The following is a 72,089-nucleotide window of genomic DNA, read 5'->3' as shown; positions in this document are numbered from 1 at the left end:
CAAATTAAGTAATTTAGTCACTGAAGTATATAAATTTAATAATTACTAGATTTTCAATCAGCCTGTTTTAAGTGTGGTAAATAAATTAACTAACAAAATTGTTGTTAAGTAAAACTTGAAAACATCGTTTTATTGGAAACTATTAAGTCATCAATGGCATAGATGCTGATAACATTATAAATACTAAGGCTAAGATAAAAAAAAAACATTTTTGATTTTTTAATGCATAACCATTTTTGATTATATCATCAATGAAATCAGCCTTTTATAATTGTATACTACATGCTTTAGATTATATTAATAAAGTTTAAATGCTTTATTTGAAAACATAGATTTTTGTTTACTATATTTAGTTATATTTTCACTTTCAAATATACTTTTAAAGTATATTTTATTTTAATAATTCTCCTAACCAAATTGATGTCATAGATCATTATTTAAAAAAAAAAATTATTTAAAATAAAATCAGTGTCTTTTACAATTTTTTGTTCTGTGTAAATTTTAAATAACATACAAGAAACTTACTACTTTATAACATTAAATTTTAAATCAGACTTTTAGTTATCTCTTTAATTGATTTTTTCACTTTAGTTTTTTACATATTTTTTACATCAATAATTTAAAACAAGCTTTTAAGTACCAGTCCGACCCATTAAAACCTCTATTTACTTGTTTTCGTAATAAATAGTGAAAAAAGCTTAAAAACCAGATTCAACAACCCAAAAGAAATGTACCCAGCCTACCCGCTTGAAGCACCACCGAGAATGTGGATGATCACCCAGATAAAAAGCATGAAGGGACACCCTTACTGGATCAAAGACGCCATGAAGGAATTGGGGCTGTACAAAGTGAGTGTTTGACGTTTGATGTATTTAGTTGTGTTGTACAAATATAGTTGAACTGTTTATTCAGTGTATTTCTGTGAAAAAAAAAAAACTGGTTTCTAAAAAAATTATTTTTGTTCAACTTTCAGTTTATAACTTTACTTTATTTTTAAAGTAATAGTGAAAATTATTATTTCTAACTATTAGGGCTTAAAACTATGTTATGAGTTGATGATATTTAAAAATTCTTATTACCAGCTGTTTTTAAACTTTTTGTTTTGGTAAAAATATTTATAGAGTTTAGTTATTATGTTCTAAAGTTCTCAAAAACTTACTGTTGTTTTAAACAGCAGTGATAAATAGCTCCCACACCATTGGAAGCTCTAAAAAATCTGATATAAGTAAATTTTATTTAAAAGAATAAGAAAACGCAGGATAAAATTGATAGATATGTAAATTTGGAAATTAAAAAAATCAATTAAAAAATTCTTTTTTATTTTGGGTAAAATAACTGTCCTGAAGTTTTCAGGAAAAATTTCCCTAATGGTATAAGATAATTTAAATGATAGAATAAAAAAAATAAGTAAAATTAAAAAATACAAAATAAAAATTCCACTTTTTTTTCAAAATAAGAAAGTATGTTACATACAAATGACTTAAATATTAGTTATAGACTTACTGTAAAGTTTAAAAAATATTGATTTATAAATAAAAGAGGAGATAAATTAAAGTAAAGTACTCTATTTCTAATTTTTAGTTTCAGGGTTGCCACAAAACCTGGAGTCCTGAAAAAACCTAGAGTTTGACAACTTGGCTAAAAAAACACGGAAAACCTGAAATTTAAAATAAAAATATTTGTTAACTAGTAAGATTTGGGAGTTGACACAAAAAATCAGTTATATAGATAAAAAGTTTTTGTGATCATCAAAAAATTTTAATTATTAAAAAACACATTTAAAGTAGGTTTAGAATATCTTTCAATGTTTCTTTTTTGTTTAACAAAGTTTTTTATTTTAAACTTAGTTTAAAACTAAAAATAGACCCAAAAACATGTACTTTCAAAAACCTGGAAAAGATTCATACTAACAAGTGGTTACCCTGTATTTATAGTTTTACTTGTACTTTACATTTATTCACTTAAATTTTGTGCTTTTTTTAATTCCAAGTTAGTTTTTGTTAGCAAGGATAAGATGTATTTATAAAGCAATGGTTAGAAATTTGTATGCAGTGTATTAAAACATGTTTCAGCCTTTTTTCTAACTTGTAATTTGACAGTAACACAAGATTTTTTTTTATAACACAAATTTCTTTCACTGGGAACCATTATACAAAGTTTTATAACAACAAAATTCAAACGATAAACAGAAAAACTTTTTTTCTTAAATCTTTTATTAAAATTAAACTCTAATAAAATGTTATGTATGTAGTTTAAATGCTTATTTATAACATATAACTATTGATCTGAGTTTTATTTTTGTTTTCTTTCAGTAAAAAGTTATTGATAAGTCGATTTTTATTATATTATGCATTAAGACTGCTTTCAAACTTATTTTTACGTTTACAAAGTTCTTGTATATGCTAAATAAATATGTTTAAATATATCTCCTCTACAGTTTTGAGCAGTAGTTTTTGAACTTTCTTAACCAAGTCTTTAATAAATTATGAAAAACTTGTATAAAACGTTTCTAGATTTTTAAGTTGTATTTTTTGCTAATGACCATACCAAACCAGATGAAAAAGTTTTACCAATTTTTACAAAACTACTGCATTTGACAATATATTGTTAATTAATGTTTTTTTTTATTATTATTAGTTGTTGCATCACAAGGCTCTGTTTTTGCTTTAAATTATTATGTTTAAAGATTTAAAATTTTGTATAAAATTAAAAAAAAAGTTTCTTCTTCTGATATGATTGTATTATCAATTTGAGAAAATTTTATGATTAATTTTTTTATTTGTTTATGTTGTAAATTGGAACTAGATTTTATATATAAGTTCTGGTAAAATTAAACTTAAGCCTAAAGTTATACTTCGTATAACAAATTTTGTACCTTTGATTATGAAACTTTAAGCATAATTGCATTTTTTTATTACCAATCAAAGAAATTTAAATGTTTTTTAATTCTAAAAAATCTTAAAGCGTTTAATATTCTTACAAAAACTGTTTTAGTTTTGCATACTTTTAAAGGAAAAAATTGTGAACAACTGAAATTTTTTGTACTACTAAAAAAATCCAAAATTTGTATGAACAAATACACAGAAATAATATACTTTATAGTTTGGTAATGTTTATGAGCAACTAACCAGCTAATTGTTAGAACATGAATAAAAATAGTATTTACTTTAAATTTAATTTATAACTAATATAAAAAAAGTACATATTTTTCCAAGCAAAATGATCCAAAATATGGTTTTTAGAATTGTAGAAGTTTTATGTTTATTTTATTAGCTATTCATAAAAACTTCTTAGCAAATTGATTAATTTTTACTCACAGCCAACCGACATGAGCATCCAGATAAACTCACCAGGTATGAACGAAGTGCTGTGGCAATTAAAATCTCTCATCAGGTTCGTTTGATAGTTTTTATTGTAATTATATTGAAGTTCATTTTAACATGTACCTTTTAATGTGTGACCGTATTGGATTTACATTAAATACAGTTGCATTTTATTTTTTGGATCAATCTTAAATTATTTTCAGATATTTTTTGAATGAAAAGTTAGACATAATTTGAAAAAAAAATTTAAACGTTTTTTTATAAATATGAACTGGATAGATAACTTGAATATCAGGGTTGCCAAACACTAATGATAACTTAGGAAAGTATTTTTGAAAATATCAGGATGACTCAGGCCAGTTTAGCTTTTTTATAAAAAACTTCAGATAGTTTTAGGATTTGTGAAAATCTCAGGTTAGTTTTTTTTTTAGATTATATATGATTTTAAATGAGAAATAGTTGATTTAGTTTCAATATTTTGTTTTTTTATAACCATTTCTTTGTTAAAAAACTCATTTTTTTTTTAATTTTAAAAAGTTAACGACTTTACATAAATAGTTTGATAGAACTCCGGATGACTCAGGACAGTTTTAGGTTACTAAGACATTTTTTGACCCAAAGAGTGGCAATCCAGAATTATATATTTCAACTAAATATTAAAAAAAAAAACTCGTAAAATCTCTGGAAAAAAGTTCAAGTGCCTTTCATACAGTTTAAAAAATCCAGCCAGTCAAATTACGCTGTTCACAGGATCAAGCCAATCACGTTTCCGGACGGCTTTCCGACGGAGGAGGACGTCGGGTTCACCAAGCTGGCCCAGGACGGAACTTTCAGGATCATGAAGAAGTTGGAGAATGAAGGCGACAACAAGATACCAGTTCCCGAGCCGGAAGACTACAAAGTTCGTTTAATTTTATTGAGTTGGAAAAGTTTCTGCTTTTACTGCCTAGTAAAGCAATAAGTAACAAACAATTTTTGTTTGCTTGTGTGGCATTTGAGGTTTTTTTTTAGTTTATGCTTTTGTAGTTTAATTTTATTTAGAATAAAAAACATCATTATTGATTTTGGAAATTTTTGTGGATTCAGTTTTGTGTTACTAAATTACCTTTGCTTTCACAGGTTCTTGACGGCCTGAAAATTTCAGAACAGCTTTACTTAACAAAAGAAAAGAACAGTTTAGAAGCATTTCCTTCAAGGATCTTAAAGTTTGTAGAAAATCCTGATAAAAAGAAAGCTAGTGCTTAGTATTTTTTTATTGCTAGAAAATTTAAGTTAAAACATGTTTTTAACCAAACAATTGTTTCGTTTTCATTTTGTCCAGTAGACAAAGTTTTTTATTTATAAGTTTAATAGGTCTGGATAATTTTAGATCATTTTAACACTTTTAAAAACATTTTTATATAAGTTTTTTTATTTTAATTAAAATAATATTGTATTACGTTATAAAATCTCACTGAGGTATCAAATAATAAAATAAATTATGAGTTTGGTTGAATTTGTTTACTAACAAAAAATACCTACGAAGTTGGTTTATGATAAAATATCTTTTTATAAATGTTATTTTTTTATGTTTCTTGAATGATTATTAAATCAAATATAATACTTAAAAGTTATAAAAAATATTAAACAGTTTTTATTAATAAAATTTAAAAAAAAATCTTGAAAGTTATTTCTGAACTTTCAGTAAAAAAATTAGTCGATTTTTAACTAAGACAAGAACGACATTTTGTTATTTATATAGTCTTTTAGATGGTTAAGACCATGCAAGTCTATAGAAAGCTTATACTAATGTCATTATAAAGTTTTAATAGTGTTTTAGTGTTTTTTTACAAATGATTGATTAGAGTCCACAATTTTTATAATTCTTACAAAAAAATTCTTCATTTTAATTATGAGACAGTCTTATAGGGACTTTAGAAAAGTCAAATTAGTAATAAATACTTTTTTTATGAATGAAAACTAAGAAAAGAGGGTTAATACTATTTTTTCTTCATTTTCATTTTCACTTTGTTTACCACTAAGTTGACGTATAAATTAGTAATATTTGACTATATAAGAATTACAGCTAAAAATGCCAGTTTAAAGCTATTTTCGTGGGTATTTTGTTTATATAAAGTAATGAAACATCCTTTGGTAAAAAAAATATGATGTTAAGGCCATATGGGGGTTCCAACTTTTTCTTTTATTTTTGTTTTTTTCAGTTTTATCTTAGTTCTCAGACACTTCTACCACTCAAAATAGGGTTTGTGACAAAGTCGGTGAGTTCAATAGGTTTGTTATGGCCAAAAATTATTTAATGACTGTTTGCGGAAAACTTGAGCAAAAAAAAAATAAGATAGATTTACATTTGATTTTTTTTTTTTCGAAAAATTGACAATAAAAAAACAGTGATCCATACAATTGTATCGAAAACCTTTTACAAATATGAAAATATATAAAAAAATTAATAATTTTTTATACTTTCGAAAAACTCACTGTCTTTAGTTTAAATTTTCATTTAGATCAGTGTTAATTTTAGTAAAAAATGTCCTCACCACACCATTGGCTTAATCTTTATTTCAACTGAACAAACACAAATATTTTGAAAATTTTCAAACGATTTCTACAATTTAATTCTTGAACTCTAGTTATTTAAATTGGAATAGTTTATTTTACGATATTATCTAACATATTTAGTTTTTAAGTGAAGGATTTTTCAAACAATATTTTAGCAAACTATTGTAAATAGTACATTAAATGCATAGTAAATTTCAAAATAATATTCATTTTTAAGTAGCTATAAAATTTCTGAAACTTTTTTTTATAAATTGAATCAAATAAATGTTTTAGTAATAAGTATCTTATAGTTTGTTATTACACTTTTATTTATCTTCTAGTTTTGAGTTTCAAAGTTTATGGTTATTTTTTGTTGTCATTTGATGAAATCATAGGTTTTACTCAATATCTATATAAAGTGATGACTTTTTATAATGGTTTCCCAAAGGGGGTGTTATCGCCCCTATTTTGGGCAGTTTTAACAAAACCAACGGGGAAAAACAACTATCCAAGGGGCAATTTTGGGCAGTAGAATAATTTTTAGCTCGCTTTTCAATATTTTACCCGGAGGTAAATTCATACCAGGGTTCTTGGAAAGGGGCGATACCTGGTGGTAATAACAAGTTAGGGGTGAAAAATGAATGGGTATTTAAATAATAAGGGTTTGTGAAAATGTGTGTAGGAAACCTTGCTTTACACCTTTGTTGTATATTTTCATTAAAATATTAAGAAATCCAAATTTGAGAAGTTTGCAATTTTATGGTTGCAATTATAATGATTATGATAATTTTTAAGCTACATTCTTTTAACCATACTAAGTATAAAATTTTATCTATTTTTTAAAAACTACCAAAATAATAAAGTATGACGTACAAAAAATAACTCTTTTTAAATGTTTTTTTAAAACATTTAGTTTATATAAGAATTTTTTTTCATCATTCATTCGTGTTTATTGTTAAACATGATATGAAATATATTTTAGATACTACTCTTATCAATGTTTATTAATTAAAAAAGCTGTAGTAATAACACAAAATAAAATTTAATCAAAATTAGTATTAACTTAAATCGTACCGAAGGCTTAAAAACTCATGTTGAAACAACTCAAGTATAAAAAATACAAATTTTGACATATTAATTTTCCCTTCATACTCGAGGCATCTTAACCAAACAAGCGAAATTTCCCACTTCCAAACTTTTGCAATATTCTTCACACCATTCCTCCTTATCCACATCATACTTGTCAATAGAGCTCGAATGCTTCCGCGCGCAATAAATTTCGCTTCAGACCAAAACGGCTCCGGCTCTCGCGTCGACCTTGAAAAAGGAATACGGCCTTTTCACCGTCACGAACCTTCTGCACAAGCTGTCAAACACCTCGAACCTGTTGTACAGTTTGCCCACTACTAACAGCTTGCTCTTCATCGCCACCAAGCCGTGTTTGCAGTTCGCGCCCGCCATTTGAGGCATGTGGTTCCACTCGTCTGCCACGTGATCGTACGCTTCAACGCTTCTCAGTTTCCTGTTGTAAATAAACCCGCTGCCAAAATCCTCAAAGTCATTGCAACCCCCAGTGACCACCACTTTGCCTTCAAAGACGGCGCAGGCGGCCCTGCACCTTTCCTCGTGCAAGCTTTTTACTTCGACTCCCGTGTAGTGCTTCGTGTCGAACGCAGTGACGGTGCTGAACGTTTCAAGGTTTTTCTTCCCGCCAACGATGATGATTTTGTCGATCAAGGCGCATGCGCAGGTGTTTTGGCGGTATTTCAGGTAGGCCACGGTTTTCCAAGAGTTCGCTGCGACAGAGTACTTTTTGACTACCGTGTTCCAGTCGCGTTTGGCACGATACTGGGCGAATATGAAAACTTCACCCTTTATATAAACTGCACAGTCAACTTTTCTTATAAAATCGCCTTTGAAATGAGGAAGTGATTTATAGCATTTCATGTTTTTAACACCAACTCTAGAATTTTTGAAAATATCTGTAGATTTTTCGCACTTAGCTCCGAAGAAAGCGATTTCAAACAGATCCTGACTGCAGTACCTATTTGTAGAATATAGGTTGTATTTCTGACAAAAAATACTTTTGCTGTCCAAAGCTTCATTTATAGTTTTAGTACACCCATTACTTGCTTTGATAAACGGCACTTGTAAAACATGCTTCAAGGCGTGATCCGACAGCAAATTAAGACGTACTTTCAATAGGAGGTTTTCAGAAAACTTGCTTCTCTTTTGAGGGTTGTAGCTAACCCACGAGTTAATTGAATTTATAACTTCGAGTTCTGAAGTAATTTGTAGCTCAGAGTTTACAATTATTTCCTTAACGAGTGAAACATCCAACTCCAAAAGCTACGAGACTCAAACACCACTGTAAAAAAGCGTTCAATGTATCTCATGGTTAGTTTTGAAAGATTTGGTAAGTTAAAAATGTTCGCCAAGCAATGACAAACGGAGACATTATTGACACATAAATTTGCTTTTATTTGATAACGAAATTTTCTTTCAAGATGTCTAAACAAAAGTTTATTTTTCTTTAAAGCATGAAGGAGTTTATTTTCATCCGATTCTAGTTTTTCTGAAAAAATTAACGGATTAAATTGTATTTTAGCTGAAACCTTATATTCTTTTGTTTACTTTTTTTTTAGATGTTTTTAAAATATATTATGACGAGATAAAGCAGTAAAATATTTAGTAAGTATTAAAAAAATGGTCTACTGATTTAGTTTAATATATATTTTTTTTATACTTTATGTAGGGTGGTTACTAAACCTTAAATTTGAAAGAAAATCAGAATTTTGAACTAAAAGCACTAAAACCCTGGAATTTTAAACAGTTTTTACATGTCAAGTAGTAAACTTTTGATGACACAAAAAATCTATTATATAGATAATAGTTCATTTTGCCATCATCATTTTTTTTAACAGATTTAAATTAGCTTTACAATATAAAATTAGTTTTATACTCAAAACTTTATTTTTAATTAAAAATAGACCCAAAAACAAGTACTTAAAAAATCCTTGAATAAATTTTGAAAACATAAAGAAAGTTTGCCAAAAACCAGTGGCCACCCTGTCTAAATAAAAACAAATAACTTTTTTGTTTAAAATAAAAGACTTAATATTTTTTGTTTACTAAAAAACTATAGAAGCTAAATAAGAGTTTAACTGTAATTTAAAGGAATATAATGTTGGAAATAACTAACATTGAACCTATTTATGAGTAATTGAATAAAGAATTATGAAAAGCTCAAAGCTTGCAAAGTTTAACTATCCTAATAGTATATAATTAAACTTTGAATAACTTTGATTATAAAATTATCGCTATTTGTAAAAAAAAAATTATTAATATATTTAAAAATCAGTTTTATAAAACTTTAAAATTTGAAAAGTGTTCAGTGATGTCTTACAGTGTGTTAAAATTTTTTTTAACTTACTTGTTTCAACAAAATCACTTGACTGTGGTGAACATTTTATTTTATTTGAAGCATTTTCTCTACATATCTTGTAGATTTTATGGTATACAGGTTGTTTATTTACCCCATTACAACACAGTGAATTTTGTTGAGTACTTTCTGACTTGCCCCTCATATTGTCAATGTATTGTATTTTGATTTTATGTGATAAAATTATTTTTCTACCTTAATTGTTTGCATGCATTTTTGCTAAATAAGTAAAAAAATAATATAACTACTAATTTTTATATCAGTTTAAAGTAGTTTTATACTTTTTGTATGTTTCAGTTCAAATAGTGCATTAAATTATTAAAAAAATTATGAAAATTTACTTTATAAAATACTTAGAAGTTTGTTTTAAACATATTTACAGTAATCATGCTCTTTTTTTTTTATAATGTTTACTTTGAAGGTAAAAATTATTTATTATAATTTTGAGTAATACGTTCATTGTAATTGTAAAAAAAAATTACTTTTTTACTGCATCTCACCAGAAATGCTGACAAAAATCTTAACATTTGAAAAATAGTTAATAAAAATAGAGTTACGTCTTTAAAGTTAAAAAAATATATTAGTTTTTGACTTTAGAAAATTTAAATCCATATTATCAGTTAGTAACTATATTTTTTAGTAATTAATAAACAATTACTTATTACATTATTAAATTGAAAAAGATCTGTATTATTATAACACTTAACTTAATATTTCACAAACCAAAAAATAAAAATAAAAAACTACAGAGTTTTAAATTACCACAGTTATTGTTATTTGTAAATAAATCAGCATAAAGTACATAAAACTATTCATTGTGATCCAAATTCAGCCACTTTTTTAAATAAAAGATTTAATTACTATAAAAAGTTGATCTATTACTGAAATATAGAAAAACATAAGCTAACTTTATAAATAAAAAAACAATTATTGATCAAAATTTGTAAAAGTATACATTAACTAAAGATAGTCTGATTTGAAATTTTCTATGTTTAAAAAAACTGAACTATGTGAAAAATCTATTTTTGCTAATTTCAAAGAAAAACTAAAAATTTAACTTTTTTAAATGATTGTAAGAAGTTTTTTGATGTATGAAAAATAGAATAATTAGACATAATTCCACATAGCTATTCTTAGAATCAATAAAATACTCATATAGTACTTTTAGATAGTTATACTTGAAAACTATTGTTTAAAACCATTAATAAAACATTTATTGTTTTTAATACCAGATTATTATATTGAGAAATATATCAGTAAGTTCATTTAAGGTTTCTTTAAGTTAAATAGTCTGTTATTAGACAGCAAACATAATATATTTTTTGGATTTAAAAAAAGACATCTTTGAAAATATTCGAGTATACTAGACTGTTATATACAAAAATCAGCAATTTTTGTTTTACACTTTAAATAATATTTTAGTAAATAAACAATAAAAAGTTCATAAAACTATTTGGTTTTAGTATTCTGTAGATTTCAATCTTAATAAATTATAGTGCTTGTATTTCTATAAAAAGAAAGCAGATTTATTTTAAATTTTTTGGTTATTTCTGTGCTACTTGTTATTAATTAACTAAATATTTCTATTTATACAATTAGACTTAATATTTAAAATCCTGATGATTTATTTAAAGCAGTTGAAAACTGTAAATGAAGTGAAGCTAATTAGTTCAAAATAAGATAATAAACAAATTCTATGCTCGAATAGATAACTCAATAAAAAAAACTGAAATTATTTATTCTTAATAAACAAAACTACTCATTTTTCAAAAATTAAGAAAAAAATATTCAAGTAGAATTTAAACAGGTATTTGAGAAGATCAACTCAACAGCTAATATTATTGTTAACTAGCTGTTTATTTTAGTATGGTGTTACATTCCATTTTTTATAGGATAAAAAAACACCATTTTGTACAACTTGTTGCCAGAAAAAAACTAAATAAAAGCTATACACAGCTAAAAACTATTTGAGTATAACAAAAAATATAAATATTGAAGATTGTTCATTGTGGTACTTTAATTTATAATGTTATTGGTTCGTAAAAATTAAATACAAAATATTTCCCATTAACACTATTTTACTTTACTTTAAGTTAAATCACAAACCGTTTTCTTAAACTTATAAATTAACCTATAAATTGTATCGAAATCAAAATATCTTAACAATTTTAAATAGTGCTTTATTAATTATTATTTTTAAGCTCAGTTATAGTTGCCAGATTTCTAGTAGCAAGTCGACACAGAAATAATTCGAGCATGACATTTAAGTGAAAACAAGCAAATTTTGTTCACTATTCAGAAGTTTTTACTTTTTGAATTCCAGAAACCTCGCAGTAACCTGCCAAATAATTTTACTCAATGAACTAAAGATCAAAAAGGCGAAAATTTACGGCAAGTTCAAAAAATACCGCCGATTAAAACTTTAGCATTTAAACCAGGGATTCCTAAACTTTTATTCAAATAGCCCCTCTGAAAATAAAAGCTGTTGCCCCCTCTAACAAGACTTTTAAAAAACCTACATTTAAAACACCTAAGACCTTTTTTTTGCTCTTCATCTACAACTCAAGAATATCTAGTGAAAGTTTCAAAATTACTAATAAATTCACCTTTGACCTTACAAAATAATTTTAAAGTACTTAAGTTCACTAAGCTATCAACTAAGTTTTAAATTTTAAAAAGCTAAAAATTAAAGGTGTTCAATAGTTGTAACCAAAAGTAATTATTTATGGTAAAAGGTACATTAGTTGGAGAGGAACTCAAGTTATGTTTTAAGTAAAATTTTTAAAGGTTTAGTGTTTTTACAGCTAACTTTTTAAAGAAATTATAATATAAAATCAAACTGAAGTAGCTTTGCCAAACATAGTAAATGTTAATAAAAGTTGTAACTGTTGTAATATAACATAAAGCTAATTGTCTTGTTCTTAGTGCATATTACTCTTATAATCTTAAATTTTTATCACTACACGATAAGACTGATTTAATTACTGGAGAACTCTGTTGCTTAATAAATGCAAACACTTTACAAATAATCTGTTTTATCTTAAAGTTTATAGTGTTTAATTCTGTAAAAACCAAAAAAAAATATTTTTTAAATTTTGCATATCGGATTATGCAAAAAACAGAAAAAAGTACTTTTTAATTTAAAGAAAACAAAGGTGGTAGTAGAGTACAAAAAGTGACACACAATATTACTGTAAAACTTTGTATAGTGTCATAAAAAGTGCCAAAATAGTCATATAAGAACACAAAGTTTAATTGCTCACTGCTCAGTATCAATAACAAACAAAGTATTTTCTTAACTTATCTATAATTATACACGAGTGTGAAGTTAGCTTGGTAACGTTTTTAAAGAATTTTTAAAAAATTTCTAAACTTTGGATCCAATTATTTTCCTTATCTAACAGCTAAACAAAAAATTTTTTTTTATTTTAGAGAGCGGTTCTTTGTGTTTTATTTAAAAAGATTGGGGCCCCTTAGAAAAAATGAGTTTTTTATAAATTTTTACTTAGCTCGAATTAAAAAAAAAAAATTTTTTCCTATTCATATTAATTAGTTATTAAGTCCTGTACAAGACTTTTTTTTTTCAACTGTTAACATTTTGTACTATTTAGCCTTTTTCTAGATTTCTTAATTCCGAAATAAGGCCAAATAGTACGAAATATGAGTTTTTTTATCGATTTTTACTTAGCTCGATTTGAAAAAAAAATAGTTAAATTAATTATTAATTTATTAATTGTAAACAATGTTATACAATTTTTTTTTCAACTGTTTATATTTTGTTTTATTTGGCCTTATTTCGAAATTGAGAAATCTAGAATAGGGCTTAGTAGTACAAAATATTAAGAGTTGGAAAAAAAAAGTGTTGTACAGAATTTAGAATATGAATATTGTATTTAGAATATGTATAATACAACAAAAAAAATAACTTTTATTTTTTACTTTATTTTTAATTTGAGCTAAATAAAAAATGATCAAAAAAACTAATTTTTTCTAAGGGGTTCCACACTAAAAGTCAAGCCTCAATCCAATGAACTTTTTTAAAATTAAACACAAAGAACCGTTCTCTAGAAAAAAAGTTTTTTATTTAGCAATTAAGATAAAGAAAATAGTTGGATCTAAAGTTTCGACATTTTTTAAAAATTGCTGAAAAACGTTACCAAGCTAACTTAACACTCGTTAAATATACATGCTTAAGTATAAGTTAACTAGCTATGTTTTAAGCTTTATTAAAAACTTGTTCACAATAATATTACGAAAAAAACACAAGTCTTTATAAACTGTAGTTATTATAATACTTAATTTAGAAAATAAACTGCTCATAGATATTAAAAACTATATGATCAAGGAGTAATTATAGAAATATTGTAAATAGCTTTATTAGTTCCAAAAGTGATGTGTTTATTTTTTACTTATTCGATTTTTCTTTTAATTTCCAAAGTTTACTTTTAAAAAAAACTTGAATAATTATTTTTGCAGCCATAAATGCAAAAACTAATTGTCTTGTAACTTGATAAGTCCCTTAATAAAAGCCTCTGCCTAAAATTGATTGTCTTTTAGTTAAAACTTTCTTTCAATTACTACTAAACAAGAACGTTTTTTTTAATACGTTGTAAGTTTTTAATAATAAAACAATCAAGGAACTGATTCGGATGGTTTTTGATTTGATAGGATAGAAAATGAATTTAGTTTATATGGATGATAAATGGACGATTCCAAAAAACGGCTTTTTTGTAAGTTGCATATTGAATAAAACGATTCCAATAACCTGAAAAACGTCTGATTGATGTTTTTTTATCTTAATACAAATGCAATATTTAATGCAAAATACAATATTTATTAAAAAAAACACCTAAAAAACACTTTTAAGTCAAATTAGATTTAAAAGATAGGTAAAACTTTGTAACTCATGCAATAAAAATAGAACGTTTTTCAATGGTTTATGTTTTGAATGACTGTCTGATATCTTTCATTTTTGTTAATTAAATAAAGTAAGTACATATACTAGCTAAGTGATGTTTGTAGTTTAAAAAGTTTATCAATAATCAAAAATTGATAAAAAGTAAGAACATTTCTGCTATTACTATTGCTAGTTAAAACAATCTGTCGGCCGACAAAATCTAGGCGCTTATGATTGACTAAAATTTGACTTCAGTTTGTTCTAAGTTTCGATTAATAAAAATTTTATTCTGATTTATTTGTTATTAGTTTGGGTAAAACATTTTAAAGGTAGGGCCTTAGATGTTTAAATGTGCTTGAGTATTACTACTTTAAGTTATTTGTATGAAACTATTAATGAAAAAAAAACCTTACTAATTAAGCCGACCTAAAAAATCGAAACTAAAATGATACTTTACTTTTTTTTTCTTCTACTCAGAACCTTAATCAAAATACATCATTCCTAATTATCACGTTAAAAAGTCTCTATAACTAAAGGTGTGCTGCTAATTGCTAAACTACTGTATCTCAGTTTTTGTTTATAATCGGATGTACCAGAATTATTTTTTTTTAATCTGAAATGATTTAGTAATTTTTTCTAGATTTTTTTATTATTATTGATGGACTTATTCATCAACCCTTTTAATAAACTTAACAAATTTTGATTAATTTGTTTTTATTTAAAATTCCAAAAGTATCATAAAGTTAAGCTTATTTTAAGTTTTTTAAACTGCTCAGCTGCTTAAGACTATTTGTAAATGTGTGCACAATAGATAACAAAAGTATCAAATACATAAGTTAACACAATTATACTACTCAATTTACAATTTATTTAGTTTAATTACTTAAGTAATTGAACTACGAAAATCTTAATATTTTTTTTAATTTAAGAAAAAAAACCGTAAGTATTTTAAAATTTAACGTTTAATAACCATTTAAGAAATAATACACATTTATTTTTAAATGTTTACATACTCAACTGAAACTTTTTTAAAAGTAAAACAAGTTTTCAGTACTCTTTGAAAGACATTTGCAAAAAAACACAAACACAACCAGTAACTAAAGCAGTAATCAAAATTTTGTATAATTGTACTGCAATACATTAGAAATGAATTGATAAGTGTTGTTTATAAACTTAAACAACTTAATTTTTTTTCGAAAAAACTATAATTTTACAAGTAAATAGTGTTTGTGTTGCTGCTTATTGTAAGATAGTACTTTTTTTTGTATAATTAATTACATTAGTCGTCTTATTAATCAATGGTTTGACTTTTTTTTATAACAAATGTTCTTCAGACCACCAAAAGTAGATGGAACTAATTCATAAATAATAGGCGAAATAAAGTTTACGAAGGCATAGTATAGTTCAGCAAGTTACTTACACTTGTTTTGTTCGCAAAAACGTCACCTGCCTACCAGTAAAGTAATAAACTGCAGTCAAAAAAAAAACTTAAATTTGTGCCTGACCTGCAAACTGTTATATGAACAGAGTACTTTTTATATCTTGTTTTTCTTTTTATATGTTATAGAAAATTTTTTAATAACTTGTGGTGTCACTTTTCTAATGAAACAAAAGTTACTTTTTAAAAAACAACAGAATCGGGGTACTTCATCTGTGTTATTTAGGTAAAGAATTTAACATATACTTAATAATTTCTATTTAAAAATATAAAAGACAGAAACATAGTTCCCACTGATCAAGCTGAGAAAAATTTTCTGATTTTTCCTGACTTTTTACCAAAATTTTCCTGACTTTTCTAAATCAAACTCTTAAATTAAACTTATTCTAAAATACATAATCTAACACTTAAAACTATATAAAGCTTTCAATATAACTTTAACACAGTTAAAAACAGCAGTTTTTTGATGAATTCTATAATCAAACTTCCAGTACATCATCTGATGTTTGTAATAAAGAGCCCATCAGCAAAATACTTGTATTATTACCTTATAAACACAACTTGTCTGAAAAAGACACAATTTTTTAGCATTGCCTAGCATAAATGTATCTAGATAAACAAACGACATATAAGGAACTTTTTCAATTAAAACCTTGAGTTAGTAAGGAACTTTGACAACTAAAATCTTAAGACAATAACAAATTTTTACAGTTGAAACCTTAAAGCAATAAAGAATACAGTTTTTTAGAATTTCTTAGCATAAATGTATCTAAATAAACGAAACGACATATAAGGAACTTTTACAATTAAAACCTTAAATCAATAAGGAACTTTCACAACTCAAACCTTAAAACAATAACGAACTTTTACAGTTAAAAGATTAAAACAATAAAGAAATTAATCAAGTACTGTTTTTTTTAAATGTATGTACTAAAATTTATTTTCTCCGTTTTTTTATTAGCACTTCAACCTCTTCATCTAATGAAGATATGGTTTCCTTCATCTGGTCTGCATTCCGTTTCATTTTCAAGGCAGTTAAAATCATTTGCCCCATTTTTTTTAAATCGCTCTCATCTGATGCCCCTACACTTGATGAAGAGAACCTTTTCTCTAAATCAAGCCACAAACTGTGGGTTTCATTTCTTTTGGCACTCATTTATTTTTACCTCCAATTTTGCTGCCTCTGTCATCCTCCATCTCTTCCTTCCTTTGTTCTTTTTAAAATGCTTGAAATCTGATTAAAAAAAAATTATATTAAAGTATACTTTAACGAATTTTAATTATAAAATATTACTCTAAGACTAAAAAGTAACACTCTAAAAAATACAACAAACCTTGATCTTGCGGTGGCTACCGACATCTGCATATCTTTCGAGACGTTTACTTGTGAGGTTCTAGTTTGTAAGCATATATGTAATCTTTAATTCTTCTTCTGGATTTAATACTTTCTTCTTTCATGTTATCTTCAAGCAGAGATAACAATACTAAACTTTGTTAATACTAAACCCTCGTTCCACCTCCGCCTATCCAGTGTGCAAAACAAACAATGATCGCAACAGTTTTCCGAGAGAAGATTTGGTACAAACTCTCAATGTCTCAAAATAAAACTAGTCCAAACGATCTTGACTTCGCTTGAAGCTTTTAAACTTTAATACATTCATTGGGCTATTTATCAAAGTTCTAGATTGATCGATGCTCTCATCACCTTCAGTGTTGGATCACATTTTTTGTTTCGTTAAGGAGTGCACAAAATTGACAAAACGCTTAACCAGAACTGTGACTCCTAATTTGTCTAGGTTATGAGGATTTAGGCATGACATATTATTAACAAATGTGGTTCCAATAGCCATTCTGATCCGGAGACTTTCAACGGCTTTTATAACAAATACTCTACATTCTTTATCAAAATTTAAGATCTTTTGTTCCTCAACTAGGTCTTTTTTTCTCAAATTTGAAAGCAAATTAGTTGCTGCACAACCAAGATCAAGGGCAGGTTTCAGAGAAGCTTGATAATTCAATTCAATCTTGAATAACTTGGGAAGGCTGAGGTTCGAAACTACCCCGTCTTTCATACAGATACACAGCAATCTAATTACTAAGCACGAAATGTCCTCATGCATAAATGCAACAATAGGCTGGGTACTCTGGTATAGTGTTAATTTATACCAGATGAAGGCATTGGAAATAAAATTAAATATTTTTGTAAATTTCAAGGAAAAATTTTTCTGACTTTAAATTAATTGTTACCATTTGAAGGCTTTGGAAAACAAGGAATTATGTAAGTTTAAACTCACTAAATTTGACTTTTTTTAAATTATATAACTGACTTTTTTTTAAATCCCCTATTTTTTCCTGACTTTTGTCATTAAAAAAAAAAATTCCTGACCGAGTGGCAACCCTGCAGAAAACGGGTTTAAATAAAAATGTAAAGCCTACAGTTAGAAATATGACTGATAATATTTTAGGAATCTAAACAAAAGTGCAACTGTAAATGAACACGAATTCATTAGTTTAAAACAAAATGGTTGTGTAAACGATTTTAATGCCTTATTTCTACAAGTAAAAATTTTCTGTTATTATATTATTTAATTTTAAAATCTTTAACCTGCGAATAAAGTAATAAAATATTAAAACTTTTGTAAATAAGATGAAATTTTTAGTTATCTTACTTCGAAAAGAGTAGCACTTTTATTATTTAAAGGACAGACTTTCTACCAGTTAAGTAAATAATTTATATAAATTCTCGTGCAGTGTTTTATTTATGTAGTTTAAGAGAATTTTTTATACCTCATAGGATTTAAAAGATAAGCTAAATTATTGGTCATAAATAACTTTTTCTAAAGTGAGTTTTATAACAGTGATTAAAATTCTAACACAAAAAAATGTGTGGTTTTTTATTAATACATGTGTCAAAAAGTTACATTATAAAACAGTAAAAGTCAATATTTGCGACAAATATGATTTCCACAAGCTTTTTATTCTAGTAGAGTAATGCGATTGCAATTTTATTGCAAGGTTTTGAATTTGGAATAACTTTCAGGCTTTACTTAACATTATTTATAAGTTATGATTAACTTATATTTTGGCATATTAATTAGTTTTTGTATACAATAGTGTAAAACATAGTTTGAAACCTTCTTATTTGTAGCAGGAGATCATATATGCTTCCAGTATACACGAGAAAACACGGCCAGGACCTTTGTATAGATGGCCATAATCTTTACAAGATTGAAGTTCAGGCTGGTAGAATTAATTTTGACATCAAGTTTTTAGATACGTGCAAGAGATTGCAAACATAGACAAAAAAATATAAGCATGTTATATGGGAATGTTAGTTTCATGCGATTTGAGAGAACAAACAATATTATATCAAAGGATAGGTTCAGTATAGATTGTAGTAGTGTATATTTTTGTATTAATAGTTAATTAGGCTTTCAAAAAATTTTTTAAAATGTGTAAATTACTAAAAAGCTAATTAAAACAACATTTTTGTCAAGTTCTTAAAAACAAAAGGCGTGAAATTTTGATATAAAATCATTTTAATTATTATCAAAGTAGTCAGAAATATCAAAAGAGTAAAAATTAGTTTAATTAAAACTAGTAAAAAAAAAGTTGTGTCAATAGTGCGGGCAGATTTTTAAACAATGTTGAAAAGATTGTCATATCACAGTGCAATAAATAGTGCAAAAACAATAAATAAAATTAAAAAAATAATTAGGATTTGTGCGGTTTCTTAAAGCAGTCTAGCAAAGATTTGACGATTTTTTTGGTTATAAATACAGCTGAGTGGTTTTCGGATAACTTCTTTTCTATTCTTGGATTGACTTCATATCTAGAATAAATTTATAAATGGCTACATACTTTAGATAACATTTTTAGTTATGAAATAAATGTGTTAATAATTCTTTGAATTGATTATACTTTTAGCTTAAATTAAAGTATATCTAAACAACTTTGTGTACTAGGAAATTAGCTTTGTAGACTTCTTAATAGAAATAGAAAACAGATTGCGCTAGTTTGAATAATTTTATTTTATATATTTAAATTACATATTTTTATATGGACTACGTGTCTATCCTTTTTTTACTAATCCTTTTTTTACTAAAATATGTTGACTAATCGAATTTTTTCTTAATTATTATAAAAGTTAAAATACCGTAGCAAATTTTATTGATCTTATACTTGTAAGGATCGATAATAATGCTACCACGTAATAGCAGTAAAAACAACCTTTTGTTATTTGCTTAAAAGTCTCATTACAAGTAAATTGCTTCTACAAACGCCCAATAAAATAAACAGTACTATTAAAACAATAAATATTGGTCAAAGGAAAGTTGTAAAAACATTGAGTACAAGTAAACTAAAAGCTTATGACTAAGTAGCTTAATCTAATAAAATAAAAACACAACGTATTATTTACTTAATTATTTTAACAATATATTAATTATTATTACAAAGTTACACTTAAAATAAAAAAATTTAGGTCTACTATTTCGAAACTATTTAAAAATAATGTATTGTCACTTTATAAACAAGATTTATTTTAATTCAAGATTTATTCAAAAAACATCAAAATCTCTAATTTTTCAAGGTTCTTGTTTTTTGACAACCCTGCTTAATGTTCTACATTATATTATTTCTGAGTAATAATTTAACTTGTAGTAATTAATTTCCAGAATTTATTTATACTATATTTATAAAACACTGTTAAGTCATACGTTTAAATGTTTAAAGTTTACAAAACGGTTTAACGTTCTTAAAAAAACAATTAGTTTGAGTAATTTAGAAAGTAGAATAATAGCTTTCTGCTCTAATCAACTTATATTATTTTTCATATGACTGAAACTTTAATGCAACTAATAATTAAAACAAACGTAAAGTTGGCAAGGTAAGAACTTGACAGCTCGCTTCTGGTTTGTTGTGACGACGTTGCGATGAAAAGTACCACCGTTGCTATGCGATACACGTCAGAAACTTCCCCTAAAGTAAAAGGATCGTTTGAGGTCCAGAACTTGAAAAACTTTTTAATTAACCTCCGTGAAAATTCCAGCTGTTTTGTTGTAACATTATTTACTAAAATCATCATCAAAGTAAATAAAGAGTATTGTGTTTTCTAGTCATTCTACAAAAGACATTTGAAATTATAAAACAAGTATGTATATGAATCATGTAAAAACAATTAAATAGACTAAATTAAAAGTTGTTAATATTGTTAAACATGACAGTTTTCATTTATACGGTTCATAGTTAAATTTCGAACTAATTAATAACAAGTTAAAACAAACGTGTTTATCATTTTGCAATACAACTTGGGTGAATGTATGCTTGTTCACTGCATGATGACAACATTCCCAACATCCCTGTGAAAATCATGATTATTTTGATTGTTTTATTCTTACCATTATACTAAAAAAAAGCTAGTTGAAAAAACTGTTTTTTCAAAGATTTCAAGTAACTCTTTTTCAGCTCAAAAATAATACATGTCCTTTTATTGTATAACATTTGGTTAGCTTTAACTACCAGGTCTGAAAAATATACTAAGTTAATTTTTTACAAACACTTAATTTTTTTATACTTTTAACTTAAAATAAAATTTAAATATGATATAAGAGATTGAAAATCGTTTTTTTAAATTAGAACAAAAGTTTTACTGTAGTACCCTTCAAAACAAAAAAAATCTTTTTAATTTCCTTTATCAGGTGAAACTTATAACTTGTAATTTTAATTAAACGAACTTGTTCGATTATTTGTATTGTCTCATAGAGTATATTGCAGCAAGCGAGTGTCAACTCATCTAACAGTTCCTTGATTGTGGCGTTTTCCTTCATTTTCCCAGTGAGACTCGGAACCGTAAATAGATTGTCGACGAGGTTTGTCAAAAACGAATTTCTACAATTTTGAGTTTTATTATACATTTTTAAAAATGACTTTATAAAAATCTACAAATCAGTTCGCTTATCTTGGAACACGATTTTCTCTAAACAAAACTAATCAAGTAAAAAGACAAATTTTTGTTTTAATTTTTTAAGCCATTGTTGAGTACTACGTAAGTAATTTATTCCTTAAAAATTTACAAAAAATAAAAACTGTTTATGTATATATAAAAGTAATTGCACATATAGAGGAGAAGACCTTCTAGCTGCGGCAGTACTGCTTAAACTTGATTATGTTTTTTTTTTTGAGTTTTTCTATTTTTAAAGTTTTATTTACATAACATCAAAAGACTATTTGTTATATTTTAGGGTTAGGATTTAGATATAAAAATTTAATAAAATGGATCAGGAATAGGTGTTAATTTTCAGTACTGTACTGCTGTATTATTACTGTTTCTCATTTTCATAAACAGAAAAAATAAAATTATTCAAAAACACCACTACTGCAGTTGACTCAGGGAACCTTTGGTGTAGTACAATTCTACGTAAAAATCAAATAAAAAAACTTTGAAATTAAAATATAAATAAACAACTCCTTTTTAAATGTAAAATATTTTGCTTTGTAAATTATTTATAAGTAAATTATTCAGCACAACAGATAGTAAAATACTATTGCACGCTTATATGGTGTATAAAATAAACACAGTTTATAAAAAAACATATATGCATGGTTGCCACTGATCAAGCTGAGAAAGTTTTTCTGACTTTTCCTGACTTTTTACCAAAATTTTCCTGACTTTTCTAAATCAAACTCTTAAATTAAACTTATTCTAAAATACATAATCTAACACTTGAAACTATATAAAGCTTTCAATCTAATTTTAATACAGGTTAAAAACAACAGTTTTTTGCTGAATTCAATCATCAAACTTCCAGTACATCACTTAAACCATCTGTGTATGATTGATGTTTGTAATAAACAGCTCTATCAGCAAAATACTTGTATTATTACCTTATAAACAGAGTTTGTTGAAAAAAGACACATTTTTTAGCATTGCCTAGCATAAATGTATCTAAATAAACGAAACGACATATAAGGAACTTTTACAATTAAAACCTTAAATCAATAAGGAACTTTTACAACTCAAACAATAAAACAATAACGAACTTTTAAAGTTAAAACATCAAAACAATAAAGAACTTAATAAAATATTGTTTTTTAAAATGTATGTACTAAAATTTATTTTCTCCGTTTTTTTATTAGCACTTCAACCTCTTCATCTAATGAAGATATGGTTTCCTTCATCTGAACTGCATTCCGCTTCATTTTCTTGGCAGTTAAAATCATTTGCCTCATTTTATTTAAATTGCTCTCATCTGCTACCCCTACACTTGTTGAAGAGAATCTTTTCTCTAAATCAAGCCACAACTTATGGAATTCTTTTCTTTTCTTTTGGCACTCATTTATTTTTACATTCATTTATAAAATATTTACTCTTATCATTTAGTATAAAATTTGTAACAAATAAGTATACTCTTATTTACTTTAAAAACTTAAGTTACTCTACAATAAATACAAATAATAAGTAAACTTAATCTTGGCATCTACCTCTCTTATAACTTATTTTATAAAATTAAACAACTTAGAAAAAATTATAAAGAGGTAAAGTATACGCATTAAATTGTTACATAAAATACTAAACTAGCTGCTTAGTTGTAAAGAACTCAATTATTTACTTAAACAAAAAACACTTTGATTCTAAAATTTTGCTAGATAAACTTTTGTGTATATATCACAGTTTCACTATGGAAGTGTCCTTGCTACAGATCATCAATACTAAAAAGCTTACAAAATCTGCTTGTTCAAGTAGGGTACTTAATGTGTTAGGGTACAATATGTTAATAGAAAATTTTTGCAGTTTTGTAAAGGATATTTTACTAATTTATACCAGATGAAAGCATTGGAAATAAAATTAAATATTTTTATAAATTTCTAGGAAAAATTTTGAAACTCTTTTCTGATTTTAAAGGACTTTTACTTAATTTTTACCATTTGAAGGCTTTGGAAAACAATAATACTTGTAAATTTAAACTGACAAAATCTGACTTTTTTTTTTTATTTATCAAATTTCCTGACTTTTCCTGACTTTTTTTCAAAACCCCCCATTTTTTCCTGACTTTTGTCATCTTTTTAAATTTTTTCTGACTTTTCCTGATTTCCTGACTTTTCCTGACCGAGTGGCAACCCTGTAATATGGTATATAAATCATTAATCAAACATGGTTTAAATAAACACCAACTTATTTTTCAAACTTAACTCATAAGCTAAACATTAAAATCGAGCTAAGTTAAGCTAAATAACAAAACTTTATCGACTATTTAGAAACTTTGTTAAACTTTAATATTTAAGAACTTCATAGAAGTATCTGGTAAAATGAATAGATAGAACTAGTTCAAACCCTCCTTGCTGAATTACTTTTTGGCAGGAATCCAAAACCTCTGCTTTCTTCATTGAAATATAAATGACTTCTAATATCAGATTAGCGCACCTGAAAGTTTGTAATTTTTATAAAGCGCTGACTTACTGTGTAATTACTAAATTAAATTAATTTTTCTATTATACATATTTTTTATCGTTTAGTTGATAATAAAAATTAGTGATAGTTTTACAAATAAAGTGTCTAGTCAAAACTATTAAAACTTATAACGTATAGTTTACTCAGAAATTTTCTTGAAGCTTAACGAGAGTAAAAAAAAATTAAACTTTTTTTAGGCAGCTTCCAACTATTTAGTAGTTATAGTCAAACAAAGCCAAACTGTTGGATTTTTTAAGTGAAAAACAGTAAAATATTTGTCTAATGACCTGAAATTGTTGTTAAGGAGTTTAAAACATACTTCTTAACACTTAAGCTTATCAGTTTTAATAAGTTTTTCTTCAATAATAAAGTGTGCAGAATTTGAATGTTATCGTATAACAGAAAGACTAACTACAATCTTAATAATAAATCTGAAAACACGAAATCAAACACCAACTCTATGTGGTCGGCTTTATCTGATGGTGACTTCAGTTTGCTGGTGATGCACTTGTTGAGGTACTGGTTGAAGAGGTTGAACAACTCGCAGCTCCTCCATATCATGCACTTGGCCACCATGCTTGCTTCTATCATCACTTTCACTTCGTGAACTAACCTGCAATAATTTGAGCTGATATTTGATTTAATGGTATTTTTTAATTTTTACCTTAAAAAACAACAAACATTGAAACAATAGTTAGTTATTAAAAATGAAGACGACTAAAACTCAAAAACATACAGTGCAAGAAAAATACCTGTCTTACTGTTAGTTTATTCTACTAATAAAAGATTTATAAGAGTGTATTACTAAGTCATTAAATAAAAATTGATTCAATTTCGTTAGACAATCTGAAGTCAAACAGCTTTACACAAAAGTTAAGTTAAAAGTAATCAAGACTTGGCTGTGGGTCAAAAACTTAAAAAAAAATCACAACTTATTGAGCTTACTTGTATACGGACTCAGGGGAAGCGTGTTGTGTGGTTAGCAACGCGCAGAGTTCAGCGTACAGATTCTGAAACGCGTTTGTTATGGCGCTGCTTGAATACTCGCCCACCTCGCTTGAAATTGCGCTGTCAGATACGCTATCCTGTGAAGTTGTTTAAAAAATATGAACTATTGTTTTATTATAACGTTGAATCGGATTTGACAAAATATACTTGAGTAAAAAACAACAGTCAATATCGATGTTTAAATTAAAAATTACTTAAAGCTTTGAAGTAAGAACAATGCTAGAAAAAAAAAAGTTTTTTTTCCTCATACACAACTTTTTTTACAACTAATATGCAAATCAGACATGTAGAATTTTTTTTTTAAATAATAAAGTTTTTTAAATAAACATGTATGCACAAAAGAGGTACAGTACAAAAGTTTTTAAGGAATAGTAATTAAACTTTATAGTAGTAACATTTTTTAACGAAACAAAATATTAACAGAGGTATCTTAATAAAAGTCTAACTATTTCTTTTTAACATATTCAAAATTAATTTTTAGCAGTAAGGTGTGCATAGCTTTAAATACATTTAAAAAATACTTGAACTTGAACAACATACCAAAATATGAGCCTTCCACAAGAAACAGAGCTTTGGAAAAATGTGAGACTGCCTGTTCAAAATGTAAATGTCAACAAGCTCTTCGCCTGTTGATCTATCCTCATTTCTTTTTGAACGCACAGTCAACTTTTTCTTGGGGTGCTCTTTTTTGGCAACTTTCAGGCTTATGTGCTGCACTTGGCTGCGAAGAGTCTTTTGCAGGAACTTTGCCTTGTCAGCTATCTAAAATAATGGGCAAAAAAAGTACTGATTATAAGCTTATGTTTATTTGTTTTTAGTAAAAACCTATGACTAACATTATTGAACTTTGAGCTAAAGCTGTAATGTAATTGCTTAACAACTTTTCTAACATTTTTAAAATTTCAATATTTGCTGTTTAATTTTTGTTTTTAAATATATAAAAAACTAAACCTTTAAATTGTATGAATCAAAAACAGTAATCTTACAAAAGTAGGAAAGTTTTAAATGATACTATAATCAGCGTTTTCAAAAGTTATTCAAAGTTTATTTCAAGATTTTCTAAATTCCTTATATTATTTTTATAATGTAAGTTTTTTTAAACATTTTTAGTACAAAATTTTAGTTTAAGGTATGAAACTTTCTTAAATGTTTTATAGTAAAAAATTTTTTGAATGATACAATACTTTTTATGTATTTAATAGATTTTTGAAACCTAATAAAAATTTTGTCATTTTACATGTAAAAAATGTTCAAGATTCAAAATTTTTAGCCTAAATTATCAAATTTCAGGTTTTTTGGCCTAGCTGTAAAATAAAACAATTATCAACAAAAAATAAACTTGATATTTATCTAAACTATTAAACAGTACAAGATTTTTTTTAAAGACAAAGTACAAGATAAAGTAAAGAATTTAAATTATTTTTAATAAAATAAATAGCAGATTTTTAAAAGGTTAGAGTTAAAAGCTTTAAAGGTTTAGTTAGATAAATATTTATATTCATAAATTAATCTTTTGACAAACAGTATAAATTCAATTTTAGTTGTGTTAGTAGCACTAAAAGCGAGGTACTTCCACATGTTTTTCATACTTCTTAAATCTACTTACCTTAACAAAGTTGTATATAAAAAACTTAATTCAGTCTAACAAGAAGATAGGTATTATACCTTTATATGTTTAAATTATTACAAAACTACAATTTTATGTATGACTAAACAGTTTCTGAACTAAAAATAAATCAGTTTTGTAAATAATATATTAGACTACTTAAAAGTACAACTGACCATTTCCATATCCAAAACTTGACAGTAGTCAATAGACAACACAACTGATTTTGGTGGATTCGAGGCAATGCATAAGGTTTTATCAGTTATGAACACAAAGCGATGATTGTAATGTTCAGATGATGACACGACTACACAGGCTTCAGTGCATTTTACTTGCTCATACTCCTACATGTTGAAGTTTATGCCAAACAGTTTACAAATAAGTCATTCAAAATGTTTTTTTTTTCTCAAAGCAACTTAAGCAAAGAAACAATATATTGAAAACAAAAAAAAAAAAAATATTAATTGAATAAAACAAGACTATAAAAAGTTTGTATAAACGTTTTTATAAAAGTTATTATTTAAAATATTCTAATTAACACTTTTGATAAACTGTTTGCTCTAAAATTAATACTTAAGAAATTCACTAAACTTGATTTCTATAAAAAAATACAAATTTTAGTACTTACTTGAGAAGGCAGCTGCTTTTTAAGGAAACTTTCAAACTTGGGATCTCTAAACTCCATCAAATGATGAATGTCATCTTGTAATGTTAAACTAATAAAAAGTTCATAATGAACCAAAACTTATCTGTTTTAAAACAATTGTTCAAGTAATTTGTCTACCTCTACTTTGTTCACAATTTAATTATGCACATGATCTAATTACAACAAATTGAAAAAAAAACTTAGAGGATCAATTCCTGAAGCATTAATTTAAAAGCTTTTTTAAAATCCAAATTTAAATGTTTTAATATGTTATCTTAGACTTAATAACTTAATGACAAATGATAATCAAACTCAAATAAAATATGATAAGACTTTGAGTTGTCTGAACTTGGTCAAGTAACAGCTCCAGATATATGACATTTATAACACAGCAGGGTTTGTGCGCGAATTTTTTTTCATTTAGCCTGACTGAGACCAATTTAGCCTGACATTTTTTTAAGTAAGGAAAATCCCCTTTAGAAGTCATTTTAGGTATTGGGGGTCTTGATTAGTACTATTGTAGTCTCCGACTTCAGCCAGCTTTATCTCAAAAATATTTTGAGCTTTAAAAATCTTAAAAAGCAACTCATACCTTAGTTACAACTCAATAAAATAAGACTAAATTGTGAAAAAAGTGATTAACCCCCCTATGCCCTTAACATAACAAATTCAGTGATATGTTTTAAAATAAGTGTTTAATTAAAATTAATCAATCAATTAAGAAATTAAAACAGTTCAACCAATCAAGCTCTTAAAAACATAGCTGATGTAAAAAAATTTAAACAAACAGTTAAGTTGTTGAACTAAACTGTTTTTTCTTATGAATTTTATTAATTTGACGTATATAACCTACTCAAAACAAAATAATGAAGATTCTTAAATATTTTTTAGAGATTCAACAAAAGCATTTATTTTTACAAATACTAACTAATTTTGTCTTTAATAATTAAATTTTTATTTAGAAATAAATTCACTTCCCAATTTGATCTTAAAAAGATTTCTCAATTTTCTTTAATGAAAAATTTTTAAGCATTTGAACTGAGAAAAACTGAGATTCTCAAATTATTAAATAAAAAAAAACTGATTTAGCCTGACTTAGCCTGACGCGCACAAACCTTGCACAGGGTTGCCACTCATTGAGTCAAATAAGTGACCAGAAACTTCCCTGAGTAACTTTAAAGTTCCCTGAGTTTCCCTGAGATTTTTCAAATCCTTAAGATTTTTATTATTTTTTTAAAAATTGCAATGTTAATTTTAAGAATATTGAAGAACTAGCCACAAGGCTAAAAAACTTTAAATAAGCACTTACAAATAAATAAAAATAACTTTTTGAACAAAATATTGAAACTGGATTAACTAAATCTCATTTTAGATCCAGAAAAAAAGTTCCTGAAATTTTTTGAAAAATCTTAAAATTTTCCTGAAATTTTTAGAAAAAAACAAAACTGCCCTGAGTTTCCTTGAGTTAGAAAAAAAGAACCAACATTACCTGAGTTTTCCAAGTTTCCCTGAGATATTCTATAACTTGAATATTCCCTGAGTTTCCCTGAGTGTGTGGCAACCCTGATATCATTCTACGTTCAAATTGAGAGCTCAAAGAGTGCTGGGCTTTAAAATTCAAATGCTTATTGAGAAAGAAATTAAAACTTAATATAATATTAAAAATAAAAGAAACTGATCCTAAAATTGCATTTAAAAGTCTAGAAATTTTATGTCATTTGTACTGAAAAACTCTTACATTTTTCTAATATTTCCTTAACTTTATTGAAAATAAGCAAAAAACCATATTTATATTGAAAAATTTAGTTACAGTTTAATTTTATACTCAAAAAATAAAATTTTCAAAAATTCTTTAAAAAATTCACAAGTTTTCAATTGACACTTTGCCAATATTTAAAAAAAAACAGCCTGACATATATGAACTCTAATTTTAATAAGTTAACTGGAAATATTTTTTTGAGGTTAAATTTGATATTTCAAAAATTTTTATTTCTTTTAAATTGTATACAATATTTGATTTTATATAATTAAATAACATTTAAACTTTAGATATTATAACTGATCTGTTGCAAAAAAAAATAAATGTTAACAAGGTGGCCACTGATATTTTAGAAATTTTCTTCAAGTTTTTTAATGTACAAGTCAGTTTAAAATAGCGTTTTTACATCACAGCAACAATATTTTTTAACACATTTTTTCTGAGTTATAAAAAGCTAAAATTTACTTATTATCATTTTAAAATTGTCAGGGTTGCCACTGATTTTTGGCAAATTTTCTCCAGGTTTTAAAATTTCTTACAGGTATTTAAAGGAACTTGTTTTTTAGTTTATTTTTAGTTTAAATTTAAGTTGAAGGTAAAAAATGTGTTTAAAAAAGTATAAAAACATTGAAAAGATACTATAGAGCTACTTCAAATTTTTTTTTTTAATTAAAAAATTTATGATGATAACAAACAATTTTTATCTACATCTTAAATTTTTTGAGTCAAATCAAAATTTTTCTACTTAACATGTAAAAATTAATTAAAACTCAAGAATTTTCCAGATTTTTAAATGATTTTTTTTTTAATTTCAGTGTTTTCCTTTTTTATTTAACTTCTCAAATTTTATGTTTTTTTTTGCCTAAATTTTCAAATTCCAGGTTTTTCCAGATTTCCAGGTAAAGTTCCAAGCTTATTAATTGAAAAATTTAAATAAAAATGTTAACTTTCTTTCATGACCGTTGTACAAAATTCCATTTTTTTTTAAATTAAATTCTAGGTTTTTTTTGCGGAAATAGTCGTTCAAATTATATGTTTCCAATTTTTTTTGACAAACCTGATTACTAATATTTATATACTTTCATTGTAAGATTTTTTCTGTATTAAAAATAGTAATGTTTTTTTATAAAATGATCATTTTCTCATATACCTTTTTTTTCTAACATTCATAGTTTTTCCAGCTTAATAAAGTATGTTTTTAAAAAACTTGAGGTCTCTAGCTCAAAAAATGAAAATAGAGATTGATTTTAATGATTTCTATATAACTATCAAGAAAATTGTAAAAAATTTGCAGTCCAAATTTTTTTACAAAAACTTTTGTATTTTAGAACTAAATATGATTTCCTGATTTTATAAAAACTAGCTTGTAGTTTATACAAGCTTTCATTCATATGAGAGCCAATCATGGTTGCCACTCATCAAGCTAAGAAAATTTTCCTGACTTTTCCTGACTTTTTCCTGACTTTTTACCGAAATTTTCCTGACTTTTCTAAATCAAGCTCTTAAATTAAACTTATTCTAAAATACATAATCTAACACTTTAAACTATATAAAGCTTCCAATCTAACTTTAATACAGGTTATAAACAATAGTTTTTTGCTGAATTCTATCATCAAACTTCGAGTACATCACTTCAACCATCTGTGTATGATTGATGTTTGTAATAAACAGCCCTATCAGCAAAATACTTGTATTATTACCTTATAAACACAGCTTGTCTGAAAAAAGAAACATTTTTTTAGCAAATCCTAGCATAAATGTATCTAGATAAACAAACGACATATAAGGAACATTTTGCAGTTTATTAAAGGATATTTTACTAATTTATACCAGCTAAAGGCATTGGAAATAAAATTAAATATTTTTGTAAATTTCTAGGAAAGTTTTGGAATTTTTTTCTGACTTTAAAGGACTTTCAATTAACTTTTACCACTTGAAGGCTTTGGATAACAAGGAATTTTTTAAATTTAAACTGACAAAATCTGACTTTTTTTTTTATCAAATTTGCTGACTTTTCCTGACTTTTTTTCAAAACCCCCCATTTTTTCCTGACTTTTCCTGACTTTTGTAATTTTTTCAAATTTTTCCTGACTTTTCCTGATTTCCTGACTTTTCCTGACCGAGTGGCAACCCTGGCCAATACTAATTTTTGAAAAAAAATCCTTTGTACAATTTAAGGCCTGAACAAGCTCACTTAAAAAAATCAATTCCTAGATACTAAACGATATGTAACAATGTTACTTTGTGCACCTAAGTTTAGTTACTGTATGTAGTTTGTCATTGAATAAGTTAATTTGTTCAATTTTGCATAAATAATGTAGCATCTTTGTTCTTTTAATTATAAATGTTCTATTGCTTAGCTCACTAGGTTGTGTAAAACTTAAAAGCAATATTCCCTTTTATAAAACTATACTGTTATTGAACTATTGAACTGCAAATAAGACGGAACACGTTTTAAAACCGGCCGATCAAAATCCACCCATTCAAATTTGAAAAACGCTTACCGATCGAGGGTAAGGTTTAGGGGTAACAGTGATAGAGAAAAATAATTAAAAGATGAATAAATTAAATCCAAGTATATATAAAATAAATAAATAAAGAAAACATTTTTAAAAATTGGGTGAATTTTGAAGACGGGCAGATTTTGATAGTATACCAAAAAAATGCTCAAAATATTTGGTACATCGACCTAGTGTACGGAAAAACCTTAGAGTCACACACCACAGATTACTTACAACGTTTTGTCTAGCTAGGACTAAGATATGGTTTGTGAATTAGACGATAACTAAGTACTCTACTAAATAGCGCAATTTTGGTAATTTAAACTTTTGATGACTTTATTAATATTTTGATCGGGCATATGATTTGTCGATCCAATAAACTTATACTAACTTTTTAATTCTCGATTATAAACATATAAGTTAAAACAAAAGAACTTTTACTAAGTGTTCATTTATAATTAAAAATATCAATTTTAGCAACCCTAATTTTGTTGGTGTAAAGTTCCGTATGTTTATGTCTTAATAACAAAATAATTTTAGGTTTTAAATAGTGTAACTAAATAAATTAAAGGTTTTGAAACATTTTTTTTATGTTTTTGTAAAATTTTAGACTCTTTTTTTTAGAAAAACACAAGACTACTTATTCATTGATAAACGTATAAATTTTAATTTATTTGTTTACAGTTATAAAGGATACTTGATCTACAAAAAAAACGTTAAAAACTTAAAAAAAATAATAAAAATGTTACTATTTATAAGGCTTACTAATGTTTTACTTTACTTAAAGAACAGACTAAACATAATTACACTACGTATTTATTATAATCAAATAAAGGCGATACAAAACTACAAATTTCTAAACATTTAGTTCCCTGTTGATCTGGTTTTCCTTCCTCAGCTTGCGAATGGTTCTGTACGACTTAACTGAAACGCAAATTAACACCAAAACTACCGCGAGGAGCATCCCGCACACGACTGTGAGGCTGAAGTTGCTGAACAAGCCACCGCTTTCGTCGCCTCGACCCAGCGCCGACGCTTTCGGTTACGCCGGGTCGAGGCAGATGAACCGCATCTGGTCTTTCAGGTCACAGTTGCCGGAGGTGCGGACACCTAAGCCGCCGCCTTCCGCCACCTCGATAAAACCGCGACCGCATCGGCGTCCGTTTGCCAGCTGTTTCTTCACCACGTTGAACCCGCTGTAAAGAGGACCGTGAACCGCGTCGTCCCACTTAACTCCGTTTGAAAAGTCCCAGTACGCCTTGCCCCCGCACATGTTTATCTCCAAGCCGATGTTGTACGACTGCAAGATGTTTTTCCCCCGCAATCCGGGTTCTCGAGCATTTCAGTGACGGCGTCTTTGTCCTCCTGAGTGGTGATTGGAGCCAGAATTTGGCCTCTGTCTTTGCAATATCTTTCGGCTACGCATTTGTACCTTTTTGTGTTGTGAGCATAAAATGTACCGGAAGAAGTTGTCACTTTCTTTTTGCAATAACCCATTTTTAACTTTAAAATATCTATAAAACATTTATTTTGTCAATTTATTTAGACTTCAAGTATGTCATATAAGTGCTAATTATTTAAGAACAATATTATCTTACAAATTAGGTTTTTCAATTTTTCTTTATACTTGCCGAATAGGCAAAAATTTCTAAAATAACCTTCCGACTTTTGTTAGACGTAATCCTTTTCTTAATTTTTATTTAACTTTTCGCCCCCTCAATTAGTCTCGTTAAATAATAGTTAAAATCGCTTACAAAGAGGCAGTAACACCGACTTTGGAAAATTCTGCCCAAAGTTTACAATTCGATTAGATAAAAAGTTTCAAAACTATTTTTATATAAGCTTTTATAAAACTTTATCTGTTATAAAAAAATTTATAAGATCTGAATGTAAAAACTTAACTTTTGAAACAAACTAATTAGACAGTTATGGTTTGACACAATATGTAACTTGTTAATTTCATAGCGCTTTGTTTTTAAAATTATTTGATGAATGTCATCCACTTAACAAAGTTAAAAATGATTTTATCAAAAATAAAAAGATAATCTTGTAAGTTTTGTTAATATCATTCTATATAAACAAGAAAACAGAGTCTAAACTATGTTTTTTTTTAAATTTTTTCTTAACTTTTTTTGCTTAACTAAAATTGTAAAAAACTACATAATACTTGTAGTAGTTATTTTAGATGCATATTACTATAAATGCTTTTTAAAATCATATTTTTAAGCAATTCTTAAAGAAGCTTTTAAAGCTCTAAAAGGGGTTTTTAACCTTTTTTTCGTGCTTTACTACTTTTTGAAAGATAATTACTAAATTTATTCCTTTTTGGATAGTAATTACCAAGTTTATCCCTAATATATAAACTAAGTTTTAATTTTGACGAAAAAATTAGATTTTTTGAATTCTAAACTTATTTAATATTATAAATAGTAAAGTTAGAAAATTTTATTTAACATAAAAAAAAGGGTTAAAAGCTAACTTATAAAATTTAAAATAATAATAAACATTAATATACATAACTTTAATATAAAATATTTACCCCTTAAAGAAGAGAATTTACCTCAGGTTAAGAATCACTCCTCTAAAAGATCATAAAACGTAAGACTAGATCAAAATGTAAAGATTTTTTTTTTTGGTTTAAGTACAATTTGTTTATAATTTCATTAAGCTTTAATTAAAAACTAAACTGATGAACTCATTTAAATTAACCAAGTTTAAAACTATTTTATAAAAATCATTAAGAAAGTTTTAGAAGTGTTCTAAATAGTAAACTATGTACACAGAAATACCAAAAAAGATTTCTTTCAAAACTAAACAATAAGTTTATCTCATACATTAAATATTACTAATAAATATTTATGGTTTAAGAAAACATCTGCAAAAGTTTTCTGAGCCAAAGCCCGAACTTTCATGTACAGTGAGATTAGATCAAAACGAGAAGTTAAGTTGTTATTATTTAGCAGCGTTATTTTATTTTTTTAAATTATTAGTCAAAAACTTATTAGTTTTTAATGTTAATCATTTGTATCTAACTACAATGATTAAAACTCTTAAAAGATTAAACTTAGAAACAAAAAAAATTAGTCTCTTAATCTGTCACGGAATGACTTGTTTAAAATATAGAACTAAACAGTTTTTTTATAGCATAATTTTTATAATATTTTTAAACAGGCATTTTGTTGATATTGATAAAAATGTTTTTTTATTTTTTACTGTAAGAAACTTTTTAGGTAATTTTTTTTTAACGAGTGAAATTATTTTTAAAATCTTAGTATCATGAGTAATTTCTTTCAAAAACTTAAACTAAATTAAGTTGAAATAAGTCAGGATTTCCCAAACTAGTTTTAAAATGGCTCCCTTTAATAAAATTAGAAAAGCTATGAATCCCTTCAAAAAAATTACTCAAAAAAATACCATTGAAATTATAAAAGACCTTTTTTTTTCTTTTTGCCCTTCATCAATAACTCCAGAATATCTAGTGTATGTTTCAAATTATGACCTCATGGCTTCCCTGTAGCTCCTTAACTGCACATGAAAAAATTATAAAAAACTAGTCTAGTTTTGTCAAACATTTCTAACAAGCCTGAGTAAGTTGTTATAAAGATTAAAACTAAAATGAGTTACTTCTAGTTGACCCTAAGTGTCTGTCAAGATTAATAAGAACTTTTTATAACAAGTAAAAAAGAATCCATTTTGCTAAAACCCATTTTGTTCAAGTCCATTTTAGGAAAAATATGAAGAGGGGTTTCAGAATTCTACAAATTTAAAACACAACTTTTTGCAACTAACTTTATTAATTTGCACATTTAAAATAATATATTACCAGTTAACAAGAAATTCAAAATAATGTTTTTACTTATTTAAGTAACAAGAAACATTGATATTAACTAGTATTGATTTTTTCTTTGACAACTAGACAGGTTTGCCTGTCCTTGAAGCAAGAAACCAGCCTGAGTTCATAAGAAAGTTAAACAAGCAGTTTTAGCTAAAAACTTAAGAAAAATACTAAAAAGATAAAGCTTAAATACCTAAAATACAGAAAAAAAAGTGAAAGGTATTAATTACATCTCAAAAATTAAACTATTTTAAGTTATAAAAAAATGCTAGCCTAGTTTTATAAAACATTTCTAACAAGCCTGTGCAATTTGTAACAAATATTAAAACTAAAACGAGTTATTTAAAGTTGACCCTTAGTGTCTGTCAAGACTAATAAAAACTTCTTATATGAAGTAAAACAATCCATTTTGTTAAAGCCCATTTTGTTCAAATCCATTTTAGGAAAAATATTTGAGAAGAGTTTAGATTTCTACAAATTTAAAACAAAACTTTTTGCAACCACCTTTATTGATTTGAATATTTTTGAAAAACATTAGATAAACTTTTTTTTTTAAACATGATACCAATTAACATGAAATTAAAAAAATATGTTTATACTTATTTAAGTAAAAAGAAAAATTGACACTTACTAGTATTGATTTTTTTTTGACAAGAAAATAATGTTGCCTGTTCTTAAAGCAAAAAAACAGCCTGAGTTTATGAGAAAGTTAAACAAGGATTAGCTAAAAACTAAGTAAAATATTAAAAAGGTAAAGCTTAAATATTTAAAAAAAGAAAAAAAAAGTTAAAGGTATTAATTACATTTCGATTATTAAACTCAACTAAGTCATAAAAAACTATACTGGTTTTATAAAACATTTCTAACAAGCCTGAGTAATTTCTTACAAAGATTAAAACTAAAATAAGTTATTAATTTGTTCAAGTCCATTTAAGAAAAAAACATTTGAAAAGAGTTTCAGAGTTCTACAACTTTAAAATAAAACTTTTTGCAACCAACTTAATAAATTTGCATATTTAAAAAAACATATTACCAATTACCATGAAATTTTTGATAAATGTTTATACTTGTTTAAGTAACAAGAAACATTGACATAAAGTACTATTGATTTTTTTTATTGACAACAAGATAAGGTTGCCTGTCCTTGAAACAAGATAACTAGCCTGAGACCATAAAAAAGTTAAACAAGCAGTACTAGCTAAAAACTAAATAAAATATTAAAAAGGTAAAGCTTAAATACCTAAAGAACAAAAAAAAGTGAAAAATATTAACTACATCTCAATTATTTAACTATACTAAGTCATAAAAAACTAGCCTAGTTTTATCAACCATTTCTAACAAGCTTGAGTAATTTGTTATAAAGATTAAAACTTAAATAAGTTATTTTAAGTTGACTTTAGGTGTCTGTTAAGACTAATAAAAGCATATTTATCAAGTAAACAAAATCCATTTTGTTAAAACCCATTTTGTTCAAGTCCATTTTAGGAAAAATATGAAGAGGGGTTTCAGAATTCTACAAATTTAAAACAAAACTTTTGCAACAAACTTTATTAATTTGAAAATTTTTAAGAATATGTTTATAAATTTTTATTTGAAATTTACTACCAATAAACATGAAAATAAAAAAAAATGTTTATACTTATTTAATTAACAAAGAAAATTGACATTAACCAGTTTTGAACTTATCTTTTTTGACAACAAGATAAGGTTGCCTGTCCTTGAAGCAAGAAAACCAGCCTGAGTTCATGAGAAAATTAAACAAGCAGTTTTAGCTAAAAACTAAAAAAAAAAATTCAAAAGCGAAAGCTTTTACACCTAAAGAAAAAAAAGTGAAAGATAATAATTACATCTTAATTATTATACTAAACTAAGTTATAAAAAACTAGCCTGGTTTTATAAAACGTTTCTAAAAAGCGTGAGTTATTTCTTCATTGATAAACGTTTAAATTTTTATTTACTTGTTTACAGTAATAACGGATGCTTGATCTACAAAAAAAAACGTTCAAAACTTTTATAAACAACCCAAAAACTGTATTAACTATAAGGCTTACTAATGTTTTACTTTACTTAAAGAACAGACTAAATATAATTACACTACTTATTTATTATAATCAAATAAAGGCGATACTAAACAGTTTTTTAAACATTTAGGTCACTGTTAAGTTATTAAGTTACATTATATTTGTAGTAATTATTTTAGAATCATATTACTATACTTTTTTTTTAAATCATGTTTTCAAGCGATTCTTATAGAAGCTTTTAAACCTCTAAAACAGTGGTAATTGACCTTTTTATCGTGTTTTGCCCCCTTTTTAAAGATTATTACCAAATTTACTCCATTTTGGAAAGTAATTACCAAGTTTACCCTCATTTTACAATTTAACGTTTAATTATGAGAAAAAAATAGATTTTCTGAACTCTAAGCTTATCTAATATAAAATCATCAAGTTTGAAGATTTTACTTAACATAAAGTAAATAAAGTTAAATATAAATTATAAATAAAAAAGACAAATAATAAACATTAAATACATAACTTCTAATATAGAAAATTTACCCCCTAAAAGAAGAAAATTCACCCGAAAATCTGAGTCGCTGCTCTAAAATATCATAAAACGTAAGACTAAATCAAAATTTAAAGAGAAATTATTTTAATTTCAAACACAATTTGTTTAATAATTTAAAAGCTTTAGTTAAAAACTTAACTGATGAATTTATTTAAACTAATAAAGTTTAAAATTAATTTATAAAAATAATTAAGAAAATATTACAAGTTTTTTAAGTAGTAAACTATGTATAAAGAAAGAGAAAGTTTTTTTTTTTTCAAAACTAAATAATAAGTTTATCTCATGCGTTAAATACTAATAATAATTATTAAAGATTTAAGACAATATCGGCGAAAATTTTCTGAGTCAAAGCCTGGACTTTCAGTTCAATGAGGTAAGATTAAAGGAAGAAATTAAGTTGTTATGATTTTGCAGTGTTATTTTATTCATTTAAATTATTATTCAAAAACTTATTAACTATTTAACTAGAATGATTAAAACTTTTAAAAGATAAAACTTAAAAATAAAAAAGTTTAGTCTCTTAGTTAGTCACGGAACTACTTGTTAAAATATAGAACTACTGTTTTTTGAATAACATATATTCTTTAATATTTAAGAAAAAACATTTCTTAATATTTGCATAAAAATGTCTTTTTTTTATGGTAAAAATTAATTTAGGTAAACTTTGTTTTAAACAAGAGAATTTTTTTTAAACTTATTAACCTGAGTAATTTCTTTTCAAAGACTCAAACTAAAATGAGTTAATCTAAGCCAGGGTTCCCAAAACTTTTTTTTTTCAAATGGTCCCCTTTAAAAAAATTTGAAAAATCTATGACCCCCTTCACCTACATTACTCGTAAAACTACCATTAAAAGCACCTAAGACCTTTTTTTGCTCTTCGTAAATAATTCCAGAAAAACTAGTGTAAGTTTCAAATTATGACCTCATGGTCCCACTGTGGCTACTTAACTGCACATGAACCCCCCCTCCTTTGGCCCCTTTGCTGCTCATGACCAGCTGAGTATCTGTCTAATTTGGTTTGGTCTAAATGATTTGGGCTACATTAAGAAATCCTGATCTAAGTTGATCTGAGTTGCCTAAGTGTCTGTCAACCCTAATAAGAACTTTAAATAATAAGTAAAAAATCTACTTTTTTAAAGCTCATTTTAGAAAAAATACTTGAGGAGAGTTTTAGAATGCTACAAACTTAAAAAAAATATTTTGCAACTAACTTCATTAATTTGCAATTTTATTAAAATACATTTCATGAATTTTTGTTTAAAACTTAATTCTCTACTACCATGAATTTTAAAAAAAAGCTTATACTTATTTAACTAATTAGTAACATTGACATAAACTAGTGTTGAACTTATTTTTTTGACAACAAGATAGAATTAGGCTTGCTTGTCCTTAAAGCAAGAAAACCAGCCTGAGTTCATGAGAAAGTTAAACAAGCAGTATAAGCTAAACACTAATAAAAATATTAAAAATATAAGGGTTTAATACCAAAAATAAAGTGAAGAGATTAACTTTATCTCAATTATTAAGGAAAACTATACTAAGTCATAAAAAAACAACCTGGTTTTATAAAACATTTTTAACAATCCTGATTAGTTTCTTACAAAGACTCAAATTAGAATGAGTTAATCTGAGTTGACCTTAAGTGTCTGTCAACAATAATAAAACTTCTTATATCAAATAAAAAAAATCATTTTGTGAAATCCAATTTTGTGAAAGCCCATTTTAGGAAAAATACTTAAGGAGAGTTTCAGAATTCTACAAATATAAAACAAAACATTTTGCAACCAACTTCATTAAGTTGCACTTTTTTTGAAATATATTTGAATTTACATGAAATTAAAAAAATAATGTTTATACTTATTTAAGTTACTATAAACATTGACATAAACTAGTATTGATTTTTTTTGACAACAAGATAAGGTTGCATGTTCTTGAAGCAAGAAAACCAGCCTGAGTTTATGAAAAAGTTAAACAAGCAGTATAACCTAAAAACTAATAAAAAATGTTTAAAAAATAAAGCTTAAATACTCAAAAACAAATTAAAAAGTGCAGTGGCGTGTCTAGACATTTTTTTAGGGGGGTTCACAATTTCTTTTTGTTCTTAATTTGCCGCTTAATTACGCATTTCTTAGGTATACACTGCCAGTAAAAGTACGCAATATTTAGCCGAAAAACTCTGTGTTTAAAATGCTTCTTTTGCTTAGAAATAATAAAAAAACATATAAGTAGTAAAAGAAAAACATTACATTTTTTATTTATTATTCTGAATTAAATTTAGATAAATTAAAACTAAAAGAACCAAAAAAAAGTTATTAACTTACAAATTGTGTATGAAATTTCAAATCCGTTATCTAAAACAAATATATTACAAACAGTTTATTCAATTAACGAAAATAACGAACATTGTGTTATGACTAATATAGGTAACTAAAGACCAAAACTTGCAGGTAGTCTTAAAATATTATAATCATTGGTTTAAAGTTTGAAGAAAAAAAAAACTTATTAAATCTGTTGTATAATACAAAACTCAATAAAAAACCTTTAGAAGTCGTCGTAAATAAAATTGCAAGTCAATTAAGTAAAACAATTGAGAACATAATTTTTAAGAGCATTATCATTAATTTTCATATTTTGTTTGGAACAGAATTAATAAAAAGCACAGCTGGAATAAAATTTTCTAAGGTAAATAAAATTTGAACTTTAAACAATCTAAAAATACCAGTGAAACAGAATTTAAAATCTTGATAATAGATTAGAAAGAAGTTTCTTAGAAAAAAAATAATACTTTAAAACTGTTACCTATAATCACGTCACAATTAAAATTTTATTTAAAATCTATTTCAGCTGAGCAAAACGAGCATTTTTTGTTACGGAAACTTATAATCTTTCAGTGTTATAAATTTAACATTCATTATTCAAAGTTTATCAAGTAACTAAAAATTAAGTCAATAAACAAAATTTCTAGTGATATTCTAAGAATTTATCTTTTAGGGGGTTCACAGGAAACAGAAAACCAAGCAAAACACGCCCTGGAAGGGTGTTAATTACATTTTTATTATTAAACTATACTAAGTCATAAAAAACTAGTCTGGTTTTACAAAACAGTACAAATAAGCCTCAGTTATTTCTTACAAAGCCTTAAATAAAAATAAGTTAATCTAAGTTAATCGGAGTAGCCTTATACCCTTAGGATATGTAAACACTAATAAGAGTTTCTAATAGTAAGAAAAAAAAACTCAATTTTGTTAAAGCTAATTTTAAGCAAGTCCATTTTAGGAAACACATTTGAAGAGAATTTCAGAATGCTACAAAGTTTTAAAAATATATTTTGCAATCCACTTCATTTGTTTGCACATTTTTTAAAGCTGAACAGTGAATATTAATAAAAACACAAACAGAAGTAGTAGTTTAACTAATTTGCATACTAGAAACATTTTTGTTATAAGGTGTAAGTTAACTTTGCTTATTATGAAAATAGCTGTTTTTTTCTTATGAGTTGTAAGAATAAAATGGTACTAATATACTTGAATTTTTATACTGATGGTTTTATATAGTCAAACAACTAAAACTACTCGTCAACAACGATTTTCCTAGTTAAAAAAGTATCTTTTAACTTTAAAAAGAATTTTCGTCAAACTAGAAACTTTTTTAATGTTTAAAAAACATTTCACGTTACATATGTTGTATCGTTTCAAATATTTGTCTGTGACGTTTAACTAAGTTATTTTGTTTATTCATCATTTGAAGTTATAAAACTTATAGTTCTATGGAAAGAAAATGTATAAATTTTAAAACTAGAAATTAATCACTAATCAATAAACATTAATCAAAATAAATAAGTTGACAGCAATATAAGTAAACTTATATTTACCTTATATTATATATATAATACTTTGCAACAAATATTCTCTAAAATTTCTGTGAAAAGCCTAAATAAAATTTCACTTTATTATTATAACCTTAAATCAAAATTAGTAATTTCGGTTATTAATGCTTTAGAATCAATTTATACCTAAAGCACAAATTTACATAGTAGAAACATATAACCAAGTTTAAGCGAAGTTTTTAAAGTAAAAGAGAAGTTACAATAAGTTCTTTATGAGTTTGAAGGAAACTTTTAAAACTTTACCAAACAAAGGTTTAATATTAAAACTTATAAGTTACTGTTATTAAACTACTACTAACATACAAGTATAGTTTAAAAAATCAATTAGATAAAAACTACAAGTGTGCACAGGTGGTTTTACTTTAGTAAAAAATTATTTAACAAATAAGAATTACAATTGTTTCTTTATTGCTGAATATGAACAAATAAAAACAAAAGATGATGTTTTTAGAAACATTTTATAGTTTCTTTTTTTAAAGTTAAAATAGTGTTTTAAATACTAAAATTATTTGGTTATTCTTATTATTTTAATATACCATTCATTTAAGTTTTAAAAACTTACAATTTAACTTTCAAATTTGAAAGATATTTTTTATCTTTAAAGTTAAGTTGTAGCTATCTTAAAATACTTGGATTTGTTAAAAACAAATCTAAAAAGAATAGTTAATTTTTCGAACAAGTATTCATGTAAATTTAAATCAAATCAAGACAAAAAATTGTATAAAAAGTTACTTTAAACCTAATATAATAAACGACGAGGTCAAAAATAAAAAAGATCTTGAATATAAGTTTAATTAAATATAACAGCTGTACAGAAGCTACTTATTTGAAGTTCAAGGTTATAAAAGTTAATAAAAACTTATGGACTTTTTTACTTAATATTAGAAGTTCTTAACAGTGTTGATAGACACTAAGCTGTATAAGAAGAGAAAAACCTCGAAACTTTCTTAATCATCTTCTTGTTCCCAAATAAAAAGAATTATAGTATGTGAAAATAAACTTACACTACAGATTAAGAAAAAGAAAAACGCTATTATTTCATTTATTTCGCCATGCATTGGTTTTTTATATCAAATTTCCTTCTTTAATTTGTAGTAAGTTGTTCTTGTCTTTGTGATCATAAAATTAAAAAAATAATATCTAATTTTAGTCTAAGACAAAGTTTTTATACACTCATATAAGCTAATAGTTTAATTACCTACTTTGAACTATTTAATATTCGTTCATTTTTATTTTGGCTACCTTACTAAAAAAAACTTTATCGGGTAATCGGAAGTACTTAAATTATTTTTGAAATTACTTTTATTTTCACACTTAGGTTTCTTTTTGTTCGATTAGTTTATAAATTAAAGCTTAACGACATTTAGTTTTTACATCTAAATTTCGTAAAGCAGATATTAAAACAATATTTGGATTTAATCTTATTTTCTAATTATTCTCAAAACTTAAAAAAAACATACATGATTTAGATAAAAATTAACAGGTTTCAAAAGTTTATCTTCATTTAATTACTAATATTAAAATTTATTTGTAGATAGTTTAAATTTATTGATACATATATACATAGTACAGTCTATTTTTTATATAAAAAATGATTTATTCATAAACAAATGTATGGCTTGATAAAAAATGAGTCGTCTTAGAATTATACAATAAATGCAAAATGATTCAAAAATGTAAAAAGATTGAAAAAAAGTGATTTTATTATGTAGATCATGAAGTCAATGTTATTGATGACCAGATTTCTTGAACATTGGAAAACTTTCTGATGTTGTTGCATTGTTTTGAGGTGATGAGCGAAGTGAACTTTCCAAGAACTTGTTGGGCTGCTGCTGCTGCTGATTCTAACAGCTTGTCTCCGCATACAAACCGTCGAAACCTTCTTCAGCACAAACACCCATTGCCGAGCGTTCGTTAATTTTCGGAAGGGGACAGTACGCTCTGCTCGGCTCCGTTTTCAGGAACATTCGTTTTCCGACCTCAACCTTGACGGGCTTCCTTCTCCCCAACAACGACCTTCTGATGGACTCCAGGTTTCTTTTGAAGGTGGCAGCTCCAGGTCGGTCCGCTTCGTCGAAACTCAGCGACTCCTTTATCAGGTACGACTGTCGAGATTGTTGAAATTTATATTCACTTAATATAATTAGCATTTTGTGGTTGTCATTATTGTTGTCGCTTAAAGCGTTTAGTTACACTTTTAAGTTGTCTTTAAGGCAATTTGGTGGGAGTAAAATATTTTTTGCTTCTGTCAAACTAGTGAACACTTTAATCAAAATAGCAGCTGTTAGTTACGAATGGTAAAAAAACACTCTTGTTATATTTAAAACTAAAGACTTTTATAACAGCTACTTTTGTGATAGTATTAAAATATCGAAGTTTGGTAAAAAATAGGGTACTGCTAATTATTCATATAACCTAAAGGTAAGTAATAACGTAACTAACTAAAGAAGAGTAAGTATTTTCTTGAAAAAAATAAGGAAGCTTGCCGAAGCGCGCTTCCTTGGCTTCTTCAAGTGTTTTAAAAATGTTCGTGAAGATTTCAATGCTGCAAACCGCCACTGCGAATACATCGCATTTGTATGTGACAGTGCACGGCGATTTCATCTGAAAGTAAAATTTTAGAAAATCTCAGGTGACTTTGCTACGTACTTAAAACTTCAGTGCGTTTTTTTGTTGAAAGCTCAAAAGTCATAAGCGTTGCATAAAATTAATTTTCAAGAGTCAGAAAAAATCTTGCCTTTGATTTCTTCTTTTCATAAGTAACTCAGTTTTAGTTTTTAGTTTTATGGTTTGTAAAATTTTTTAATAACTTATAGCCACTTAAAAATAATAAAACATGACACAAATACAAAAATTTAAAAAAAAGTAAATTATACCTGCTCGGGAGCCGCGTACATTGGAGTCCCTCTTCCCCTGCTCAAGGTGATTTCCCTCGGCAACGCGTCATCACCGTAACTCGTTCGGCTGTTTCTAGATGCTGTGATTATCGATATTAAGAATAAAATCAAATATAACAAGTTTTTAATGAAAATAGTGTTATTTTTTACTTTTAGCTTCAGATGCCAGTCCAAAATCGGCGAGTTTCATGGCGTGTTTGCTGTACAAGATGTTGTCCAGCTTCAAGTCCAGATGCACGATCTTCATGTGGTGAAGGAAGTTGACCCCCGACAAAATCTGAGGTTTTTTTTTATTTTTTATTTATTGATTAGTGTTTTATAATGACTTTACTAAACCGTGTTTTATCTGATCTTGTGTTTCCTTTACACTATATTTTAGTGTTACCTAGAAAAACAAAGTGTTTTAGTTATTTTTATCAGCTATGCCTAAAACTAATTCGCTATTTGAGTTAAGATAGGATTATTTATTTAAACTCACCTGTTGTACGATCTCGAATTTCGCGTTCAGGCTTCTTACAAAATCCATATTGAGGATTTTCCTCAAGTTGGAACCGCAGAGTTCCAGCTGCAGAGTTAAAAACTCACCTGTTGTGTTTTAAGTGTTTGAAAAAAGTTGTTTAGTATCCAACTCATTTAAAGAGTTTTTAAAAAGTAAATGATGTTAAAACTTGTATAAAGTTAAAAACATTTTTTTTGAATTTAAGAGCTGCTTTTATATTACTAAAAAAGTATACAAAAAATGAGTGTTTTTTTTTAAATTGTTAAGTTTAACATAAAAAGTCGATAATGCTTAAGAAATATAACAGATTTATCTAACCAGACATTATTAACATTAGACACATTTTTGATTTATTGTATTTTTTTAATTTTGACTGTTAAGTTTAATTGTAGAGTAGACAAACATTAAGTCTGTAACAAGTTATAACAAATAAAAAAGTTGAAGTATTAAAGGACAGTATGATGACTTATGTTCATGAACGTAAAATATTTTTATCACAAGCATAAAATTTGTATGTTAAAATTTGACAACTAACAATAATAACATATTTTTTTAATATTTTGAAAAGTGGTTGACACATAAAAAGTTATAATATAACACATTGAAACTGAAACTTGATTTGTCTTCACAAAAAGAAAATTTATACTTTTTCGTTCATTTTTTCTTTAAACTTTATAAACTAACAGTAGAGATTTTTGTTGTAGAAATTTCTCACTGTTGCTTGTCGCCAATTTCTGAAAAAAAAAGTTGAATGGTCAAAGTTTAACAAGTAAGAGTGTAACGATATCAAAATTTTAAACACTAAAGATATTCATCGTGTCTGAACAATATTCATCGTGCTTTTTTTTATATTGATACAGTAACTTTTACTATTTTTTCTAGTTATTTAACGAAATATATTTTATGGATAAAAGTTTTCATTTAATTTTCACACTATTTTGTAATTTAAGAAACTTAAACTAAAATTAATATTTAGTAGTTTACACAAGTTTTAATTTTAAAAGAGAATATTAAAGTCTCAAAATACAGAAATTTTTTCCTGAATGTTACTAGTTAATAAAATATTATAAAATTTTTTATTTTTTTTCAACGTACTTTCTATTTTGGTGTTAATGATAAATTAGTCGAATGTTAGTATAGTTTACACACTTTTTTGTAATACTGTTTGTAGATGTTTATTAGAACGAAAACTGTTATTTAGTCAAAAACTTTGATAAGAAATAAAAAAGCAACTTTTGTTTATAAAAAAATATTTGATTAAAAATTTATATTTCTAAAGGTTAAAAGAAAAAATTAGAAACCTCAACATTTCGTTCCTACTTTCCGACCATGCATCAAATATTTTGTTGATGTTTACATGTGGGTTATTCATTAAAATTATAGCTTCTTTAAAAGAACTTTCCAACTCACTAAAAATATAGTTTCTATTTAGGAATATCTAAAACTTTAAGATTCATATCTTGTATTTGTTAAAGTTAAAAAGTAGTGAATATTTAAGCTGTTAAGTATACTTTATTTTTATTAAGTTTTAAAAACGATAAATATAGTTTACTTTTCATCAAAAACATCGATGATTTTTATTGCAAATGATTTCTTCAATTTGGTGTGATGTGCTTTCACAACTTGTCCGAATGAACCCTGAAATTTAATTTAATTCAACTATATAAGTGGTACAAATGATTAAAACACAGTATAACATAGTTTAAAAGGAGCTGTACGGTTTTATATTATATTTCACTCCATGGTCATATAAAGTTGCAATCTATTTTCAAAATATAACGCAGTTTAAATTTATGTTATAAACCAGGGGTGTAAAAAGACTGGTTTCCGGCTTCCTAAAAATAAGAAAAAAAAAAGGAGAAGATAATGATTTTAAATACTACACTAATAATTTTGATTAGTTATAATCTTTGCATATGCTAATAGATTTAATTAAGATTTTTCGCACAATTGAAAAAAAAAAGAATGTTGAACTTATAAGGTTTAAAGAATAAGAAGTTTCAATATTTGCTTGTTTGCGGCTAAAAGTCAGCTGGAAGAGTTTAAAAGCTTTGTTGAGATATCATAATGAAATGGAAAAATTCTCTTTTCAAAATGTTTGTTTTAATTGTTTACAGTTTTCAATTGTAAACGCTTGAAAAAGCAAGAAATAACGATTGTTGATAGTTTTAGATCTAGAAAGATAAATTTTAATTTGAAAATAATTAATCTTAATTAATTAGGTTTAACTACACTTACTTGCTTGTAGAAATAAACTTACGTGAAACAAAATTTTAGTAAACTTAATTATAAAGCAATGAAATATTAGAATATTTTTTGCAGATTTTTTATGTTTTTTATCATGAAATTTTTAGAAAAATATTAAATACTATTATTTATCTTAGATGTTTTAAAGTTTTGTTTAATTTAGTTGACTAAAGCTGATCTTGTTATTAATATAGTGACATTTCTTTATTTAACTACATAAGTTTTATGTTTCTACACCATTCAATTCTACTACTAAGCTTCATGCTTAAATAATTATCCTTTTATAAAGTGAATTTTTAATTAAAAATAGTTTTTAAATAAGTTGATCTAATAAACAAAAGATATTGAGACTTAAAGGAATTAGAATTTTAATTTAAAAGTTTTAAAGAACTTTTAAATAAATAGTTTGTGTTTTACAGTATAAGTTAGTTGTCATAAAGTCTGTACTAGTTTAAGATATTAAAAGCTGTTTTGTTTTTAAACTATCTTTTAAAAGAAAAACTACTTTAACAAAATTAAATGAAAGAACGACTCTAAATGTTATAATATTAATTTTTTGAAAAAGTACTTTTGCTTACAATATAGTTTACAAATATGTTTATATAATAACAGTTACTTACTTTTTTTTTGTAATTGTTTTGTTTAGAACACAAATGTAGAAAACACTTTATTAATAAACAGAAACAATTTTGCTACACATTTTTAAAAAGCCTAAACACGCCCCTGTTGTTAAATATCTGTTTATGTTTCGTTTAAAACTTTGCTTTAAACTCATTTTTTTCTGAAAATGATTAATTGAAGTAATTCTAAAATAAATTTTAAGAAGTACCAACTTAAAAATGATTCAACCAAGTCTAAATTTATATTAACATTATGTTAGTAACTTTTTCGGGTAATTTTTATTTTAACTTGTAAAATAGTTAAGTTTAAACGTTTAATTTTTTATTTAGTTAAAAAAAAAGAATAAAAGTATAAAATAAAAATAAATAAAAGGACTTTCTTTTCTTCATGCAGACGTACATATTTAAACTTAATAAAAAAGATAAGCACAGCTTAATTGATATACTTAACAAAATGCAGAAACCACCACATTTTATTAGAACTTTAAATTAAAGCTGTCAGTAACAGCAGTAATATCATTAAATTTGGTCCACAACGTAGATGTTTAATAAAAAATAATTGAATTGTTTGTGCACTACAACTTGAAATGTTCTAATTTTTTTTTGTTATGGCTAACATCTTAAGTATTCACGTTTTGTTTTTTATAATTTTTAGTAAACGAAAATATGTTTTCTTAGTTTAAATTAAAGCTGTTAAAAATACAATGTCTTAAATGTTTATATTAAATTATATTATTAAATATTTATAGAAAGTCAATACTACAGTATTAAAAAATAATAGAATAATCAGTTACAATAAAAATAAGCCTACTTTGCCAAGAACACGTTCCTTGATAAAATATTTAGGGAGCTTGGAGTTTTCCTGTTAAAAAATCTCTGATAATTTTAATTACTAAAATGATTATGTTACTTTAAAACTTTTAAAACATCCTTATGTATATAGTTTTTGTTTTTCACTGTAAACAGCAATATTAACTTATACATTAATAAAAGTTTATTTGAGTTTGATAAACTATATGTAAATTTTTATATATTTTGTAGATTCGAATAGATAAAAGAAAAAAGTACGACAAAAACTAATTAACAATTATTTTCATATATTCAAACAAGTAAAATGATATTAACAAATAAAAGTGCATACTGTTATATCTGGTAAGAAGTATAAGAATATTGTTTAAAAATTTAATGATTTGTTAACGATTTTATTTCTTTTACATAAGATATCAATGAACAAAATTTGTAAATATAGCATAGCAGATTAACAAGTTTAAAGGCATAGGGGATACCTAACTGTTTTTTACATTTTTATCTTATTTTAACTAAGCTTGAAGTTTCCTTTCACAAACATTGAAAATATTTTTTAGATTTGGCTACTTAAATTAAGAGACTACAATAAGTTTCTCATGGGAGAAGAAAACTAAATCGACAATGAATACAGATTATTGAAAGTCTATTTCCTCCCACATTATTGAGACGAATATTTCAAAATTTCAGGAAACATTCTATGTAATATTTAAAAACCAACCTTTTATAAAGCATTAAATTGTGAATAATCCATAATTCCTCTTTTTTATTATTACTAACAATTATTTGTAAGTAAGTTTAATTGGTTTTAATTATTGCTAATTGTTTCTGTCTTTTATTACTGTTTTGATTATTTTTTGACCACATTGTAGTTATGTAAGTTTAAAAAACTTTATCTCTCCTTAGCTTTGTACTTTAGTGATGAGAATCGCTCAAAATATATTTAGTTTACTTAGTCATGTTTCCGTTTGTTTTATTGTATAATAAAAGTATTATTTTTAAATTTTTTGTTGATATTTTAGTAACAAAACATTAAGGAATTACTTCATTTTTTATCAGCTTTGTTTTAATTCCTGATTGGTCTTTAAAAAAACAAAAAAAAAGTGTTATGTACATTGATTTACGGCATAAATTTTATGACACAGAGAATGTAAATATTTAATTTGCAAAGAGATACTTTTTGAAAAAGCTTTATTATGGGTTTATATCTTTACAAGTGCTTCTTGATTTCACGATAATCACAAGTAAATAAACTTATATGTGACATTGAATATATATACTATATATAGTACTAGCTTAGTAGTACTAAGTGTTTGTAAGTAAAACTATTAGCATCAACGTATAAATCAACCAAAACGTAATGTATAAAAAACTAAAAGTATAAAATATAATTAGAGTTTTTTTCTACTCTATCTTTAGGTAGTTGTTATTTTATATGTTGAGGCTAATAACTTTACTTAAACATACTTAGTTGCTTAATTACTATACTATTACTGTATATAGCAAATATTTACTAATTTATTACTTTTCTTGAAAGCGTAAAACATTTCTTAAGCAAAAAACTTTTAGAAAATTTTATTTGTTATGAGCTATTTAATTAAAAAAAGTTTACAGCATCCCCTGTAATGACTTTGTTTTAAATAAAATAAAGTAAAAACATTGAACTAACATTTTCTGCAGCTTGAACCTAAACAAATAAAAAGTTATGTTTATTGATTTTTTTTATTTATATGGCTGAATTATGATTAAAGTACTATTAATCATAAAATTTCTAAATTATACTTTATTTTTGACTTAATTTTAAAATGAAGTTTTTTTTTTAATTTTTGAAAACTTAGTATATTAAAAACGTTTTCAAAATATAGAATTAAGTTTAACGAACAAATTTGTTGTATTTTATTTTCAATTAACAATTTTTTATAGGTTAGAAAACTTATAGGTTTTCCGAGTTCTTTAGTTTATTATAATTTTTAAAACATGTCATTCTGATTAAAGGTTGTTAAAGTTATATGAAAATATAAAAATGTACGGTGTTTTTTTCAACTTACCCGGATAAAGCAAAAGCAAAAATCTGGAACAAGCCAAAGATAGTTGAAATTAATAATTTTTTCCTGAAAATTATTAAAGTTAAAGTTAACCACAAAATCTAAGTTATTGAAAATTCGTCATAAATTTCATTAACAAAGTGTTAAACCTGTATCTGTTTTCTGTAAAAGATCAAAAAGAAAATGATAACTATCAACAGCACTATGGTAGCAACGTAGCTAGTAAGGACCAGTGGATTATCTGTAGGTTGAAGCTTTTGACAGACTAAAACGTATATGGAAGCGAAGTCACTGCATTTCTTTTGTAAATAAATTTCTCTTTGGAATACTAATCTAACCATAGGGCAATCGTTTGGCTGTATATTTGTAAATAGTGATGGACCCAAATTTATTCTAAAATTTCTCCCGTTTGAATTACTGCAAAGATTAAAAAGAGATCGGAAATTATCCACATTATTTTCATCTAAATACTTAGTTTGTTTAAATCTGTGTCTTTTGCAAAAAAAGTCTGACTCTTTTGTATCAAGATAGAAAGTTTTCATCAATATCAAACCAACTCCGAGTGTTTCTGCTTTTTCCTTGCAATTTTTTTTGAACTCTGTTACAATTTTTTGTAAAATTCTTGAAATAATCGAAACAATTTTTAGTATTTAGTACTAAACTTTTATTTTGGAATGGTCAGAAAAATTTGTAGGATTTTTCTTTAATTTATGCATGTGCTTAGTTTAGAAATTTTTAACATACTCTTAGTAAAATTAATCAAACAATTTGAAATCAGAGCTTTTTCTTCAACACAGTGTTTGAATTTAACATACTTTTATATAAAAGAGAAATTGTATGCATGTTTAACCATAATATTTCTCATTAATAGTGAGTAAATTCTATTTTGATGTTGATCTTAAAGTTTATACATTACCATAAAATTAACAACAGTAAATATTTACTATAAACGAGTTTTTAACGACAAAAATCTTTATTGTTATCAAAATACGACAAGTTAAAGCATTAATTTAGAATAAGAAACATTTCAAGTACTTTAAGCAAAAAAAAAAGCTTAAAAAAAACTTGATTAACAAACAATACTTTGAAAGATATACTTTTTGTTAATGGTTTGAATTACAATAAATTAAACTAGTGTGCTTAAAAAAAAAGTTATTACTTTTAGCTCATTTTAAAAAGTGTTTTTTTAACTAATAAACAGGACTACAGGGGGTCATGAGGCCATAATTTGAAACTTACACTACACATTTTGTGAAAATTTTATAAATTCATGGGACCAGAAGCTGTAAAAGGCGGAGCATCAAGGATACTCTAGATATTCTGGAGTTGGTGATAGAAGGCAGGTCTAGGGCGTATTTAGTGATATTTTTTTTAGAAATTTAGTCGGAAGAGGCCATAGCTTTTTTATTTATTTAAACAGGATCTTATAAAAAAATAGGAAAATTTTATCTAGACGATCAGCTACTGGCATGATTTTCTCTGTGAGACAGCAGTAGCTATATAAAAAAATGTTGTTTAGTAGAGAAGGACTGTTTGCAATATTTTTAAAGATTAGTTGCTCACCAAGCCTCATTGACATTGTGAAATATATGCACATTAACACAAGGCTGAGGTTTTTAGGAATTTTTTTATGTTCTGCTGAAACTTGATTTCTGCTTATCAACTATTGGCGCAAAACTTTAAACGAGTTTGACGTACCCCAACATACCTTAAACGTCTAAGAAAAAAACAAAAGACAAACAAATACGACGTACAAGATCAACTTTTTCCTGATAATGCTGTGCTTGTAGCTCACGAAAGTTTGCAAACTTTTTTGTCTTATTTTTTTCTGCACGCCAGCTTTTGGCCTCACTATTAGCCTTAAAATCTAAAGCACTAAGCTAAGGAATATCATTATGATATAACGATAATAAGACTATCAAAAGAAACTTTTTCAATACTAATAAATGAGTAATTTTCAATATTACCTTTAATATACTGAAAATTAAAGAACGAATAAAAGTTTATTAATATTACATTTTTTCAAATAGCTTGCTTAACATTAAACAATAAATTCAAAAATATATTAAAAAGTTAAATTTACTCACCATTGTTTTGATCGTAATCTCTGTAAAAATCATTTGTTTTCTTCTTGAAGCTAGGCACCGAATCAAAATCTGTCAATGTAATTATTAGTTTTAATTTTTACAAAAGGTTTACGTTTTTGATGTGATTTTAATATGTTATGCATTTAAATTATTTCTACAAGGTTCATCTTTTAAAACGTTCATTGGATTAACTTAGAAATTATATAAGTAAACGCTAATATAACCAATATATTTCATTAAAGTGGAGAAGTATGATTACTATTTGCATTTAGATTTATAAATCGTACGGTTTCTAGACAACGCGAGCAAAAAGTATTTCTACTGAAAATAAAAAAACTTTGACAAGAGGTTATGAAACAAAGGTTTGAAGTTTTTCTACTTGTTACCTCTATCAAGTATATAGTATGTCATGATTCAAATAAATATTGAAAACAATGCTTTTATTAAATAATTAACGTCACTAGAATTATAATGAGTAAAATAGAAACTTTTGTGTACTAAAGAAAAGAAAAAAACTTCAAACAAAAAATTACCTAACCCAAAAAATAAGCTTTTTTGATACATTTGTTTACTTGTTTTAATTAAACTTCGTAAAACAATTCTTTTTTGAGTAGTTTGAATACTATACAATTCAGTATTAAGCTTTTGAAAATAAAGTATTGGTTTTAACTCAAGCTAAAAACTGATTCTTATAGTTAGTAAAGCAAATTATTAACAATTTCATTTAAACAACAATACATATTGATTATAAAAACAACTTACCGTTGTAAGCACTATATTCATAATCTCTCTCGACATTTGAAGTTTCTTTTAACTTTTTTTTTCGTTCTGGATAATTTTTGTAAAGTTTAAAAAGTTTAGCATAGAACTATTTTATAAAAAGTATATACCGTCAAAGTTATTTTACACTTTGTATAGTAAAAAATTAGTCGATACAAAAAAAAAATAATTTACTTTTTTCAAAGTTATAGTTGTAATCTTCGTATCCACTGCTGAATAGTTCCGTTTTTGCTTTTTCATTTTGTTCTAAAGGTAATAAACATTTAAGATTATAAATTAGTTTAAAATATGTTTAAAGTAAAAGTTTTGATACATATTAACTTAATAGTTTAATTTTACACGACATTAGATAAATTTTATACATAAGACAATGTAAAATAAATTTTACCTTTAAAAAAATTTGAAAATACTGTTTTGAAAAAGAATTAGAAAGTAAGAGTTTATAAATCTTTAGAAACTCAACTCTAGTCCGTACTACAATACTATTAAAATATATAATATTCAACTAAAGCTATCATACTTTATTAGTTTTAAGTTATTTATATTGTTATTAAAATTATAACTTTTCTTATATTGTTTAAAAGCTTGAAGTGCATACATAAGCTGCATATTAAAACAGCAAATACTTTTTTAACTAAGTAGTGTTTTCACGTGTTCTTAGACTACACATATTAATAGTTTAATTTAAACAACAATATATATTAATAATGAACATTACATACTGCTGTAAGAATTGTAAAAATAATCTTTCTCAAAATTTAAAACATCTTCCGCTCTCGTTACTAGATAGTTTTGTTAAATTTTAAAAATGTAAAATGGAACTTAAATATTTAAAACTAGATTATTATAACATTTATTAACTTTTTATATAGTAAAAAATTCGTTTATATATAAAAAAAAAACATAAAAATTACTTTTTTTAAAGTTATAGTTGTAATCTTTATATCCAGAGCTGAATAGTTCCGTTTTTGTTTTTTCATTATTTTCTAAATGTAATAAAAATTTCAGTATAAAAAGCTAGTTTACAATATTCTCAAGAATAAATCTAAGGCGGAGTTTTTGAATTATTTCGATTGAATGTTTTACATCAAAAAAAATATCATAACTTTTTATACATAAGACAATGGACAACAGTCTTGTTTTTATTACGAAGTTTGAAATACTATTGTAATAAGAATTACAAAAAAAAATTTAAAAATCTTAGAACAGGACCCAAATTTATTTTTTTAGCTAAAACCTATTTTAGGCTTACAAAAAAGTATACTTTACGCATACTAATACAAGGCTGATAGTTTAGAATGTTAAGCTAATTAAATGGTAATCTTAATATCAAATAGAAAAAGAAGCTTTAAAGAAAAAACAAAAAAAAAAAAGATGCACATATTTTACTTAAATTTACACAAAAGAGACTACTGTCTTAAAATACTTTCACCAACTATTTTAAAGTCTTACTTTCTGACATCTGAAGATTTTAAATTATGTTTTACTTTTGGTATAGTACGACTATAATCTAAAGTTGTCAATTTAAGCGTTGTTATATTTGAGAAATTTTAACTTAAGAAACCTCGTTTTTACTTGTATTTTAAATATGCACAAAGATAAAAAAATTGAAGGCACGCTTAGATTTTAATAAAATAAAAATAAAAATTAGTCCCTTACTTTTCAAATTTACTACTTCTCACACACTGACCTATTAACAAAGCCGAAAATGGGGCTGTACCGCCTTTTCCAGAAAACCTTAATTTAAGTTACTATGCCATATACTTGTAAAATTAATTTTTCATTTCTCTACCGCATGCTAAGATTTTGGCCTTACTTTTAGCCTTAAACAATTCAAGTGCTAGCCAAACAACTGTTGTTTCTTGAGCTATCAAAATTGATGATTAAGTCCTTTGAAATGAGTTGCGCACCATAAATCTTTAGAGCAGTGGTCGGCATGCTTCTTCGAACCCGTGAACCCTAAATCACAAAATTAAAATTCTGTGCATCCCAATTTGCATTCTTTAGCGCCGCTAGTGTTTAAGAATATGTAAACACATTTAATCGTTTTTTACTAGTAATTCGGTAACATCCAGTTAATTTTTACATGCTAACTACAAATTTACCAGTTTACCCATTCCAATACACTTTCAATATCGATGATCTAATTTTTACAACAATGTTTTACTTGTATCACCCAGGTGTAGAATACTAACTAGATTAATTTAATACATTGCCACTACCGCAAATAACAATCAGTAGTCTTAGTACTTTTTATTGAATGGTAAATTTAAATATTTAGTTAAGTTAACTTAATAATTTCTTATTAAGCGAATACTAACTGTGTTTAACAAAGGTATTGCCACGTCCAAATAACGAAGTCTTTAAGAATCTATGAGATTTGCTTACTTCGGTTTTTCTTTGGGCAGCTAAGGGTGGAAGAATTTTTGCATAATGAAACAGAATAGAACTAGAAGAGTACAAAAATGGTCGTTTTATTATAAAACAAAATGGTCAATTAAATATCAAGGTTAATTATGTCTTAAATGTAGAAAGATTTAAAAAAACTTTAATTTAGTTTCTGCGCAAAAAAAAAATCATGTACCCCAAAATAAGTTTCATGCACCTCAAAAGTATCGTGCACCCTATAAAAAAAAATTCATGTACACTAGTGTGCACCAGTGTACACCGTGCCGACCACTGCTTTAGAGCATCAATGAATAGTGGATACCGATATTTATTGTCAAGCCGGTAAAACTTTAAGTAAAATAAATGACGTTTTAAAATAGTTTTAGAAATCTCAAACTGTATATCTGCATAACGTAGAATTTTTAATTAGTTTTGTGTATGGTATGCTCTAATGTACGGCAGAAAGACCCTATCAATTATGCATAATATGAAAACTGTCACCTTCAACCTACAATACCTTTGTCTTGTTTTAAAAAATAATTGAAAACAAGATTAGCAACGAAGAAGTTTTGAGACGTACTATCCTTAACGCTAAATAAACTGGATCCAGTTCCTGCTAAACCTTAGCTAGGCTACGGATATTTTCTAAAATTTAGGATCCAGCCCGACCCGAATTTTAGATCACGCAAATCACTAGTCAGATGCTTATAATTTATCACCAATAAAAATCTTAGACTTAACTTTATTAATAAGCGTCGCTTTTTAATTTGTATAGAACTGATTTTAAACTTAAGTTACTTATTAAAAGCGTTTTACTAGTTCTAATATTTTTGAATAGTTATTTTATATTATAAATTATATTTTTAATTATAAAGTTTTAAAACTTAACCGTCATATACAAGTTGCATATTTAGGTAGGGAAATTTTTACTTACAAATTTGGAATTGTTTTAAGCAATCCTTTAACAGGTTTTAATAATCTAATTAAAGCAACAATACATATTAATAATAAAAACTACTAACCACTGTGAGAACTGTATTCATAATCCTTTTCAAATTTTGAAACATCTTCAAATTTTGTTATTCCTTCTAAATGTTTTCATAAATTTTAAACAATTTAAAAAAGTAGTTATTTACTGAAAAGAAATACATTTTTTACAGTCAATGTAAAAAAAAAACAATAGTAAAAGTTACTACTTTCAAAGTTATAGTTGTAATCTTCATATCCGGAGCTGAATAGTTCCGTTTTTGTTTTTTGATTTCGTTCTAAAGGTAATAATATTTTTTTATTAAAAAACTACTTTACGATATTCTTAAGAATAAAGCTAAAGTAAATATTTTGAAATCGACTAAGTAGTATTGTTTCACAGAAAAAAACTTAACTTATTACATAAGAAATGTGAAAAGGTTTAAGTATTGATTTTAAAGAATTACAACAAAAAAGAGTTCAACATTTTTTAACAGAAAACAAGCATTTTTTTTTTGATAATAACTATTTCAGGTTTACAAAAAATTAGACTTTACACACAATAGTACTAGGCTGCTGGTTTGGAATGAATAGCTAGTTTAATAGCAATATTGATTCATAAAAAATTGCGCAGGTTCGACTTAAGTTTAAGCTAAAGAGACTACAGTTTTAAAATACTTTCACCAACTATTTCTAAGACTAACTATCTTAAATATTTTTTAGGTGTAACACTTATCTTTAGGTATTTTTTGTTTTAGTATATTACGATTACAAATTGAATTTATTTATTTAAGCATTGTACTATTTGAGAACTTTAGACCTAGGAAATCTCTATATAATTACTATCAAACTCAACTTTAAACATAAAAAAATTGAAGGTACGCTTAGATTTCAAAAGGCAAAAACAAAGCATTTATTTATCCCATTTACTGTTCGTTACCTACTATTGTCTTAAAACTGCCCTAAATTAGGCTGTACTGCCCTTTTGAAAAAACCTCAATTATGTATAGGTATTAATAAAATATTTAATAAAAACTAATAACCTTTAAGTTCTAAAATTATATTTTAGTGTTTACTATTTATATTAAATGTATACAAAGTTGCACATTTAAAAACGTAGACGCTTTTAAACGAAAATGGAAAAATTATTTAAAAATTGGTTGGAAAATTAATTTCATAAACAAATTAAAACTAAGTTAAACATCTAAACTAAAAGTTTTTATGAATCGAGATAGAATATTTTTTTATTACTTATATCAAATCTAGGATTTACGTTTTATAGATTTTATGTAAATGAAATGTTTATGTAAAACTATTTATATCTAAAACGTTATACATATACATTATAATCAACTTGAAACTTGTTTCATATTTAACTTATGTAACTTTTGTAAATTATAACTGCTGTTCTTAACTAACAAAATATTTAAACTGACATTTAAAACTGAGACAACTTAAGTTATAAAAACAAACAAATAATTTTCTAATTCCGACTAAAGTAATTCAAAAATCTCAACTTCAGACAATTCCAAAACGTTACTCAAGATTACATCAGCATAAGAAAAAAAAGTTTAGAGCAGTCATTGTATTTTAAACTTGTAAAAGCTAAAAAAGTTTTTTTTTTATAGAATTTTGAAGCATGTTCACTCGAAAATAGAATATTAACTTTATACACTATTTAATTACTTACTAAAGTTATGCGCATACTCAAAGAAAAATCGCTTATTTGCTATAATAATAGGTTGCATGCCTCTTAGATAAAATAACTTTTCTTAGTTATTATCAAAAATGACAGTCAATTTGTTGTAGAAAATACAATAAATATTATGAATATTGTTATAAATAACAATATTATGATTATTATTATATATAATAATATTATAAATCTTGTTAATAGTTATAATATTTTTTTTATAATTATAATTAATAATAATGTTATTAATAATTATAATAAATATTTTAAACAAACACGATAAATCTAGAACTATTCAATCTATTTAAATAACAACTGCGATATTTAAATAACTATAATTAAAAAAAAAAACTAAATTACAAAAACTTAAATTGCAAAAATTAATATCATTAAAAATTGTAATACTTTTACAGATTTTGAAAAACATTCGAAATTGCAATTCATTATTCAGGAGTATCCGCTAGCGAGCGCCAAAGACCTAGTGATTAACCAATTGTGAAACTCATATCAAATCAAAACTGTAAAAACTTTTAAGTAGTTTTAGAATTAAAAACATCAGTACCAGCAATGCAACCCCTAGGAAGTCATCAGGTGCCGACCCTGATAAGAATTAACTTTAGTATTAACAAAAAAGTAGAGTACATTAAACTCTTTGTACACAGCTTGACGTGTTGAAGGCTTTTTTAAATAGCGGCAGGTTAAACTAAACCTTACTAGTAAATTAAATTGTTAAACTCCTAAAACAACTACAGTAACCTGCCACCTAGGTACGCATTTCCAAGCCCTGCCGATATGGTACGCATTTTTAGCCAAAAAGTAGTGTTACAAAACTATCATACTTAAATAAAAATTACACCGTAATAAATTTAAACAACTTATATTAAAAGAAGCAAAACATATAATTTATAAACTTAAAAGTTGTGTATCATATCCAATATTAAAAACAAGTATATTAAAGTTTATTTAATAAAAGAAAATAACAAGCAGTAAAATTTGGTTTTGCGTACCCCATAATATAGGAATAAAATATACTTAAAAAGTCAAACAAAGTTTAAACAAATGAAAATAATAAACAATGCAATTAAAATTTAGCCTACGTGATGCGAGATTGTAAAAACCATGGTAAATAGATAGAGACAAAATAAGTAAAATGTAAACATATAACGGTTAAAGATTTATTAATCAATTATTTTTAAATCCAATACTGTTAATATTTACTATGCAAATAACAGTCTACTACAAGCACCACGACATTTTATCCTTTACTGTGTTTTCCACCAAAAAACCACCTAAAATGCAAAAATTGCTAAATGTTAAATAAGCAGGAGTAAAATTTTCTAACCCTAAACCAGCTTTTTTGAAAAAACACAGGTCAATCTTTTCATAAATCTTTTTATTTTAATTAGTAATTAATTTTATGTACTTTTTAAATTTTAAAGACACAAAGAGATTCAATATAGATTAAAAAACGTAGTAGGTTGATAATAAATATAATTATAAATATACATACTAACATATAACACATATCAAATAAATATTTAAGACTTCATAACAAATATGTTTTGTTTTTATCATGAGAGTTTTTTGTATGATGAGGTAATTTGGTTTCAACAGTAATTTTCAAACTCTAGTGGCTTTAAACATGTTTGTATTGTTTGTATCCAGCTACCTTAATGTGAGTAATTTAGACAAAAGTTTTCTAAATACGCACTTTTGTGCTGCGTTTAAAGTGCTACCTAGGCAGGAAGTTACTGTACTTCGCTTATATAAAAATGAAACTTTTATTGTGAAGTATTTGATATTGCATCACACTCTATAATCTAATTATCAAAACAAGTTATGTTTTAAAAATAATTTGTTATAATATCTTATATTTTATTAATAATAAAAACTGTTGCAAGGTGAAAAAAACTGTGCAAATTTTAAACGAATTATACAAAATACTTATGTTGATAATTCTAAACGTAAATAAGTTTTCTCGTAGTTTTGAAACAGAACAGAAAACAAATTGAAAGGTATAATTAATGGTAAATATTATTTCAAATATCATCATCATTATTTGAGGTTTTTTATAGTTAACGTTGCTACGACTTATAAAATGAAGCTTATAACAGTTAAAAGGCTTGAAATAAACCACAACAATAGTTTTAAACAATAGTATCATTAACATTGGTTTTATTAAGCTTATGATGAAGTTTATAGTTTTTATATTTTAAGCTTAAATATTTGTGGCTAAACGTGAATAAGATAAAGGGCTGCATGGCAACATAAACTAATTCAATTGATATCTTATTCTTTATGTCTAAATATAGTTTACTTCAAAGTTGTTAAAACTAGTATAATGAAACAAACGCTTTGGCATAAATAGTAATGTTTCAATGTTTAAATAATCTTTTAAACTTTTATTTTAATAAATTTATTTAATTGTTTTTTAAAGTCTTATGCAATTGCTTATTAGTTTTAAACTAAAAAAAAAACGCTTTTAGTCATGTAAAAAATATAGATAAAATATATAAACAAAGCTTTTATTATTTCCTTTTTCAAACAACCAACAGGGTGAATGCTAAAAGTTTACATAAACTAAAGTTATAATGATTGTTTTGTAAAATATATTAAAATTTTGTTCACCTGAAGCAACTTGTTTGACACATATTTCAGCGTAGAATATCAAAATTATGAAAAATTTCATCATCATTTCTTACTTTTCTTATACAGACCCGGTAACCTGTTTTACATTTTTATTCTTTTTTTAAGTTTTAAAATTTATTTAGTGCTTTTAAATATTTATTTAGTTCTTTTACTTTTGACTAACTTAGTTTACTTTTAAAACCTAAATTAATTCGTTTTCGTTTTAGAGATTAATTAAAGCTAATTGAAAATAGATTATAATGTAAAAATTTCAAAACTTTAAAAAAAATTAATGTATTTTAAAAACACAAGTTTGTTAATCATTTGTTAAAGTTAAAGAAATTACAAAAAACTATTAAACGTTCGAATCAGATGAAATTACTTGAAACTCATCAACAATCAGTTAGTTTATTTTTAAAATACTAGTTTTACTATTACAGACAAGCAGAAAATTATACCTCATTTGAAGATTAAAAGCTCGAAAAACTTAACAGTAAAGATTTGAAGAGAATTATGCGTTTATGGGTTTTTTAAATATATCCTAAAATTTACTGTAACATTAAAAATATGCAAGCCATAAGACTTGAAGTTTTACAAAAAAATTATATTTTCGATTTTCAAGCAACAAATATTTTTTTTATTAATCATTATGAAACTGTTTTAGTTATTTATACATTTAAACTTTACAAAAAGCTATATGTATACGATTTTATATAGGTTAGTTATTAGTTTTAAATCTTTTCAAAAAATAGTTTTATTACTATCTAGATGAATATTTAACTATTATCTTATATATAATAAATATATAATATGTTTCTAAAATATATTAAAATATTTTAAAAACATAGCTGTGAGCTTCTTAGTTTGTAAAAATTGTTTTTTTTTTCGAAAGTAAAACAAATGCTAGTAAATATTACTCTGACAACTTAAACTTTTTTGTCAAAGTTTTTTATTAGTTTTTTTTGTATTTTGATAATTATAATTAATAAATAGGTCTCTTTTGAACTAAAAAAATAATATATATATAATATTTATGTGAAAATTTACTTTTGTTATGACTGAAATGTACTTTAACGTTTTTTCTTTGTAGTGTAATAGGTATTATTTGTAAAAATATTGAACATATATTAATAGTTACAATAGTTTATTGTGAAAGTAAAAGCATTAAGGTAAGCACACTTCTTATAATTTTGTTAAAAAATGTTAAATAACGTTATTAAATATATAATCTAGGCTTAAAGCATAGTATCAATACATACAGTTTAACTAACACTATTTTTCTAATAAAACTAAGATAAATCAATAAACGTTGTACTGATGTTCTTGAAATGGTTTAATATTTTTGCCGATGCCTTTAAATAGGTTATCATTTCGATCACGCTCCAATTGTTTTGCTATATGTCTGAGTGAGAGGCGGGAAAAATATCCTATTTTTAGTTTTAGCATTGTTTGAAGCTCTTTACAATAAAAAGTTATTAACATCATTTATGTACTTGTTTGCTGAAAGAAAGTAAAATTTGCTTAAAATTTTTGTAAATTTATGTAATTAAACAACAATAAGTTTTATATTAGAAAAATTAGCACATTTTGAAATGGTAATTAGATACTTTTCGTTTAAAAAAAGTCTGTTTACGTAAAAATAAAGAAAAAATTAAATAAAGCAGATTTATAAAGGAAAAATTTACTTTTTAAAAATACATATACTATATTTTGCTTATATATTATTGATGGATAATAAACTTATACGTTTAATGTATTAAAGTTTTTGATAAATATATTTTTTATAATGTATCTTTTTTATTAAGTAGCGTAATAGAAGAACCATTTTTGTTGTTTTTTTTTCGACATGATTTCTTTTTTGAAAAGTTACGTAAAAATTTTAAAACTTATTATAGATTTTTAAAAGTATTGAGTTTAGACTTTATTGTACTTGTCTCCATAAAAATATTTAAAACTCAATCAAAAAGTGTTTATTGTTGTAGTAACAAAAACTAAAACAGTTTTTAATCAATAAAAAAGTTTTCAAATATACCACCAAAGCAAACAGTCTAACTATTCTAAGTCTATACATTAAGCGTTTACTACACTAAATTAGTTTTGTTTAAAAGAGATTTTGTATTAGTAGTATAACAAAGATAAACCTACTCAGTCGATTTTTTTTAAATACCTGGTTAAAAAATAAAAGATAAAACGTTTTAAATAATTCTAAAAATTACGATATCTTTCTAATTAAAACCAACCACAAATATATCTTTTTAAACTTAATTTTTACCTCTTATAATCTACAAAAAATTTAAACAAAGTTTTTTGGAAAAAATGTAGTTAAAACAAAAAAAATATGTTGAAACGTATAACATTACAATTTAACCAAAAAAATTTACTTTATAAAAAAAGATAATTATAAGTTAGAAGATATACAAGGTCAGCGTTGAATCTTTAGAAGACACATTCTCATATATTGTTTTGAACTTATGTCACTTTTAAAATAAAACTAAAATATTTACCACCAAGGTTATTTTAAAAACATTAAAGCTACTATGAAAGTTTATACTTTTTACAAAAAGTTAAGACGTAAGTTATTGAAAACATTTGTTATAAAAACTTTTAATAATAATTTTAAAAGTTGTGCTAGATACTTTCATAAATTTTCATTATTTAGATCTCTATTCATGGTAAAGGATACCTAGATGAATAATTAGAATGCTATAAAAATGTTATAACAATCAGTATATTTTTTTATTTTCAACACTTAAATTATAATTGTATTAAATTACTACAAAACATTTACTAAGTAAATTCTACTATTTTTTCTCATATTTGTTGAATTCGATGACAATAAGATATTGTATGCTTTTAAAACTTAAAATCAACAAAGCTAATTTAATTTTTTTGGTAAAGTTTACATGTTTTCCTATCAAAATAAATTGCCTTTTCAGCTGTTTTAATTAGAAATCGACTTCAACCTATATTAAAAACTGTTTTATTTTTTTTGCACTTAAAAAACTTTTTTTTTATAAAACATTGTTGTAATTTTACTTATAAAAATTGTAATATATATACGAATTATATAAACGTAAAAAATTCAAATAAATGTGTTTGTTTTAGAATATTTTAGAATTTTTTAAATATAACAAAAATTTCTTACTAAGTACTAGTTGTATTTTTGGTTCATTTTATTAAAAAATCTTTTGAAACTTTAAAAATAACTGATAACACAACATCTTTTTTTTTTAATACTTATTTATTACTCGCTACTGTAAAACCTATAAAACAAATTAGCATATTATAGCAATTTAATTTATGTAAACGTAGGGAATGAATGAGATTTCAGTGTTTATAATTAAAGAACTATTTTATTTTCTATGTTCAAACCTACATTTAATTTTTAAATAAGAATAAGAATTCATTAATCTGCTTTAGTAAAAAGTTATGTCCTTTTCTAAAAGAAATTAACATTTAATTGTGTTCATTTTAGTTTAACCGGTTTATGCTTACACAACAGAAATAATACACACAACCAAGTTTCGTGATACTTATTTAGCTCAATTGCATTTAAAATTTAACAAGATTTTTATACGCATTGTCTAATTTAAAAATACTTATGACGACATAAGTAGTCTTTATTGTCTTTGATGACGAAAAGTTATTAAATGTCTGGAAAAGTAAAGTTGTGGAAACTATCAAATAAATTTATACAAACGTTTATAAACTTGAACTTCAAATGAATAGCTTCTGTGCAGCTGTTTGATTTTGTGAATCTCATATTGAAAAATGTTTAAATTTTTACTATTTTTGCCTGTTATCATTAACTTTAAAACAATATCGTTTTTTGTAAGAAACAAAAAATATCTTTTATTTGACATAACCAGTTAATACGGTGGTTTTTGATTATTTAATACAGTTAAAATAGTTTTAAAACACTTGACATTAGTTTTAATAAACAGTTTAAAATGTTACAACTATAAAAAACTAAAAATAATTTAAAAACTTTACACAAAGATAAAAAAACTATATATATGTTGAAATAAAAAACTGTGCTGAACATTTACTGTAGTTTATATTTAAGTTATAAAAAGACAACTAAATATTTTAAATAACTCAACTTCAATAATAAAATAGTAATTAATTAGAACATTGTAGTTATAATTAAGCACATTTTTCAAACATATATAAAATGTCATTCATACTGTTTTATTTTATCAAAAAAGATCGACATTTAGTATATTGAAATATTCGTTGTAAATTGTACAAAAATATCCATTTTTTTAAAGATTTTTTACTTATAGTAAATTGAGCACCTTATTGAAGCAAATGACAGATAAATAAAAAAGATATTTTAATAAACTGATATCAACTAAACTTCAAATTTTTAAATCTTCAAAATAATTCATCTCGGGAAGTGTATGTTAAACACAATTTGTTTAAGCTCCTAATTAATAAAGATAATAACGCAAAACAATCAAACATCTAGATTACTTTATTCAGGTTGTATCTTTTTTAACACTTTCATATAAGCCTAAATTTGAAAACCAAGCGTTAAGCTATTAAAAAAAAAAAATGATTTTTTTCTTCATAATTATCAAACGTAACCAAAAAATACATATCTATACTTAAGAATAAAGTTTTGCTTCTAATCTATATCAAGTGACTGTATCAAATATAATAATAAGGTAAACTAATAATCAATTGCAGCTTTTTTTAGGCAAACTATAACTTTTTATTTTTTTTAACAGCTTAGATAAACATTCTTTCAAGTTGTTCTACTTTAAACAGGTCAAATGTTAGTAAAACTTTATGAACTGATGTTGTATGTTTTTATCTCTTTAAATAATGTTAAAAAAAACTACAATGAGTATATACTTTTAAATTTTACTTATATTTATTTAAAACCACTTTATTTAAGGAGCTATAAATGTATTAAAATAAAAAAATAACGCTTTGACTAAAGCTGAGTTTGAAGATTATAACAATCTAAAAGATATATATATATATATATATAATTTCAAAGCTTGAATGTAAAGTTTCTAGTTTCTTAATTATTTATTTTTTTAAGCCTGAAGTTCATACTAAAAAATGATTTTTTACCTAGTTTAAGTTTAGTTCAAGTTATTAATGTATATCTTGTAAAGTTTTTTATTTAAATTCACAATAAATTGCAAATATATATAAAAACATTCTGTGTAGCAAATTGTAATATAAAAAAATCTAAATTTTATTTAAGAAACTATTAAAAAATTTTTTTTTAGGTGTGTTAGAAGACAAACTACTTAAAATAATTACACTTGCCTAATTTAAAAACATTTACACATCGCTAGTTTGCTCTTTTTATGCAATATTCTTTTTGATCAAATTAAAGTAGTATAACAATTGTGGTATATAATTTAGTTAATTTTTATGGAACGTTTTTGTTTCTAGCAAGTAAAAATTATTGAAATGATAAATTAAAACGAATTTAGTGTTTTGAAAACAAACAATCACAAAAATTAATATGTGATTAGCAGTATTTGTAAGCCTGCTTATTTAAGATTCAAAAAGACACACTTGAGAAAAAGCTTAGTATATTTAGTAGATAACACCTATTTAGCAAACATGTTTTTATTTCACTGTAATATCAATGTTATAATACAAGTATATTCCTTTTTGCTTTTTCAATTGAATTAACAAATGCTAAAACTTTTGTTTGTTATACTAATATACTTGTTTTAATAAAAATAACAGATCACGGACTTATTAAGTTTCAATTATTTTTAGTAAAATTTCGTTTCTAGAAAATCTAAACTATCTCAAGTAAAACTTTTTTTGCAAGTCATTTAATAAAACAGTTTAACTTTAAAACTTAAAATAGTACCTAAAAGTATAAAAAAAATTTTAATTTAAAGGTAAGGTTCTTAAAACGACGTTATGATGGTTTATGTTTTTATAGCTTCATATACTAAATCTACTTTTTGATAAATAAAAGTACAAACATATTTTTATAAGTTTTAAAACCTAAAATAAAGTAGTTTTGTTTTTATATATCAAATATAAAACAGAATAAGAAATTTAAAACTCAAAAGTCAACTTTTTGTCACTTTATTAACTTATAGTGTTGAAAATCGACTTTTGCAACGGAAAATAAACAAACAAATAAGTTTTAAATCAACATTTTTTGAATACTTTTCAGTAGTCTGAGAAGTTGTTAAAACTCTCAGCTGCAAATGTTGTAAACAATAGCTAATTTTTTCACTTATTTCTTGATCTGAATTAAATGTAGGCTTTAAAATAAGTAACTTGTGTAAAGTACAACAGCTAATTTTCTATATAATTTTAATGAAATGTGAGAACTAATCGTTTAAAAAAAACCTAAATTAATTACAAAACTTTAAGTACTATTGAAACTTTAATTATAATAAAGTAACCTTATAATTGTTAACAGTATTTTATTTTTCAAATAATAAACAAGGTTTAACTAAACCTATTAGTATTTTTACAATATTGTAATACTTTTTATAATTATTTTTTTCTAATGACTCTTAGTAATATTTAAAATTTTGGAATTAAGGTAGTATGCCTCTTTTGATTTTTAAAACTTGACAGTTTTTGAAAATTTGATTAAATTAAAGTAAAACATGGTTAGGAACCACTAAAAATTACTATCTCAGCCTTTTACAAAACACAAGTTGAAAATATTTTTTTTTCAAATAAACATCATTAATCTTGTACACTTTGAATTTCATCCTATTTTTAATTTGACATATGATAATATATATAAGGATTTTTTTATCATTATTGAGTAATATTTAATAATATTATGAGTAACATAATATTATTACTTATTGTTAATAATAATATGAGTAACAAAAAATAAACAGTTTAATTTTTTTTTCAATAACCGCTAGGGGACGTTTTAAAGTTGTACATCAAATCACATAATTAAACTTAAACAATGTGTGTTTTTATGCTCAATTCAGCCATAAGTGTGCAAGAAGCACATCACATTTAAGACTCTGTATTATAAGTAAGATCTATTTTTACTTTCAAAATAATGACATTCAAGCATTGTAAGAACAATAAGAACTTTCTAGTAGAATGATTTTGTTAATTGTTGTGCGTGTTCTCGCAGTTTTATTCTGTTAATAAATTTAGCTGCTTTTCATTTGAAGAAACTCAATTTTACAACAAAACTTAATGTTATGTCCAGTAATAAATTTATTAAAAACATAGTTAACGTTATCAGTCAGGACAACTCTGGAAACCTATTTCCTAACTTAGTAAGCAACATAATAAAACCAGCGTTAAGAGATCCCGGTGCTTAGCCGAAAATAGAGAGACAATTAGGGCTAGCTGACTACCCAGCAGCTCCAACGTAATACCTACCAGCTCTAGCTCATTACCAACTAACACAGGTGCACAAACCCCCTTTATAATTACTAATAGCAGTTTCTACTCCAGGCTTAGGACAACATGTCAAACCTAAACTTTTTTCATCAAGAACTTTTTATCGTTTATTTTACAAGAAATGACAATGTGTAAGATACACCTATCCAGAAATAGTGAGTTTTAAAAAGACTTTTGTGTTTTTTTTTTCTATCACGTTGTTACTTTATATTTAAAAAAAACACTATAATTTTTACTTACTAATTTATTGTTAAATGAAAAAAATCGAAAAAAAAAAGAGTTAGTATCTAAACATTTAGATCTCCGTCGAACTCGTAACTTTTGTTGTTTTCACGCCTCAACTTTCGATTGCTCCTACAAACTTTCACCAGTGCGAAAACAAGTCCTAAAACCGCTAACAAAAGCACCCCGCACGCGACACTAAGACTCAAGTTGTTGAAAGGAACAACATTTTTACTGAGCGCCGAAGCTTTTGGCTTTGTCGGGTCGAGGCAGATGAAGCGTTGCTTGGTGGTTGAAACGCACGCATCGTTGCCTCTGCGCACCCCCATTTCCGCGCCGTTGTCCGACACCTCGAACAAACCGCGAGCGCATCGATACCCTCCGGCCAGCTCCTCTTTCACCACGTCGAAACCGTCGTACAACGGTCCGTGGACCGCGTCGTCAAACTCCACTCCGTTTGAAAAGTCCCAATGCGCCTCACCCCCGCACATGCTCACCTTCAACCCGAGGAAGTAGGACTGGCTCATATTTTTTCCCTCGCAATTTGGATGCGAGAGCATTTTGGTGATCGCATCTTTGTCCTCTTGGGTGGTGACTGGAGCCAGGATTTGGCCTTTATCTTTGCAAAATCTCTCAGCCCCACACTCGTATCTTCCCACGTTATAGGCGGTGAAAGTGCCAGACGACGTTTTAACTGTCTTTTTGCAATAAGGTTTTTTACCCATTTTTCTATAAATATCTCTAAAACTATACTCGGTTTATTAAAATTGAATAAAAAGTTGCCATGGCTTATGACTTACAAGTAGTATTATACCAGGCTTAATATATGTAAATAATTTTATTACGTTTTGGCAGTTATATTTAACAAAAGTGAATTAAAAACGATTATAAATTGAACCTTATACTTAAAATTTTAAGTAAACTAAACGATTTGTTTTATTTTAAGCAGACATAATATCAAAAAAAATATTAGTATTTTTTTTTTATAATGTGTAGTTTTATTGAATATATTAAGCTGAGCTGGGGCTTATTTTTAATAGATAAATTTAAATCAATAGTTTTTAGTTTATAAATTATACATGAATTACCGTTTTTTTTAAATAATTATGCAGGTATTAAAGTTTACAGATCTTAAAGTTATTTTTTTATCGTACATTCAAAAATGTAAAGGTTAAGTAGTACTTACATAATAGATTAAAATATATAAACTAATTATTTCTATAATTTCATGTTTAGTAGATTTTATGATTCTAACAAATTTCTTGACTTTTAATTATTAAATTTCTTATTTTATATTTTATCTATTAATTTTAGAAAAATGTGATGATGACAAATAAGTTTTTATTTATAAAGATTTTCTAAGTCAAATCAAAACTTTACTACTTAAGCTTAAATTTTTTTTTAAATTATAGGTTATTCAGGTTTTTAGTGATTTTGTTTAAAATTCAAGGTTTTTCAATGATTTTTATTCAAAATTTCAGGCTTTATTTCATAATTTCTTAAACTTTATTTTTTTCTTTGTATGTTTAGCCTAAATTGTCAAGTTCCAGGTTTTTCCAGGATTTTAAGGTTTTGAGCAACCCTGAACTAACAACTTTTTTAAAGTTGAACGCGGGATTTCTTTTATCATATCCTGAAAGTTAGTTTACGCTTGTTATACTTAAGAGAGTGAAAAAAAGTATTCTTCAAAACTTTATAAATACTCAGACTATTTTATCTCAACTTTAACCTCACTAGCTATTATGTTTTAAAAAGTATGTAATAACTCCATACATGCTTTATTTTACTAAGAGTTAAATGTAGAACATTTAAAAATTTACAAGTTTTTTTGTTGTTAACAAGAAAAGAAAGAAAATATATATTTTGTAACAAAAAATTTTTATTTATCAAACACTTTAAAAACTCTAGCTCACAGATAAAGTTTAAGCACAAATTTAATTTAGAAGTTTTAAAAGGGAAAAGAGTTGCTTATTATTTAAGAAAAATCAATATAAAACATACTTCTTTATATCAAATTGAATGTTTTTAAATTTAAAATAATTTTTTTATGAGAATATTAAAATCTACACTGAGGTTTTCAAAATATGCTTCAAATTACTATAAATTCTTTAAGAAGAAATAAACGTGTTTTAGATTAAAAGTTAGAAAGCTTGATATCAACTTGTATTGACTGTATTGTATGATATATTTAATTTTAACAGGATAACCCAATTTTTTTGAGAAATTTTTTCCAGGTTTTCTGAATTTTTTCCTGGTTTTTAAAAGCACACGTTTTTAAGTCTATTTTTAATTTAAAGTTTAGTTTATTGTTAAAAACTCTGCTTAGTAGAATAACAACATTAAATAGATACTGTAAAACAACTTTAAGCGTGTTTTTTTATAAAAAAATATTTGATGATAAAATTTTTTTTTTAAATATATGATAGATTTTTTGTGTCAAATTAAAATTTTTCTACTTAACATGTAAAATTAGTTTAAAACTCCAGGCTTTTTAGTGATTTTTGTTAAAAGTTCGATGTTTTTTTCTAAATTTCTTAAACTCCAGGTTTTTCCAGGTTTTAAGGGTTTATATTAACCCTTCTTTAAGTCAGTATAAAATAAGTAGAACATTGTAATCAATAAATATTATATAAAATTTTGTATACAGGTAGAAATTATTAAATCAATATTTAGGATCTAGTTAAATTGCTAAAACTTCTTAAGAATAAATTAAACTTATATTAACCAACATATAGTTCTAGGAAAACTTATGAAACAATATTAATATAGAACAGAAAAATCATTAAAATTAGACTTTTTCTGAATTAGAAGATAAGTGTATGAATAAAACCAATACAATTTAGCTAAATATTTTCTTATTGTTAGAAAAGTTACCAATAGATTAAATGTTACTTTAACCACTTTTGTAAGTTACTTCTATGAATGTAATAAGAATAAAATAATAAG

At 25.3% G+C, this 72,089-nt stretch overlaps 3 protein-coding genes across 3 annotated transcripts in view; 1 reads left to right on the top strand and 2 right to left on the bottom strand.

Annotated features, from left to right (window-relative positions):
• The window catches only part of LOC145842479 (uncharacterized), a 6,897-nt gene extending 2,079 nt beyond the window's left edge, over positions 1 to 4,818 (top strand). The window contains exons 2-5 of the mRNA XM_082949931.1: positions 710 to 848; positions 3,320 to 3,393; positions 4,074 to 4,224; positions 4,443 to 4,818. Of these exons, the coding sequence (XP_082806057.1) occupies positions 710 to 848; positions 3,320 to 3,393; positions 4,074 to 4,224; positions 4,443 to 4,568 (490 nt within the window). The 3' untranslated portion in view covers positions 4,569 to 4,818. The remainder of the gene's footprint in view (positions 1 to 709; positions 849 to 3,319; positions 3,394 to 4,073; positions 4,225 to 4,442) is intronic.
• Positions 4,819 to 19,224: 14,406 nt separating this feature from the next.
• Positions 19,225 to 27,443, bottom strand: LOC145842695 (uncharacterized). Its single transcript, XM_082950171.1, has 10 exons — positions 27,327 to 27,443; positions 26,875 to 27,042; positions 25,633 to 25,854; positions 25,030 to 25,169; positions 24,542 to 24,697; positions 23,968 to 24,057; positions 21,371 to 21,524; positions 20,921 to 20,995; positions 20,510 to 20,685; positions 19,225 to 19,467 (listed from the first exon to the last, which is right to left on the bottom strand). Exons 1-10 carry the CDS (start codon positions 27,381 to 27,383, stop codon positions 19,350 to 19,352), a joined length of 1,356 nt encoding a protein of 451 aa, XP_082806297.1. The 5' UTR covers positions 27,384 to 27,443; the 3' UTR covers positions 19,225 to 19,349.
• A 16,291-nt stretch (positions 27,444 to 43,734) lies between these two features.
• LOC145843077 (membrane-associated tyrosine- and threonine-specific cdc2-inhibitory kinase wee-1.3-like) lies at positions 43,735 to 45,611 on the bottom strand. Its single transcript, XM_082950542.1, has 6 exons — positions 45,605 to 45,611; positions 45,266 to 45,372; positions 44,938 to 45,064; positions 44,767 to 44,867; positions 44,333 to 44,494; positions 43,735 to 43,995 (listed from the first exon to the last, which is right to left on the bottom strand). The coding sequence occupies exons 1-6, from the start codon at positions 45,609 to 45,611 to the stop codon at positions 43,735 to 43,737; spliced, it is 765 nt and encodes a 254-aa protein (XP_082806668.1).
• Positions 45,612 to 72,089: the final 26,478 nt, after the last annotated feature.

Source organism: Thalia democratica, chromosome 8 (genome assembly GCF_965202585.1).
Source record: "Thalia democratica chromosome 8, ktThaDemo2.hap1.1, whole genome shotgun sequence".
In the NCBI taxonomy this organism is placed as follows: domain Eukaryota; kingdom Metazoa; phylum Chordata; class Thaliacea; order Salpida; family Salpidae; genus Thalia; species Thalia democratica.
Note: the sequence above shows the minus strand (reverse complement) of the source record. Positions and strands in the feature narration are given on the sequence as shown.

What these genes read in the sequence shown, in the direction of transcription:
- LOC145842695 (XM_082950171.1), bottom strand. Translation starts at nt 27,383, where the DNA reads ATGGAGTTTAGAGATCCCAAGTTTGAAAGTTTCCTTAAAAAGCAGCTG. An exon ending in CAATACAAATAATCGAACAA is followed by an intron (nt 20,996 to 21,370) that starts GTTCGTTTAATT and finishes TGATTTTCACAG; the next exon opens with GGATGTTGGGAATGTTGTCA. An exon ending in TCTTACCTTGCCAACTTTAC is followed by an intron (nt 19,468 to 20,509) that starts GTTTGTTTTAAT and finishes AATTTATTCTAG; the next exon opens with ATATGAAGTCAATCCAAGAA.
- LOC145843077 (XM_082950542.1), bottom strand. An exon ending in TGTACGCGGCTCCCGAGCAG is followed by an intron (nt 44,495 to 44,766) that starts GTATAATTTACT and finishes TTTTACTTTCAG; the next exon opens with ATGAAATCGCCGTGCACTGT. An exon ending in AAAATACTTACTCTTCTTTA is followed by an intron (nt 43,996 to 44,332) that starts GTTAGTTACGTT and finishes CAATCTCGACAG; the next exon opens with TCGTACCTGATAAAGGAGTC.